Source organism: Peromyscus maniculatus, chromosome X, assembly GCF_049852395.1.
Source record: "Peromyscus maniculatus bairdii isolate BWxNUB_F1_BW_parent chromosome X, HU_Pman_BW_mat_3.1, whole genome shotgun sequence".
NCBI classification, from domain to species: domain Eukaryota; kingdom Metazoa; phylum Chordata; class Mammalia; order Rodentia; family Cricetidae; genus Peromyscus; species Peromyscus maniculatus.
Window position 1 is genome coordinate 134,022,400 of NC_134875.1, and position 70,991 is coordinate 134,093,390.

At 45.7% G+C, this 70,991-nt stretch overlaps 1 protein-coding gene, 2 long non-coding RNA genes and 1 pseudogene across 9 annotated transcripts; 1 reads left to right on the forward strand and 3 right to left on the reverse strand.

The window, feature by feature from the left end:
* Nucleotides 1-2,408: 2,408 nt before the first annotated feature.
* Nucleotides 2,409-5,074, reverse strand: LOC102923690 (F-box/LRR-repeat protein 17 pseudogene; annotated as a pseudogene). The gene has a single exon (XR_013048145.1). The product of XR_013048145.1 is annotated as an F-box/LRR-repeat protein 17 pseudogene (transcript).
* An 81-nt stretch (nt 5,075-5,155) lies between these two features.
* On the forward strand, nt 5,156-59,242 carry LOC107401215 (uncharacterized). 5 transcript variants are annotated; one of them, XR_013048149.1, is made up of 9 exons: nt 5,156-6,766; nt 11,289-11,370; nt 13,776-13,852; nt 15,109-15,218; nt 25,008-25,303; nt 26,558-26,748; nt 29,422-29,532; nt 39,053-39,320; nt 42,714-43,702. It is a non-coding gene; the product is annotated as an uncharacterized LOC107401215 (long non-coding RNA). The 5 variants fall into 5 exon arrangements; XR_013048150.1 differs by lacking the exons at nt 39,053-39,320; nt 42,714-43,702 and adding an exon at nt 53,071-59,242; XR_013048148.1 differs by lacking the exons at nt 39,053-39,320; nt 42,714-43,702 and adding an exon at nt 43,958-44,124.
* LOC102918764 (protein SSX3-like) lies at nt 19,626-29,562 on the reverse strand. Of its 2 annotated transcripts, XM_042268789.2 has the most exons (8): nt 29,433-29,562; nt 26,438-26,565; nt 25,806-25,920; nt 25,375-25,470; nt 24,144-24,193; nt 23,745-23,832; nt 20,189-20,299; nt 19,626-19,777 (listed from the first exon to the last, which is right to left on the reverse strand). In XM_042268789.2, exons 2-7 carry the CDS (start codon nt 26,540-26,542, stop codon nt 20,193-20,195), a joined length of 561 nt encoding a protein of 186 aa, XP_042124723.1. In that variant the 5' UTR covers nt 26,543-26,565; nt 29,433-29,562; the 3' UTR covers nt 19,626-19,777; nt 20,189-20,192. The 2 variants fall into 2 exon arrangements, with proteins under 2 accessions (XP_042124723.1, XP_076418513.1); XM_076562398.1 differs by lacking the exon at nt 29,433-29,562 and having other exon boundaries at nt 26,438-26,521.
* Nucleotides 33,914-39,145, reverse strand: LOC143270956 (uncharacterized). The gene is made up of 2 exons (XR_013048151.1): nt 39,007-39,145; nt 33,914-36,784 (listed from the first exon to the last, which is right to left on the reverse strand). It is a non-coding gene; the product is annotated as an uncharacterized LOC143270956 (long non-coding RNA).
* Nucleotides 59,243-70,991: the final 11,749 nt, after the last annotated feature.

Here is a 70,991-nt window from a genome sequence, read left to right on the forward strand (position 1 = left end):
CATTGTAAAGGTATTTTAATCTCCTTAGTTAGACTTATTCCTAGAAATTTTATTTTCTTTGAGGCTATTATGAATGTGAATGTGTCTACAATCTCTTTCTAGGCATGTTTTGTTGGTTTATAGAAAAGCTATTGATTTGTGCAAGTTGATTTTGTATCCTGCCACATTGATGAATTTGTTTGTTTCTAGAAGTTTTCTGATAGAAATTTTGAATCTTATATATAATACCATGTCATCTGCAAATAGGGGCAATCTGACTTCTCTTCCTATTTGTATCCCTTTTATTTCCTTCTCTTGCCTCATTACTCCAGCTAGTGCTTTGACCACAGTATTGAAAAGGAGTGGAGATAGTGGACAGCCCTGTCTCATACATGATATCAGTGGGATTGCTTCAAGATTTCCCTCTATTTGGGCTGATCTCAACTGTGGGTTTATCATATTTAGTTTTTATTATGTTGAGTTATATATGTTCCCTCTAGTTCTACTTCATCCAGGACTTTTATCACGGAGGCATGTTGGATTTTGTCAAAGGCTTTTCTGCCATCTATTGAGATGATCATGTGATTCTGTCTTTATCCCCACTGTAAGGATTCTGTCCTTAATTACGTCATCAGCCTGCGATGGCGTCCCAGCCTAAAAAGCGGGTGGGCCCTCTATGTGCCTCCCTTCTCTTTCCACTCTCTCCTTCTGTCTGTACCCCCCCTCTCACTCCCCTCTCTCTTCCTCTCCACCCCCAACAAAGCTCTAAAAAGGTAACTATGGCTTGTGATTCTTCCGCCCAGCACTCTCCTCAGCCACGAGCAGCGAGCTGTTTAACCAACACCCACTCATGTGGTTTATTACATTTATTGACTTGCATTTCAGGGATAAATCCAGCCTGGTCATGGTGAATAATCATTTTTATGTGTGTATGCATTCCACTTACATATATTTTATTAAGCATTTTTGTGGTCATATATTGTTTACCCCAATATATTGTGTACCCTAATAAATGTGCCTGGGGATCGGAGGACAGAGGCAGCCACTAGATTAGACACAGAGATCAGGCAGTGGTGACACACACCCTTAATCCTATCACTCAGGAGCAGAGATCCTTCTGGATCTCTGTGAGTTCGACGCCACACTGGAAACAGAGCCAGACATGGTGGCACACGCCTTTAATCCCAGCACTTGAGATCTCATGCTTTTGCTACCAAGTATTTGAGGAGCACACACACCTTTAATCCCAGCACTAGGAAGGACGGAAGATGGCAGGGCACAGAAAGGCAGGTAAGGCGTGAATAAACAGGAAGTCTCTTGCGCTCTGGAGGCTGAGGAGTTGGTAAGATGAGGTTGGCTGCGGCTTGCTCTGCTTATCTAATCTTTCAGCTTTCATCCCAATATCTGGCTCTGGGTTTTCTATCAATAAGACCTTTTAAGATTCGTGTTACACATTTTAAATTTATAGTCATCAGGGATATTGGCCTGTAGCTTTCATTTTGGGTTTTGTCTTTACCTGTTTGGTTTTAGAGTGACAGCTGGCTTTGTAAAAGGAGTTTGGAAGTATTTTGTGTAAGTGTGTGGGGGTGGGGGGTGGGGGGTGGGGGGTGGGGAGATGTGTGTGCACATGCTCACACACCTGTGCTCATAATTAAATATGTATACTTATTTAAAATGGTTTTTAAATATATTAATAGTGTATTGCTTATGTTTAGTATTAATAAATATATATATTTAAAATTTTAAGGATTGTTTATAGATCTTCTTTGAAGACCTGATAGAATTCTGGTGTGACTCCACCTGGGCCTAGGCTTTTTTTAGTTGGAGGGCTTTTCATTACTGTTTTGATCTCATTTGTTATGGGTTTGTTTAGGTTGATGTCTTCTTGTTTTAATTTTGGTAGCTTAGGTAAATCTAGAATTCATCTATTTCTTTTAGGATTTTTAACCTAATGGATTACTGGTTTTTAAATATTCCTTTATAATATCCTGAATTTCTTTAGTGTTTGTTGTAATTTTTTCTCTGCTATTTTAGATTCTGTGAATTGGGGTCCTGTCTTTCTTTTGTTTAGTTGGGTCAGCAGCCTGCCAATCTTTTTTAATCATCTCAGAGCACCAGCTCTCAGATGTGTTGATTCTTTATACTGTTGTTTATTTTATTGATTTTAGCTCTGATTTTTATTACTTATTGCTATTTTGGACTTGGTTTATTTTTATTTTTCCAAATGTTTGAGTTGTATCATTTGTGCTTTCTCTGATATTTTTGTTGCTATTTTATTTACCTGTATTATCCAGTGATTTAAAGGACTTGAGAAGTTCCCTCTGCCCTAAAATTCATCCCCTGAACACACAAAGTAATTACTGCTCCATCAAATATACCTCCCTAATAATTAAATCATTGTGTTTTGACACAAGAAAATGGGACACGTGTCTGGTTTTTTGCTGTATTGTTCACAAGAGCATCAATGTCACAGTAAAACAGATCCAAGTACATAGTTACACATATGTTAAAAGTCTACTCAAATAAGGTACACTGATGTGACAGTAACATTTACAATTCATTGGCAGTTAATTCAGTAACAATGAAAGCAGCCACATTCTCCTGAAGGTCATTTCTGACTAGTCTTATTTAAATATGGTTCACACTGAAAAATCAAGTTCTTATTTATCTCCAGGAAAAGGTGTGGGAACAAAGACAGAAACCAAGGGAGGGAGTCAATAACTTAATATACACTATCACAAAATTTGTCCCTAGCTCTGACAAAGCAGGAAATGTTACTTAGCAATTGACAGTGACACAAAATTCCCAGCAGGCACTTCACTTCTTCACTGACCCAACCCCAACATGAAAGACTTCTGACTTCTGGTACAGTTCATTGCATATAAAGGCAAGGATGTAAGAAGGGATACAACAGCATAAACAACAGGGTTTTCTTCAAGTCAAGCTGGCCAAAATTCCCCGCTTCAAGACCCAGATTTGCCCTTTAGTTTATGGGTGTGGCCTTGAACCAGTCATTCAACCATTTTCAAGTCCATCTAGGCTGTTGGTTTCACAAGAGAAAACAAGACAAAACGTTAGTTTCACAAGACAAAACAAGAAGTCCTTGTCCTCCTGGCTCACTGGAGTAAGCCATCTGTCTCAAAACACTGGAATGTCAGTTTCTTTTTGAATACAGTAAATGTTAACAGCACTTGTCTCACAGCATCAAATGGAGGAATCCATGAGGTTTATATATATAAAGCTCTGATACAGTGATTGATCACGGTACATGCTTAATTGTAAGCTATTGGCACTAACTAGCAGCTATCAAACCTGAAAACAGTTTGAAAACGTTCAAACAGCAATATGTAAAGTTGTTACCCACCAAATATAAATTGCTCAAGTGTGCATATATTTATTCCACAGAAATCTAATAGCTTCTATATCGGGATTTGCTAATGCAATAAATGAATCCTGAATTGTGGGAACAGACCTAATCTACTACAAGGCATTCAGCAGACTCCAAGCTTTTCTGCGTCAAAACAGGCCTTAAGCACAGGGCCTAGTGGCTTCCCAGTATCCCCTTCGGCATCCCCGGCTGCCAAGGAACCCCACTCCTCCATGCAGGGGGGGGGGCGGTGGGGGGAGGGGAAGAAGGCCTCAGGAGGGCGCGGAGGCCGGGGTTGCGGGGAAACTATCATCCCTAGGCCTAATCATCCAGATCCACCTCAAGCACGATGGACCCTGGCAGTTGGTTAACATCGAGGGTTTCGGGGACCGGCTCCCTAAAATAGCTGCAGGCGTTTTCGGAGGTCTTCTGATAATCTGCGTCACGGCCTTCGGGCTGCTGGACCGACCAGTGGGCGATGCCTCCAGCTCGGAAAACGTCTCCGGCGTCCTCAAAGAGGTCACACTCGGAGGCAGGAGAGGCGGGCCTGGAGCCGAGCGGTGGCAGGAGCTGCTCCTGGGCCTGGCAGCATCCTGCATCCAGCGGCTGCATCAGAGAGGCACCTCCCCCAACAGATCCTCCCCCGCCGCAGCCAGCGCCCGCACCGCCGCAGCGAGGCTGCCTGCAAAAGCTGCAGTCGGCATTCCCAACCCCCTTCCGCTTGCACACGATCTCGGGGGGCACGGGGTACTCGGCCTGCGGCGGCGGCAGCGCCTGAAAAAGCTGAGAGGCGGCCGGGGGCCCCAGAAAGCGCAACGGGCCCATGCTGGCCATGAAGAGGCTCCGGCCCTGCTGCTCCCAGGCGGCGGCGGCTGCCAGGCCCAGCTCTTTGCAGCGGGTCCCGGGCGACGAGGCCGAGGAGGTGGCGGCGGCGGCGGCAGCGGCCGAGGACAGCAGGAAGCGGCGGGCGGCCGCGGCGGCGTCGTCGGACGCCAAGGCCGAGTAGCGCGGCTCCAGGTGCTGCAGGGGGGTGGCGTAGGCCCTGTCCCGCAGCGGCTGCGGCGACAGCGGCGGCTCCTCCTCTGGGCCGGCGGGGGCGGGCCCGCTGGGGCTGTGCACGATGAAGCACAGCATGCAGGGCCCGCGGAAGAAGCAGTCCCGGTTCTGCGGGGACGCCGACGGCGACTGCGTCTGCGACTGCGACTGCGGGGACGACTTGGCCGAAGTCCGGCCGGGCAGCCTGATGAGAGGGCGCCGGCGGCGGCACCAGCTGCAGCAGCGAGGCCTCTTCTGGCTCGGGCGGTTACGAGGCTCCTTCGAGAGAAGGTGGCCCATGATGACGGCCCCTAGGCGGGCGACCCCGGACTGGCTGGGAACGAGGCCCGAGAGGCGGGCTCCGATGGTCGGGTAGGCCGCTGGCCGCCTGGGCCTCTGCCCGCCGCGAGTTCGTCCGCGCTGAGCACCTGCCCCAGGCGACGACACCGGTGGGCGTCAGCTGCGGGGTACCTGGGCGGCCAGATGCGAGTTACATGTGTTTGGCCCAGACGCCGAGAGAAAGATGGGCCCGAGCTGGTGGAAACTCAAGCGAGCAGCTCGCTGGGCCTGTCGCTTCAGTCAGTCTGCGCAGTGGTGGGGGCAATGCCGGACCTGCTCAGACCACTTTAAGTGCAGCTCCGCCAACGGTGCGTGTGCCTGCGACACGACAGGAGCCGCAGGAGCACACCACCCACTCCAAGAGGGGGCGGAGCCGGCCTTGGGGGCGCGCTGGAGGGGGGAGGATGGAGGATGGAGGGGGGCGGTGGAGGAGATGGAGGGGTGCAGTGGTGGTGGCTCACCTGAGTGGGTCGCCAGACTGGCAAAAAGCTGGCTTTTCTCCCAGCCCTCCTGATCAGAGGCTCCTGAGGGGCTGCAGCCCACACCTCTTTTCTGAGGTGTGCCTTTTTTTTCTTATTTTTTTTTATTGTAGACACTTAGAGCTCTAATTTTTCCCTCATAGAACTACTTTCAATGTATCCCAGAGGTTTCATGGCGTGTTTTCCTTTAGTTCCAGAAATTTTTTTATTTCTCTTTTGATTTCTTCTTTGACCCATTCATCGTTCAGTAATGTACTGTTTAATCTCCACGAGTTTGTGTATTTACTAGAGATATGTCTGCTGTCAGTTTGAAGTTTTACTGCATTATGATCAGATAGGATACACAGTGTTATTTTAATCTTTCTGAATTTGTCAAGAATTGTTTTGTGTCCCAGGATGTGGTCTGTTTTAGAGAACGTTCCTTGTGCTGCTTTAGTGTTTAAGGTGTGTCCTTTAGTGTTTATGTGGAATGTTCTGTAGGTAATCTGTTAAATGTATTTGATGTATGATGCCATTTAATTCTCATGAGTCTCTATTTTCTGTCCAGATGACTTGTCTATTGGAGAAACTGGGATATTGAATTCACATAGAATTAACAGGTTGTTGCTACTCTGTCTCTTTAATGAAATTGGGTATACCACAGTTTGATGCATATATGTTTAGGACAGCAGTGTCTTCCTGGTGGCTGTTTATTATCATGGAAAGGTTTTCTTCCTCTTTAAGCTATGGCACATAGTTTCACTGGACAAACTAATCTAGTTTGGTCATTGAGGTTCTTTAGCATTGTTCCAGGATCTTCTGGCTTTCTAACTTTCCACTGAGAAATCATTTGCTATTCTGATAGGTTTTCCTTTATTTGTGACTTGCTATTTTTCTCTTGCAGCTTTCAATACACTTTCTTTGCCCTGTCTACTTAGTGTTTTAACTCTCCTATGCTGTGGGGATTTATTTTTCTGGTCTTGTCTATTTTGTGTTCTGTGAGCTTCTGTTTGTAAGGTGTGTCTCTCCTTAGTCTAGGGAAATTATATTCTGTGATCTTGTTGGAGAACTGATTTGTGACATCGGCCTGGGCTTCTCCCTCATCTATGCCTATAATTTGAAGATTTGGTCTTTTCATGGTGTACCACATTTCCTATGTATTTTTTATCTTTGAGTCCTGATAGTCTAGCTTTTGCTTGGTTCATATAACTTGTGGGGTTTTCCTTTGAATTTTCTTTTAGATTATTAGGGTTTTTTTTCAATTCCATCTTCATTTCAGCTTGGGTCCTTTAAAAATTGCTCTTTATTTAATTCCATTTTAAAATCCTGCATTGTTTTCCTCATTTCCCTCCACTTCATGTTTGTTTTTTCTTGGGCATCACTCAGGCAATTACTATTGTTAAATTCTTTCTCTTTGAGTTTATTGAGATGTTTCTTTTTGTCTTTTTAAAACTTGAATTCAAGACAGACCGCTACCTGTTGCCTGTGAGTCAAGATGTAAGAACTTTCAACTCCTTCTCCAGCACCATGTCTGCCTGCATGCTGCCTTGCTTCCTGCCATGAGGATAACGGACTAAACCTCTGAACTGTAAGTGAGCCACCCCAATTAAATGTTTTCCTTTATAAGAGTTGCCATGATCATGGTGTCTCTTCACAGCAATAGAAACTCTAACTAAGACAGAAGTTGGTACCAAGGACTGGGGTATTGATGTGATGGGCCTGACCATGCTTTTGTTTGAAGGAATATGGACCTTGGAATTGTGGATTAGAAAAGCAGATGAATGCTTTAGGTGCTGCTTAATGGGCCATCCTAGTAAGAGCATGGAAGACAGTGGTGCTGAGGGTGATTTGAACTGTGAGTGTCTGACTCAAGAGGTCTCAAAGGAGAAGAACTTTAGTATGTTGCCTAGAGATTGTTCTAGGTTAACTCCTTTTTGCCCTTGTCCAAAAACTCTGCCTGAGGCTAAAGTGAAGAGATTTGGATTAATTCCCTTTGTCAAAAGAAATCTCAAAACAGCCTAGTATAGACTCTGTCCTGTGGTTACTAGTGTTCATGCTTATAAAGATTTGTAATGAAAAGGAGCTAGCTGAGCAAAGAGAAAAATGTAAAATTTGAGGAGAAGAAGGAGTACCAGAAAGTAGAATGGAGCTGAGTCCTATGTTCAAGGAGAAAAACAGATTAAGAAATGGAATAAAGGGAGTGGTGAGCTCAGGGCAAGATCCCACCCAGCTAATTTACAACTTCTGAAAAGGAATTAAAGAGAAGTTTAGAGCCAGATGCGGCGCACGCCTTTAATCCCAGCACTGGGAAGGCAGAGGCAGGCAGATATCTGAGTTTGAGGCCAGCCTGGCCTACAGATCCAGTTTCTGGAATGCCAAGATTAAGCAGTGAAGGAAACCAAAGAAAACAGGAAGCTGGTAAAGATGTAATTGAAAAAGGGGACCATGTTCCAGCCCCAGCAAGCAGCAGAACTTGGCAACTGTGGCCACATGGTTCTGGCTTTAGAGTCAAGGATAGAAGAAAGGGCCTGTGAAACTTGCCTCCATGAGATGAGGCCAGGCATGTGTCAGGGTTTTCCCTGAATGGAGGCCTAGAGAGGCCATTGCATAAAGAAAGCTATGAAGTTGAAGCCTGATTGCCTTGGAGACCCAAAGATGTTGGAGATGCCAGAGCTGTGGGATACCTGCCAAGGAGAGCTGCTAGCAGGGAGTGGAACCAGCCCAGGAGAGAGAAGTGTGTTGCAGTCAACAAAGATGGATGGAGTTGGAGATCTGAAGAGTGCTTTGACATCAGACATGGAGATGCAGAATTTGTAGTCTGCCCAGCTCGTTTTTGGTCTTGCTTTGGTCCAGTATTTCCTCACTATGCTTCCTTCCCTACAGTTTGGAATGGTAATATATATCCTGTGCCATTGTATGTTGGAAGTATGTGATCTGCTTTTTATTTTGATTTTACAGGTGATTACAATTAAGAGACTACATGAATCTCAGAAGAGATTTTGAACTTTAGACTTTTAAATAAGTTTGAGACTGTTATAGACAATGGGGACTTTTGAAGTTGGACTGAATGCATTTTTACATTATAATATGGCTACAGGCCCTTGAGGACCAGGGAGTGGAATGTGGTTTGAAAGAAAATGGCCCCCATATGGAGTGGCATATTAGGAAGTATGGCCTTGTTAGAGTAGGTGTAATTTTGTTGGAGGAAGTGTGTCACTGTGGAAGGTGGGCTTTGAGGTCTCATATGTGCTCAAGCCACACCTAGTGAGACAGACCACTTCCTGTTGTCTATGAGTCAAGATGTAGAGCTCTCAACTCCTTCTGTAGCACCATGTCTGCCTGAGTGCCACCATGCTTCCCACCATGATGATAATAGACTAAACCTCTGAACTGTAAGCCAGCCACAGTTAAATGTTTTCCTTTATAGGAAAAAAAACCTTAAATTCTTTGAATAAGTTTATGATTGCTCCTTTAAAATGTGTGTCCTGCGGCTCATCTAGGTAATTACCATTAGAGAACATTTCTACAGAACTGGTAGGTGTTGGGAAGAAATAGTCTTGACCTAACACATGGTTTATTTTGTCATGAGATCTGGGCATATGGACGTCTTTTGTTAGTTCTGTATATAGTATGGACAGAGCATTTTGGGGCAAAAGAAAGAATAGGTGGGTTGGGTTTAGCTTAGAGGTTGAATATGGTTTAGGAAGGATATAGTCAGGTAGACACAAAGGACTGGGCTTGTGTACAGGATGTGCATTCTGGTCCAAGCCTGGAGTGTGGGGACATATCTGAGTGTTGGGGAAGGTGTGTGGAGGAGAGGATCAGGCAAACCTACTACCCAGCTAGACCCTGTGGTATGATGTGCAGGATATGAATTGGTGGAGAGGTTGGATATAGTATGGGTGGGCCTGTGGGTCAGGGGCAGGAAGGGCTGGTTCTAGTGTACACCTAGAGGTTGGTTGCAGTGCCGGCCAAGGTGGCTGGACTAGACCTGTGCACCGGATGTTGGACCCCAGTTAGATCTGGCAATTGAGGAGGGTACATAGAAGGGAAAATCAGATCTCACTTGGCTAGATCCTGGAGAAAGATGCCCCTTTAATTTTTGATGTCCTTTGACTCCAGAGTTTCTCAATTTAGGTTTTTCCAGATAACTTATATATTGGTGAACATGAGATATTAAAATTACCCATTATCACTGTGTTAGTCTGTAGTTTTAAATCTAATAGTGTTTCTTGTATGAAATATGGTGCTCCTGGGTTTGGTGACTATATGCTTGCTTAGTATTATAATATGGTTGTGGTGGTTTGAATAAGAATGCCCCCCATAGGTTCATATATTTGAATTCTTAATCACCAGGGACTGGCACTGTTTGAAAGGATTAGGAGGTGTGGTCTTGTTGAAGGAAGTGTGTCACTAGGGGTGGGCTTTCAAAAGCCCAAGCCAGGCCCAGTGTCTCTCTCTCCCTGCTCTCTTTGGATCCACATGTAGAACTCTCATCTACTTCTCCAATACCATGTCTGCATGTATCCGCCATATTCCCACTGACTAAGACAAATGTTGGTACCAGAAAGCATGGTATTGCTGTGACAGGCCTGACCATGCTGCTTGCTGGTGGAATGTGGACTGTGGGACTTTGGACTAGAAAAGCAGTTGAACTCTTTAAGCAGGGCTTAATGGGCCACACAAGTAGGAATGTGGAAGACAGTAGTGCTGAGAGCAGTGTCGATTATGATGGCCTGGATCAAGAGGTTTCAGAGAAGAAAAATATTAGTAAGTGGCCTAGAGACCATTCTTGTGATATTTTGGCAAAGAATGTGGCTGCTTTCTGCCCTTGACAAAAAAATCTGTATGAGGCTAAATTGAGTTTTGGATTAATGTTATTAGCAAAGGATTTTCAAGACAGCCTAATATTGACCCTGCCGTGTGGTTATTAATGTTTACTCTTATGCAGGACTATAATGAAAAGGAGCAAGCTGAGCAAGGAAAAATAGAAAATGTACAGTTTGAGGAGAAAAGGAGCACCAGGAAGTATAATAGAGCTAAATCCTGTGCTCAAGGAGATAAAAAGTTTAAAGAGAAACCTGATCCTAAATAGAATAAAGGGAGTGCTGACCTCAGAGAAAGACCCCACCCAGCTAAGTTTCCAACTTGTAAAAGGGGATTAAAGAAAAGCTTAAGTAGTAAAGGAAACCATCAACAGAAAGCTGATGCCATTGTAATTGAAAGAGGGGCCCATGTTCCAGCCCTGGCAAGAAGCAATTGGCAGCTTTGGCCACCATAGTTCTGACTTTAGAGTCAAGGATACAAGAAGGGGTTATGGAATCTCCCTCTGCAACTAAGGAAAGCCACTGAGGCCAGGCATGTGTCAGGGTTATCCCTGCAAAGAGGGGCTCAGGGAGGCCATTGCATGTGAAGCTGTGAAGGTGAAACCTGGATTATGTTGGAGACCAAAAGATGTTGGAGATGGCAGAGTCATGGGTATCATACCTGCAAAGGAAAGCTGCAGACTGGGTGTGGAACCAGCCCAAGAGAGAAAAGTGTGTTGTACTCAACAAAGCTGAAAGGAGCTGAAGATCTGAAGAGTGCTTTGACATCAGACATGGAGATGCAGTTTGGAGTTTGCCCAGATGGTTTTCAGTCTTGCTTTGGTCCAGTATTTCCTCACTATGTTCCCTTCCCTCCATTTTTGAATAGTAATCTATATTCTTTGCCATTGTATGTTGGAAGTATGTGATCTGCTTTTTTATTTTAATTTTACTGGTGGTTAAAGTTAAGAGACTGCCTTGAGTCTCAGAAGAGACTTTGAACTTTAGATTTTTAAGCAGTGTTGAAACTGTGATAGACTTTGGAAACTTTTGAAGTTGGACTACATGCATTTTGCATTATAATATAGCCATTAGTCTATGGGGGTCAGGAAGTGGAATGTGGTGGTTGGAATAAGAATGGCCCCATAGGCTCATATACTTCAATGCTTAGTCACCTGGGACTGGAGCTATTTGAAAGGATTAGGAGGTGTGGCCTTCTGGGAGGAAGTGTGTCACAGGGGGTGGGCTTTGAGGTTTCAAAAGCCCAAGCCAGGCCCAGTGGCTCTGTCTTCTTGCTGCCTTCAGATCCAGAATTCTCAGCTGCCGTATCTGCCTGTGTGCCACCATGCTCCCCACCATGAGGATAATGGACTAAACCTCGGAAACTGTAAGCCCTAATTAAATGCTTTCTTTTATGAGTTATCATGGTCATGGTGTCTCTTCACAGCAGTAGAACACTGACTAAGACAATGCTGTTGTTGGATTTTTTCTTTAATTAGTATGAAATGTCCCTCCTTATCCCTTCTGATTATTTTGGTTTAAAGTCTAGTTTCTTTTAGATATTAGAAGGACTACACTTGCTTATTATTAGTTCCATTTATTTTGAATACAATTTTCCATCCTTTTATCCTAAGGTAGTTTCTATCATTGTTAGTGAAATGCATTTCTTGGAGGTATCAAAAAAAGATGAATCCTATTTTCTAATCCAATTTGTTAGTCTGTGACTCTTTACTGGGGATTCAAGACCACTAATATTAAGAATTATTATTAAATAATGTGTATTCTTATCATTTTCTTGCTTTGTGGTGTTTCAGTCAACCTCTTTTGATCCAATTTTCTGCATCTATTTATTTGTTCTTTATGCTTTCTTGGGCATGTGAAACCTTCTCTTCAGACCTGAGTATTCCCTTCATCATCTTCCATGGAGTGGACTTAATGATCATAAATTCCTTTATCTGTTTTTATGAAGGGAAGTTTTACTTTCTTCTTTAATTATACATGAGTTTTCCTGAATATAGTAGTATGGGCTGATGTCGGTGGTCTTTCCAAACGTGTAACAGTGGTCTAATCCCTTCTGGATTTCATGACCTGTATTGAAAAATCAGCTCTTATTATGATAGGCCTGCATTTGTATGTGACTTGATATTTGCCTCTTGCAGTTTTCAATATCCTTTCTTTGTTCTGTATATTCAGTGTTTTAACTGTTATATGATGTGAGCAGAAACCACAGACTTTCTTTTCTGGTATTCTGACTATGTCTTGGACATTGATAGGCCCCTCTTTTCCTTAGTTTATCTTTTTATGACGTTATTGAAAATATTTTCTGTGCCTTTGACCTGGGTCTCATCTTCTTCTCTACCTATTATTCATAGAGTTGTTCTTTTTATAGTGTTCCAGAGTTCCTGCATGTTTCATTCTTGAGTTTCTTTATTTTGGATTTGACATTTTCTTTGAATGTTCCAGATCCTCTACCTTATCTTCAAGACTCAATATTCTCTCTTCTACCTGATCCAATCTATTGGTGGGGATTTCCTCTGAATTTATGTTTGAATTACTGAAATTTTCTTTTCACATCTTATTTCATTTTTCTTCAGAGAGTCTCTATTGATTTTTATTTTCATATCTTGAACTGTTTCATTATTTCTTTCAATTGTGTTTAGACAGTCTTTATTATGGAATTTATTCATATCCTTTTGAGTTCCTTAATCATGATTATTACTGCTATTTTGAAATCATTATACATCATCCAAGTCACGGTTCTTGGGTAACATTAATGTTGGAGTACTAATTTTTGTCCAAGACTGTTTTGCCTATTCATCTAGACCTAAGTATCTAGAATTAGGTCATTGGTATTGTTTCTTGGTATGGAGATCCTGTTTCCTCTGTTGAAGCTTTCTTTTTTGGCAAATGATAGATCAGCTGTATGGGATTTAGGATTCAGTCTTTGGGCAACTTAATGTTGATGTTCAGCTGGGCTATCAGAAGCAGTTTTGGCTCAGCCCAGACTAAGTAAGGTTGATGGTGCTCAAGTTAGAAGATTCCCTCAGGCAGTCTTCAGGAATCTGGGAGAGGTGCTCAGGACTTTCCTCTGGCAAAGGGTTCTAGTGGAGATGGTGATGGACTAAGATCTCTACGTAAAGAAGAGGGGCAGACATGGGACATGAAATCCTACAGTAAGTAGTTAGAGTCAGTGAAGTTGTAGATATGGGTCCAGTGCCCTTCTCTGGAAGGGTTGCAGGGATGAGGGGATTTGGCAACATGATGAATGTCTCTGCCTAGAGAAGGGACCAGGTGTGCTGAGGAGATGGGTCCAGTGAGTAGGGGTAGATGGAGTTCACAGCTTGACTGTATAGGCTTTGACTCTATATGGGGAATAAAGGGGCCCAGTGGGGGCACAGGCAGGGCTGGTTGGGGTTAACAGCACAAGTTTGAGTTCTGTTATTCAAGGGGATCAGGAGCACATGCACAGGAGATCTTAATGAATTGTCCCATTTCCTATGCAGATGATCATGTCCCTTTTTTTAAAAAAAAAAAAGATTCATTTGCTTTTATTTTATCTCTATGAATGATTTGCCTGCCTGTGTGTATATGCACAATGTGTGTGCAGTGCCTGTGGAGGCTAGTAGAGGGAACCACAACCCTAGAAGTGGAGTTAAATACTGGGTGAGCTGCCATGTGGCTTCTGGGAACCAAATCTGGGATTTGGTAGGAGCAGTATGTACCCTTAACCACAGAACCATCTCTTCATCCACTGGTCATCATCATTTTTGACTTTAGTGTTATTTTTTGCAGTTCTAGGGATCTGTCCCAGGAGCTGGCCCATGCTAAGAAGTGAGTCACAAACCCAGGATTCTGACACTAGGAAGGAGGTATGTTGCTGTTGTTTTAACATGTTTCATTGAGACATTTAACACATGTGTATATGTTTTGTTCATGACTATGTCCCATCGCCAAGTTGTGTCCTCCTCCCATTCCTCCTGATCTCAGTATTTTTCTCAACCAGTCTTCCTTCCATTTTCATGGGATTGTTTGTTTGATTATTTGTTTGCTTTTTTCAACCTGTAACTTCAGTTAAGGTTACCTAGAGGAGCATGTGTGGAGGAGTTATTTAACAGATTGTCACCCAGCCATGTATTTTTATCACCATCACCTCCAAGTAACCTGTTTTTTTCTCCCTACCACTACTCCTGATCCCAGTACCCAGGTAGAAATCAGCCAATCCCCAGGTACCTTCTCTTCTATCTTCAGGACTCTTTTGGTCAACACCTATTTTTCATTTGTTTCCTATAGTGACATGTATTAGGATGTAACATGAAATTCTAATAGGTCTTTTAATTAAAAAAAAATCCAGAGCCAGCTATTGGGGTAAATGCTTAAAGATCAGAGAGACAAAGGAACAAGTCACTGCCACCTCTTACTTCTAGGACTCCTCAGCCTGAAAAGCTTCAGTTCCTGTCTCCTCATTCCTTATATACCTTTCTCTGCCCAGCCATCACTTCCTTCCCAGTGCTGGGATTAGTGGCATGTGTGCTTCCCAAGCAAAGGCATGAGATCTCAAGTGCCGAGATTAAAGGCACGTAATTCCCAAGTGTGCAGATTAAAGATGTGTACCACCACTGCCTGGCTCCATTTCCCTCCTAGACTGAGTCAATCTCATGTAGTCCAGGGTGGCTTTGAACTCACAGAGATCCAGACGGATCTCTGCCTCCCGGGTGCTAGAATTAAAGGTGTATGCCACCACTGCCTGACCTCTATGTTTAATCTAGTGACTTGTTCTGTTCTCTGATCTTCAGGCAAATTTTATTAGGGTACACAACTTATCACCACATTAGGGGTTAGAATCATGGCCACCTTACTAGTGGCTACATCACCGAAGTAAATTTTTCTCACCCTCTGAAAGCTTGAACTACCTATAGATCCTTAGGGAGGGGCGAAATTTCACGAGCCTGTCTCCCTAGCAAACGTAACCCTCTACCATTCGTCAGGAATGGGAGAGAGGCTCATGAGCTGTCTACTCTCTCCTTGACAGAATGGTGAGGGCCCAGTCTTCTGCAGGTATGCAAAGGCTGTGCCATGTCCTAGAGACTAAAGTCCACACCCCTCCACCCTTTCTTCTACCTCTTAGATTCTTCCTTCACTTTCTTCTATGGAGTCCCCTGACCCATGGAGCGGATGATATGCATGTCTCATTTAAGGCTTGGATTAACAATCACATGTTCTCAACACTTTGGCCAGGTAAGAATCCCTGGAGTACCTGCTACCAGACACTTCTCTGGCCAGTTCTGACAGCAGCACTAACTTATGGGCATAAACTTAAATACTTAAAGGAAATTTGACCTTATACCCAAACTTGACATTTTAATGTGCTAGAATACACAAAAGTGAACACAGAAACCATCCATCGGGAGCTTTTCTTGATTATAGAGTTTTGATCCCAGTCATGTTTATTGCTACCACATTTCCTCTTGATATTTCGGCTTTCTTGCCACAATTGGGATGGACAGCATTCAGAGATGCTGCTAAACCTGCTAAAATGCACAAATAGCTCCTCGCTAAAAGAATTATCCAGAAGACAGAAGCCATAATGCAGAGCTTCAAGAGTTCTGCTTTGGAAGTAGGTACATCCACAGATGTACTCCGCCAATGTATAGATTTATGCAAGCTGAACTATGTAGGCTGATATAGCAGAACAGGGAACATTTAAATTTCACCTTTTAATAAATCATGTGCCGGGCGGTGGTGGCGCACGCCTTTAATCCCAGCACTCGGGAGGCAGAGGCAGGCCAATCTCTAAGTTTGAGGCCAGCCTGGTCTCCAAAGCGAGTTCCAGTAAAGGCGCAAAGCTACACAGAGAAACCCTGTCTTGAAAAACCAAAAAAATCATGTAATATAGCTCTATCTTTTCCTTTCTTTCTTGAAACATTCCATTGTACTCATTATGTTTAGTTTCTCTCATTCCAAGAGGCAATAAACTTGGCATTGTTCATCTACAGGTTTCTTCCTAAAACTATGCTCATCAAGCTGGGTAAAATTGGTGACTTGGAATGAGATTCTCCATTGTCAGAAGAGTTTCCAGGGGAAAGGGCTGCTCCAGACACACTAAAAATGAGAGTGGAGGTGAAGACATCTGGGCAGAGCCTCTGAAGGGTAGCCAGATGAGCTGAATGAAGATCCCAGTTTACCAGGATCTACAGTTAAAACAATGCAGCATGCAGTAACTCTGCTTTTCATTTCCTTGAACCAACAGTTTCTTCAGTACCTGGAGCCATAAACTGTAGATGATGGCTCAGCATTGGGGCCTAAAGCTCTGGTAGAAATGACTTGTTCAAGAAGCTGGGTGAATTTGGTCATTACAAGAGCAGCCCATGCCAGCCAACCTAGCAAGCATAGTACCCTGGAAGGGTGGCACCCACACCAGATTCAGTGTCCTTTCCAGGTGAATTTGTACCTGCTGAGTATCCTCCAGGAAGCAAAATCCAGATGCAAACACAGATTGAATTCTGAATAACTTAGATACAGAACTTCCAAATGTCTCCATTGGCACTTGGATCATTTAAGTTGTATTCATTGTGTATTTGATATTTTCATAAATAGTTACTATTTGGGTGTGCCTAATATGTTGAAGGCAAATCATATACGTTTTAATCCCTATAGGTGCATATGAAGAATACTTAAATATCCATAAATCAATTGAGCCATTGTTATTATTCTTCTATTCTGCATGAATGCAATACGAAATGGCTTAGACCGCATTTTCAGAGACCTAGAACACAAGGTCCATTCCAGAGACCTCTGAGCATGCTACTGCAGCTGGAGGCATCAGTCTGCCACTATTCTTGCCTTGGGAGTGCTCTTCAGTTTCTGCTTGCCATGCATGATTGTTCTGATGGCCATACAATGGGTGTTAGTGAGACAGATGACAGGCTAAGGGCACTGCTGGAGAGTGACAAGAACGGCTAGTTTCTAACTTCCGTTTTCATGGATCCCAGTTTCCTCTAAATATGAGATTTTTTTTCTCCACCAGAAGACCACTAATTCTGCTCCAGACGTAGACCGTTTTCTCTTTACATTTCACCCTCAGGACTCTATTGACTCAATGTTTTAGGGCAGCATACAAAGTGATGGGTTTCCTAATGACATGTCTCCATGTTCTTGGTTTTGAATCAAAGTGCCAAAGTCACCTGTCCCACCATCTGTCCTCATCTCGTAGGTCTCCTTCTTTCTCCCCAGTTGTCCCTGTATAGAGTCACTCTTTTTACCTCTCTAAGGACTGAGCCTACCATTTTATGGGACCCTTTCTAATTCCATGTCCTACACACAAAATTACACAAGAACACAAATTTAAATGTGGTTACTCATTGAAATGAGACTTGAAGCATCTGTCTTTCTGCACTCAGCTTGTTTTGTTGAACATGATCATTTATCAACACCTCTGACTCCTCTCTGCATCCTTACATAGTGCTGAGTCAGAGATCTCTGGTCTCTTACCTCTCTCCACCAGGCCACCAGTTCAGTTCATCAAAGCCATAGCCATGGGACCCACGTTACCTCTCTCGCCCCTAGGAGAGCTACACTGGGCATTAGGCTCCTAAGTGTGATTGGTGTATGAGATGGATGTATGGCACCACTTACCTCATAGTATCTGCCATGCAATATTAGTGAAGTCTAGACCTGACTCCAGCACATACAGATTACGTGTCCCTTGTCTACATCGCTCCAGAGCCCTAGATCTCATTTGTACCATCTGTGTTCTTCAGATCTGAGCCTTAAATCCCTTATTCTCTAAACTCTTCTGGAGGGAAAGGTATCCTGACTTGTTGGGAAGTCAGGCTATACCTGCAAGTGTCACAGCTCTGGAGGGAAAGGTATCCTGGCTTGCCAGAAAGTCAGACTATACCTAAAGCTGGGACATGGTAGGGATGATCCTTTCCGAGAGAGAGCTGTCACAGCTGAGCTCTGCTCTGCCCCCCACAAGGGAGCTTCCCAGCAGAGACTCTCCTTGCCGGCAAAAGATCACCCAAAACTCTTTTAAGAAAGGGATTTATTTGGGAAGAAGGAATCCAGGAGAGTGGCTGCCTCTGCCAGGATGGAGAAGGACAGGCAAAGGGGCTTATGTATGACTTCTTAGGGGTCGAGTTTTTCCAGGGGGAAGATGTGCTGCTCAGGGATTGGTTGGTTTAGTTGGTCGGGGGCAGAGCTGGCTTTTCAGGGCCAAAGTGTCTTTCTTTCACTGGCCCTTTTTAGTTGTTTGGCTCTAGTTTCAGGGCCATGGTGTATTTCTGTTACTGGCTCTGGTTTCAGGGCCAGGGTGGGTTTCTTTGGCTGGCCCTTTTACCCTACATCTTCTGCCTTTGATGCCATTCAGGCCTGTCCTGACCTTGTACTTGGCATCTGTTAATAATGCTTTAGCCTCTAGTCTCACACTTGTTGAACCACCTTCCTTAGATTTTGGTTAAATGGCTACTTCATCATCTATTCATGTTCATATAAATTCTAAATCTCTCTCAGTGTGTCTTATTTTTTTCTAGAGTAACACCTTGAGCCCTGGTCCTATTGGGTATGTTAGTCAGTCAAAAGGCAGGACCAGCCTCTCCTACATGCTGCATGTATGGGAAAAGTATCCATCAACTGAACCCGCTGAAACTCTAGGCCCAAAGGAACCTTTCTTCCTTTATTTTTCTCAGGCAGTAACTACTAGTCCAATGTAGCTCAGTGGTAGAGCACTTGCCTTGCATGCAGAAGGACCAGGGTTCAATCCCTAGAATCAGATATTACAACTTCCAAAAAGGTAAGATTAGAGTATATGGTCTACACTGAGCCTCGGGCTCTTAGGTAAATGAAGGTCACATGTGTTGTCAAGAATCCAGATTCTCCTACATCACAGAATTTGGATTTGTAACCTGTGTGCAGACAGGGGAGAAAGTGTGTGCTGACCAGAAAATGAAATAAGATGGTTGTGACTAGACACATTTCTAGTGGAGCATGGCAGATGACATGATCATAGTGATGACATGTATTATGTGTGTGCAAGCACAGAGAAATTGTTAAAATAAACCAACAGAACTCTGCTCAGTAGTCCTGGGCAAGGGAAGGGCAGTGTGCTTCAGTGCAGAGGATGACAGGTAGCACATGATTCCTAAGACAGGTACAGGGTAGACAAACAGCAGTATACATTAAGAATATGCCTCGCTGAATGGAATATGGATAGATTTATTTTCATTTTGTGTGTGTGTGTGTGTGTGTGTGTGTGTTCAGTTGTGAGTTTCAAAAGACAATGTCAGGGAGTCAGTTCTCTCTGTCCACCATGGACGTCTTTAGGATTGAACTCGCGTCATCAGGCCTGGCAGCAGGATCCTTTACCACTGAGCCATCTAGGCTACTTGAAACATTGATATTCTACGAGAGTGGGTTTTTCACAGTAAGAATAATACTAACAGAGTGCTTAGCATGTAATATCCCCAGTACTGACCAGATGCCATGCAGTGAGATCTATGCTTAAAGATTGCCTGGCAAAGGAAGAACAAACAATTCTGCTGGGCTTAGAACAGTGACAGTCATACATAGGGAATGCTTGGCATAAAGTCCTGACAGAGTGTTTGACACATCCCACAAAATTACTAAGAGAACACTTGACAAATAATATAAAAGCAGATGCTTAACCCTAAAATTATAATGAATTTTAATAAATATATACATATATCTATATATAGAACTGATACGTAGTCTTTCAAAGTCATGACTTTGATCCAGGATTCCCACCATACTTCTTCTCATCCTGGGCTTATTTCGACTCTCTGTGGTGGAGACAAGAAAGAAAAGAAATGCTAGTGAGTTCACATTGCCGACTCACTGGTCTGTTTCCTCCCGTCCTTCAAAGTCTACGACGCTTTCCCGAACCTCAGAGCCTCTGCTCTACAGGCAAACCCTCTGCTCAGAGCACAGGGACTACCTCACCTTGTCTTTGAATTCCTAAGCCAGAGGAAGGCATGGCCTGTACCTTCAGAGCTGACCTGGGATTTGGGAGCCCACAGCATCCCAGGTAGGGAAGGTCTGCAAACCACCCAGCTTTGCAGTGAAGGAAGCATGACATATTACTTCAGCTTCAGTGTTCCACCCCTAAGGACTAGAAGGAGATGACTGATCCACTCACATACGAGAAAAGGATGTGTTCTGGGGCTTAGGAGATGTGTCAAAGGACCACTTACAGATTTAATCATCATCTTCGCTTTCTTCGGGATCACTGATCTCTTCATATATCACTCGATTCTTCCTTTCTCGCAACCGGTGGCGCCAGGGATTTATCCGAAATCCGCCTCCTGAAATAGGGAGGGATTAGTGCATGAGAGCTAGGTAGTTTAGGGCTTTGTTTTGTCAGAAAAGAACAGGGCTTGTTCCCCCCATGAGACCATGGGCCTTCTCCATTGTCTGTTTTTTACATCTGCTGGCTCACAAAAACTGAGATGTTAGCCATACAGCAGTACAGACCACGGCCACTTCAGGTTATACCATCCAGTGTACTGTTTGCTCCCCTCCCCCATCATCTGCTATAGATTTCCTATGTTATCCTTCATTAGAAAGAGGACCCAGTCGGCATTCCTTTCTATTGTGTGGGTTTAAGACGTGAACCCCAGAGTATGTAGAAGACTTGTCCAGTGTCATATTGCTTTCAGAAGGACAAGTCAAATTGTGATTATGAAGACCCATTCCAACATCTGAGCTGGTGCTGGGTGACCTCCTCACCCAGCAAGGCCTGGGACTTTTCAGGGCCCATGCCACACACCCAGAACATGCCAGGGAAATTGCCAAAGTATTGCTTCTTCCATGATTTCCTCCCATCTAATGCTACCCTTCTGTCTGTCCCCACCCTCTGTCTGTGCTTTCTCTTGGGTGTGCCGGTGTCTCTGGGCCCTTCCTGAACTCATGTGGGGTTATTTCTTCCCTTGCTGCCTTCTTATTCATCACTTTTTAAACACTAAAGCACTTGTACAGGCCATCAGTAGCATTTCTACATTGTCTTCGAGGTTAAGTATCGTCTCTTTTTTTCTAAGGTTGTACCGGCATCTGTTATTTGTACATGTTGTTACCTTTCCATGTGACATTTTCATATGCATGTAGACTGTGTTTTGATCATGCACACTCCTCATTAGCCTCTTTTGACTCACGCCGATTCCTCCCCACCACTAGAGCCCCTTTTATTCCATGTCGGTTGGTACTGGTGGGGCTCAAGGAGTTTAATTAGGATTCCTTACATGGGCACTGGGCCTCACTGGTTGGTCTTTTCTCCTGGCAACTGTTAGCTACCTTTATATCCTCTGAGAGGGGCAGAACCTGGTGAGCCCCTCCTTCCATAACAGAATGTTGAAGGGCCCAATCTTTTGCAGGTTTTTTTTTATGGATTTTCATAACATGCTAATTGCACCTGACAAAGTATTTCATTATTGTAGCCAAATAAAAAAGAACACAGGTGTTTAAATGGGAAAGGAATGTCCTAAGTACACCATGTTTCTGGGACTAAATATTTGCCTTTATGTTCTTCATAGACTGCCATTTATGCAAGCAAAAGAGATGTGCATTTAATTAGGAGTTTGGAATAGAGAAGACTTGGGGAAGAAAAGCACTGGCGGAATCCACAGGTTCTATGAAAGGCAGGTCATCTATGAAATACGAGGCCCCACACATAAGCTTGTGGTGCATACATGGACAGTAGATAAAAGAGTGAATAGAAGGGAGGAGACAGTACTGTGCCATGATGGTGTGTACAGATGAATGCAGGGGACAGAAAAGAAAGAAGGAGACACACTGATCTCTATCAGAGAATGTGACGCCAGGTGTGGTATCACATGGAATGCTGGTGAGAAGACTCATGTGGAATTGGGCAAGGTGGCGCCTGCACCATTTCTGCTAATATCAAGCTGTGTCATTGGTCACTAATCATAAGCTACCTTTCATTCAACTTCCTGATTCATGCATGAGGGAGTCTATATAGAACTGAAAGAACATTGTTTCTGAGCTTGGAAACAACTTATTGCCTTTTATTTTACACTTATATTTTTATTTATGTGTACATGTTTCTGTGTATGTGTGATACATGTGTGGGTGTGTCTGGGGAGGCAAGAGTACTGTGTCAGATCCTCTGGAACTGGAGTGACAGATAATAGTGAGCCACCCAATGTGGGTGCTAGGAACTGAACTCCTCTGGAACAACAGCAGATACCCTTAACCATTGAGCAGTTTCTTTATACTCCCTTTATTTCTTTTGTTTTTTCATTTGGTTTTGGTTTTGAGACAAGATCTCTTCATGCACCCTAGAAAAGTCTTGGTCTAATGATCCTACAGAGCTCTGCAATTATAGGCATGCCAAACATACCCAAATGGAAATGCTGTTTAAATGATATAATAATAAAACTGAATCTCTTCTTTTCATTCAGTCCTTAACTGTGTCCTCACTGGCCACTAACTCTCAGCTCCTTTAGCTCTCTACACTAGACTGGAACCTCCAACTATAGAAACTCCCAGTTCATAGTCAGCTGTCTCTGAAGGTTCCTCTGGGTTGGGTCTGTGGGGAAGACAGTTCCCCGGTGTAGCTATGTCCTGGAGTAGATCAGAATGGGAGGGGTCCACAGTGAAAGCCCTGTGACTTCCAGCCAGAGGCGTGCATGCTCCATTTACAGAGCAGAGGCCAGCTGGTAGTTTCTTTCTGCTTGGAAAGTGAGGGTCAGGATGAAAGAACCAACAGACTGGGAGATTGCCTGACAAGGGGATCACCTGGATTTCAGAAATGAAAGAAGACATGAATGCATTTCAGCGGTTTGGGCTATGGACTAGAGAGCTAGTGAAACTGCTCTTCAGGCCAATAATTTAGCACACTTGTGTTGATCCTCATTATCATACTCTAATTATTAGAATGCTGTGATTGAAGACATGCAGGCCTGGTACTGTAAATCTGACTAAGACCTGGGGTTGCACAGGCCCTAAGAGGAACCCATGGAGTTTGCTAAATAAATATAGTACAAAGTGACCTCTAAATTCATTCTCTCTCTACCCGGAGATAACTCTCAGACATTATCAGAGAAGTTTTGTTGTGCAGTGAGTGGTGGCTAATACAGAAGCTCCCAACTGGTTAGACTGCAGAAAGTAAGTGTCTATGGAATGCTCAGCTAGACATTGAACATGTATGTCGTGCACCTTCCTCCTCAAGTACCATTGCAGAAGAGGGGATAGAGAGATTGTAAGAAGCAGAAGAAAAGGAGGACCAGAGCAAAATAGTGTTTTCCGGACATGACAGGAGTGTTCAACTCACGAACTCACCGGTATTGGCTTTGCCTACATAAGACCTGATTAGGATCAAGCTTGTCAGCATTCTAGCATGGAGTGAGTAGGGACTCATGAGCTCCCACCCCTTTGTGAGTAGCTGTTGACAGTAGATGGCTTTTGTGAGAAGGGAGAGTCAGTTTTCTTTAAGGGTATGGCCCCTGTTAGGTCAACCATACTCTAGTGAATAAATCCACATCCCACAGTACATAGACAGCACAAATCGAACTTGGTTGGTCATTTTTAAAAAAAAAAGACATGAATTTGAAGAGTGTGGGGAAGTGAGAAAAACATCTAGGAAAGATGTCTTATGTTAATTAGGTGAAAGAGTGGGGTATGTGTGAATATGATCAAAATGCATTATGTAAAATCCTCAAAGAATTAAATAAAATACCATATTGAAAAAGAGTGAAGACATTATTAAGGAATAGGAATTAGATTGCATCCAACCTGGTAAAATGGAAACGGTGGAGACGGTCACACCTTCGAATGTAAGTTTATCTTTTATGTCATAGAGGTCTATTGTCAGCGGAGTCAGCTGTAAGAGAGAATCATGGGTAAGGCACTTTGGCAAACCAGAATCTACAGGTGGTATTTGTGCCACGTGACTTAAGCTGTCCTAATTTGCTGGATAATATTTAACACAGGACCTTGCAAATAAACATCACACACCAAAATTAACCAGACCTAAAGTCTATACAACCCAGTGTGAACTTCCATACAGTTAGAATTGGCATCAAATATATCATATACACTTATCCACCACCCAAAAGAAAACTATCCTTGCCAATGTGGACATGAACTGACGGGCAGGCATGGGGCATTCCTCCAGAAAGAGGTGTTACTCACCTTGAGGCGTTTTATCTGTTTTATGTTGTAAGTCTGTCCAGGACGTACCTCTATGGAAAGTGACAAGTCAGAAGGTTTTGTTTGTTAGTAAATATTTCAAAAGTTCCAGATGCTGCTGATTTAGGGAATGCTAGAGCGCAGGGTTACAGTCTCCTCATGGAGGAGGGGCTGGTGGAGTATGGCTCTCTCTCACTTTACTGATGGCATAGGCATTATCTATAGGAGAAGTTTAGAAGTCTCCTTATGCTGGTTTATGAAATGTTGTCTCCACCTCATCACTGCCTCATCCTATCCCAGGACATTCCTTTTACCTCATAATATTAAATTGATTTCAGGAAATTTGAACTGTATAGACTTTCAGATGTGGAATAATGAAAATCTTACTTAACACATGAAATGATTTGAATATTCAGGTGTTAACTGTGTGAGGAAGGATCAGTGATTTAGCTCAGTGCTTTGGGGACTATCTAGTGTAATAACTCTCCTTTGCTCTCAAAAACTGTGCATAAATTTCAGGCCTGGAGTTTGAGATCAAGTAAAGTGCTTGTGGGAGCTTGTGGGAGCTTGTGGGAGCTTGTGCGATCTAGCCTGCTTTCCTGGGGAGTCACTCTGTGCGTGTGTGTGTGTGTGTGTGTGTGTGTGTTGAGTTGTATCTCTGTGACAGTGTCTGAATGTATGCGTATAGGGTGGATATGTCTGCCTATGTTTAGGATGTGATACAGGACAGTGCACATTCCAACTGAAGATATTACCCATTTGCCATTTACTTACTATCCAAAATAATGTACATTCTTTTCAATGTTTTAGACTTTTATATGACAGGATCTTCTACATAATCCTCTGAATGTACTCTTTCCCACACAGCCCTAACCTGAAGAAGAAGAAGAAGAAGAAGAAGAAGAAGAAGAAGAAGAAGGAGAAGGAGGAGGAGGAGGAGGAGGAGGAGGAGGAGGAGGAGGAGGAGGAGGAGGAGGAGGAGGAGGAGGAGGAGGAGGAGGAGGAGGAGGAGGAGGAGGAGGAGGAGGAGGAGAAGGAGAAGGAGAAGGAGAAGGAGAAGGAGAAGGAGAAGAAATGGAGGAGGAGGAGGAAGAGGAGGAAGAGGAGGAAGAGGAGGAGGAGGGGACCTGCCTATCACCTTACCAGGAATCTTGACTGAAAAGGTGACCCTTCACAACCCTTCCCCACCCCCCACCCCCCTACCCCCACCCCCACCCCACCGCTGACCACTCACCTTCCCTGTCACAGCCACGAACTTTAGTGCATTCCTCCACCTTCTCTTTGGTCTGTTCCTTGCAGCGCATGAAAACCGGTTGGTTGACTGTGACCCCTAAGAGGAAGCAAAGTACTTGTTCTGTAACAGACAGCACAGAGGAGAAATGCAGCTAGGACCTGGGATGCAGCACAGACCTTAAGGCCCCCAAGAACACGAGCCTGTAGGGAAGGCAAGTGCAGGCTGCAGGCCCGAGCCCTGTTGCCTAAGCTCTATGCTCTCAGCCCTGAACAAGATGGAGAAGAGCAGCGTGCTCAGCAAGCACCTTGACGTTTCCCCGGGAAGAACAGTATCGTGTGGGATAGGGACATGCTACATGTTGAGAAGAAGCTGGGGCAGAGAAAGTAACCGGGAGACACCCAGGCTTGTCTGAACCCAGACCTTCCTATTACCTAGGCCCGTCATCCTGATGTAGTTCCTTTTCATATACACGTAGGCACTTTTCTGCCATTTGGTCAGCTTTGCCCACTCTTCCTCAGAGAAGTATGTAGAAATATCCTGGATAGCCTAGAAAAGAAAGAAATACAAATTCTGGCAACTACTCTGCTGCACACGTGTACCATTCATCCCAGAATACCTCTGTGTTGGAGAACCTCGGTAGTCCATCCAGAAAATCAAGATGATTGATCCTTGGAAATGTGAGGGTCAAGTGAGAGATGTGAATGACAGCCATTTCCCAATTACAGTGGAAATGCTCAGTGCTGGTTATTAGTTCTCCCCCCCACCACCACTTACAAGGAGCTAAGTGTCATCCAAATGCATTTAGTACTAGATCACCAATCTCAAGTCTTCAGGGACGCTGGAACAGGACTTATTGAGTGCTCACACGAGTGCGTGCGTGCGTGCGTGCGTGCGTGCGTGCGTGCGTGCGTGCGTGCGGAGAGACATCCTGAGACTTATGGAGGTCCTGTGGAGACTTTCTCCTTGTCCTGAGTGCCTCTGGTTTCTACCTTCTGAGAAATCTTTCTACCGTGGCCCTTGGTCACCCAGCTGCTTCTGCCCACCCACTGACTGATGACCTCACCTCAGTTATGTTCTTTGGCTCACGAGTCTCTTCCACAGAGCTCTTTACGCAGGAACTCACTGTTTTCATGTCGGTAGGATTAATAGGATTTTGAAAAGACACCATCTAATTTTCTTTCAGCAAATGTCCTGTGAAGGAAGGAGCATGTATGAAGTTAAATGGAGTCTCCAAGAATGGGTCAAGCTTCTGTCCTGATTGTTTGCCCTGGGATGTTCATTGAGATTAAGAGCGAAGAGAAAGATAGTGAATTGGACAAGCACAGAGACATGTTCTCAGCCATATGAGGAAGGTGAAAACCGATTTCATAGAAGGTAAGAATAAAACAATTGTCACTGGAAGATGGGTGGTGGGCAGTACAGAAAAAGGAGGTACAACAAACACCCAGTACAGGTAGAGAGGAAGGATAGCTGCTAGGATTTTGCAGTACACTTTAGTGACTGCAGCTTATAGCTCCATAGGGTGAATTTGTGAGGAAGGGAGAGGGAAGCCACAGGTCCAGTCCTATGCCTGTAATAGAAGATAGTTGGGAGGCTGAGGTAGCAGGATCCTATGTTCAAAGCCTGCCTGAGCTACAAAGTGAGACTGGGACCAGGCTGGGCAATACGTAGTTAAATCCTGTAGGATTCCTTCCTACCTACCATGTAAGAGGCCCTTGCATTCATTTCCCAGTTTTGCCAGAAAATAGTAGAAGACATGATGAATACATAAGGACAGAGAAATATGAATTACCCATATTTGATAAGCACACACATATGTGTATCTTGAACCACCATACTAGATTTTAATTGTGTATGCACTATTGTTGTCTATCAATTAAAATAAATCATGAACAAAACTCAGAACAGATTCTCTTAGGAAGTGAACACCTGTGTTCCTAGCACTTGGGATAATGAGATAGGGAGATGGGGAGAGTTCAAGGCCATCCTGTAGTACATATAAGAGACTGTCTCAGAAACAGAAAAGCAGTGTGAAAACGAACATGTCTGTGTTAGTGAGGCAGCAAAGAGACTGCAAAATAGGTTTTCCTCTTTCATTACATTTTTATTTAGAGTGTATGTGCATGTGTGCCCATGACCCCCATGCCATGATAAGTCTCTGGAGATCAGAGAACACCGTACAGGAGTCTCTTCTCCCTTCTACCATGTGGATCCTGACTATCAAACTTAGGCTGGGTGCCTGGCACCCAACAAAATAAGAATGCTCTCCTCTTTATTAAGCTGTTTTCCTCTGTAAATGTCTTTTTATCATTTATTAGCTTTTGTGGTTAGATTTCAAAAGATGGCTTTCATGCTGATCTACTCATACATGTATCCCATTATACTTTTCTCTTTTTTTAAGCCAATAGAAGTCTTATTATAGGCCGGGCGGTGGTGGCACACGCCTTTAATCCCAGCACTCGGGAGGCAGAGCCAGGTGGATCTCTGTGAGTTCGAGGCCAGGCTGGGCTACCAAGTGAGCTCCAGGAAAGGCGCAAAGCTACACAGAGAAACCCTGTCTCGAAAAACCAAAAAAAAAAAAAAAAGTCTTATTAGCAGGTGTCGACTACACTGGGTCCAGGATCCCAGTATATACCCAAGCCTTTCTCAGGGTGAGCTTTTTTTTAAAATTTTTATTTATTTATTTATTTATTTATTTATTTATTTATTTATTTATTTATTTATTTATTTATTTGAATTTTCTATCCCTTTTACATACCAACCACAGATTCCCCTGTCCTCCCCAACCCACCCCCCATTCCCACCTCCTCCAAGGCAAGGCCTCCCATGGGGAGTCAGCAGAACCTGGAACACTCAGCTGAGGCAGGTCCAAGCCCCTCCCCCCTGCACCAAGGCTGCACAAGGTGTCCCACCATAGATACTGGGCTCCAAAAAGCCGGCTCATGCACCGGGGATGGATCCTGATGCCACTGCCTGGGGGCCCCCTAAACAGTTGAAGCTAAACAACTGTCTCATCTGTATTTCACCTCCCTGCTCCTCCCCTGTAGTCTCTCTTCCAGCTTTAGATACTTTCTTAACTTCCCACTATTAATACCCTTCATAGCCTCAAGGCTATTAGGTACATATTGGTAAATGTAGACTTTTCATGCTGAAGACAACCTTAGATAGTTATGGTTCTTTTTTTCAGTTTCAGTCACTTGCTCACCTCTCAACCCAGCAGAATTTTTTCCTTCAGCAGTAAATAAATGCTTTAACCTTTTATTTTTATTTTAAAAAAATTAACAGACACAATAAAGTTTTAAATAAAAGACACATTTCTGGGAACCTGCTGAAATTTAAATCCATATGTCTACATTATTACTGACTCAATTTTTTCCCTGAAGATAATGGTATGGACATGATGCTAAGCTGACAGAGAAACTCTGGACTCAAGTAATTCCCCTGTATCATCCTACTAAGTAATTTAGATTGCTGCTTTATGGTACAGTGTCCTGTGACATGTGTACATATTCTGAGATAAAGTTGGTGAGGGAATTGCCTCTGGTTTAATGGTCTCCCCAACTCATGATTTTCAGAGGTCAACGAAAGAACCAACTGTCATGCAGAGTAAATCTGATGTGTCTCAAGGTACTGGAGTCTGACCTCACACTCAAGTCATCAGAAAAGTTTAGTGAGTAGACACTGAGGTATCTCTGGGACCATGAAGACTGCAGCTTTATCTAAGAGGCAGTTGGGAAGTAGCTCTCTAACGGAGACTATTTGGTGACATTGAGGATGGAGGAAATCTCAGGCACATAGGTAATTTCAAAGTTTGTGAAGCTAAGAGACATACTACTGCTTCCCTTAGAAATAGTGTGACATGAGTCTGTCAGATAGTTATAGTTTCTAGGATCCTTGAGGAGTTTCCCAGTAAGGGTTTAGCTCAAAGCCCAGTCCTAAGCGTTAAAGAGAGCTGAAGACACAGGAAAGGCACAAGTACTTGGCTGGTCTACACAGGCTCTTAACTTTTCTATCCGCTCCCATTTAACTTATGGGGGCATCCCACAGAAAGAACCTACCTCACACAGGAGGAGATGAAGGAGTGTTTCTCCAGAGAGAGATTCAGCTGAGCCTAGAGGATCAGCCAACTGCCTCAGGAAAGTGGACACGGCAACTAAGGTGAGAAGCAGTGTGGGGTCCCAGAGTTCCGGAACAGTAATACATCACAAGTGGCAAGGGGAGGGGCTCCCACCTAAGATGACATCATCAGCCATGGCACTGGCCACGCCAGGACCAGCTGCCCTGTTGAGATGTACATTTCTAGAGTATGTCTGGACTAGATTGTACCCTCTACTGTGCGGTTCTTCATCTAAAAAATGGCTTACCATTTCAAATCCTCCTCAGTACTCCTTAATCAGTCTAACTGGGATCTCTCTACAATAAACTAATAACATGTCAACTATTTATTAAGGAAATTATTAAAATTGAGATTATTCCTACATATGCTATTTCCCCAAAGACCCAGGAGCTTGCTTTCTATTAATATTCTTAGGAATAATAGTGCACAGTGTGCACGGAATTACAGTTTATTGTACTCTTTAAGGGGTTCCCAAGTGCTTCTGTTAGGAAGGTTTCTCTAATAGTGTGTGTGTCTCTCTCTTAAAAACATAAAAGAACACAAACATGAAAATTAAAATAAAGAAGAAAACAATAAGGTAAAAATGCCAAAACAAAATGAAACATTCCCCCAAAGAAAAACCCCATAGAGTTCATTTTATGTTGGCCAACTACTTACTTCACAGTATGGGGCCCGCCCTGGAGTGTGGTTGATACACCCAGTGACAACCCATTGGAGAAAACTGATTTTCCCTTTGCCAGAAGATATCAATTGCAAATAGCTTTTTGGTTTGGTTGGGTTGGGTGTCCACTTTTTCCTCCAAGTGCTGAGATCCCATCTGACTTGGACTTGTGCAGGTCTTGTGTATGCCTCAATCTCTGTGAGTATGAATGTACATCAATTCTGTTGGGTCTAGAAGACATCATTTTCTTGGACTCATTCATCACCTCTGACTCTTACATTTTTCCACCTCCTCTTCTGCATAGATCCATGAGCTTTGAGAGGAGAACCTGAGGAAGACATGCCATTTAGAATTGAGTGCTCCAAAGTCTGTCTCACTCACTGCACATTTTCTAGTTGTGGCTGTCTGTGCTAATTCACATAGAATGTAAGAAGTATCTCTAAAGAGCGTTGAGACACTAATCTATGGGTATAGTGGTATGTCATTAGGAGTCATTTATTTCTATGTTCCTTTAGCAAAATAATAATATTAGGTTTTCCCCTAGGCCCATGACCTATCTAGCCTCAGGTTTTTGACCACTTAGCAGTGTCAGTATGGATTTCTACACTCCCTCCATCCACTCCTCAGAAAGGGTAAAGCCTCCTATGGGAGTCAACAGCACCCATGGCATATCAAGTTGAGGCAGAACTAAGCTCCAACCCCCTGCATCAAGGCTGAGCGAGGCATCCCATCATAGGGAATAGGTTCCAAAAAGTCAGCTTATATGCCAGGGACAAGTCCTGGTCCCTGCTAGGGACCCCACAAACAGACCAAGCTACACAACTGTCTCCCACATTCAGAGGGCCTAGGTCAGTCCCATGCAGGCTTCTTAGTTGACAGTCTAGAGTCTGTGTGCTCCCACAAGCTTGGGTCAGCTGTCTCTGTGGGTTTCCCCATCATGAACTTGAACCCCCTAGCTCCTACAATCCTTTCTCCCTCCCCCTCTTCAAGAGGACTCCTGGAGCTCGGCCCAATGCTTGGCTGCGGATCTCTGCATCTGCTTCCATCAGTTACTGGATGAAGGCTCTATGATGACAGTTAGGGTAGTCACCAATCTGATCCTAGGGTAGGCCAGTTCAGGCACCCTCTTCACTATTGCTAGTGGTCTAAGCTGGGGTCATCCTTGTGGATTCCTGGGAACCTCCCTAGCTCCCTGTTTCTCCTATACACATGCTGTCTCCCTCTATCATGGTATCTCTTTTATTGCTCTCCCACTCCGTCTCTGTTCCAGCTCGACCATCCCATTCCCTTATGTTCTCATCCCCCATCCCCTACTCTCTATTGCCCACACCTCATCCCCAGTTTACTCATGGAAACTTCCCAGGGTGGTCCACGCATTCCTCTTAGAGTTCTCCTTGTTTGCTAGCTTCTCTGGAGCTGTGGGTTGTGGTCTGGTTATGCTTTGCTTTACATCTAGTATCCACTTATGAGTGAGTACATACTATGTTTGTCCTTCTGATTCTGGGTTACCTCACTCAGGATCATATTTTCTAGTTCCATACATTTGCCTGCAAATTTCATGATGTCATTGTTTTTCTCTGCCGAGTAGTACTCCATTATGTATATGTACCACATTTACTTTATCCATTTTTCAGTTGAAGGGCATCTAGGTTGTTTCCAGGTCCTGGCTATTACAAATAATGCTGCTATGAACATAGTTGAGCATGTGTCCTTGTCGTATGATTGAGCATTCCTTGGGGATATGCCCAAGAGTGGTATAGCTGGGTCTTAAGGTAGATTGACTCCCAATTTTCTGAGAAACCACCATACTGATTTCCAAAGTGCCTATACAAGTTTACACTCCCACCATCAGTGAAGCAGTGTTCCCCTTGCTCCGCATCCTATCCAACATAAGCTGTCCTCAGAGTTTTTGATCTTAGCCATTCTGATGGGTGTAAGATGATATCTCAGAGTCGTTTTGATTTGCATTTCCATGATGACTAAGGATGTTGAGCAATTCCTTGAATGTCTTTTGGCCACTTGAGATTCTTCTATTGAGAATTCTCTGTTTAGCTCTGTAGCCCATTTTTTAATTGGTTTGTTTGGTATTTTGATGTCTAGTTTCTTGAATTCTTTAAATATTTTGGAGATCAGCCCTCTGTCAGATGTGGGGTTGGTAAAGATCTTTTCTCATTTTGTAGGCTGTCGTTTTGTCTTATTTACTGTGTCCTTTGCCTTATAGAAGCTTCTCAGTATCAGGAGGTCCTATTTATTAATTGTTGCTCTCAGTGTCTGTGCTACTAGTGTTATATTTTGGAAGTGGTCTACTGTGCCAATGCATTCAAGGCTACTTCCTACTTCCTATTCTATCAGGTTCAGAGTAACTGGATTTATGTTGAGGCCTTCGATCCACTTGGACTTGAGTTTTGCGCATGGCGATAGATATGGGTTTGTTTGCAGTCTTCTACATGTTGACATCCAGTTATACCAGCATCTTTGTCGAAGATGCTTTCTTTTTTTCCATTGTACAGTTTTGGCTTCTTTGTCAAAAATAGGTTTGTGGATTAATGTCAGGGTCTTCAGTTTGATTCCTTTGGTTCACATGTCAGTTTTTATACCAATACCAAACTCTTTTGATAACTATAGCTCTATAGTAGAGCTTAAGGTCAGGCATGGTGATGCCTCCAGAAGTTGCTTTATTGTACAGGATTGTTTTAGCTATCCTGGGTTTGTTTGTTTTTCCATATGAAGTTGAGTATTGTTCTTTCCAGGTCTGTGAAGAATTGTGTTTGGATTTTGATGGGGATTGCATTGAATCTGTAGATTGCTTTTGGTAAGATTGCTATTTTTACTATGTTAATCCTACCTATCCATAAGCATGGGAGATCTTTCCATTTCCTGATATCTTCTTTAATTTCTTTCTTCAGAGACTTAAAGTTCTTGTCATACAGGTCCTTCACTTGCTTAGTTAGAGTTACCCCAAGGTATTTTATATTACTTGTGGCTATTGTAGAAAGTGATGTTTCTCTGATTTCTTTCTCAGCCCGTTTATCATTTGTATATAGGAGGGCTACTATTGGTTGTAGTATTAAGGCAACTCCACATAGTTAAAAGGGAGATATATTTTGTGGGGTAACTTACAAGTCAAGGGATAGGTTACAGGGTCAGAGAAAGGTGTAGCACAGTTCAGCAGTGTTCTCTGGAGAACTCTGCTCAATCTACCTCCCATATCCAGGATCCAGGAACCAAGAGAGCCAGCACATCCGGATCTCAGGTAGGAATGTATAGTGCAATATGCAATATGACAATAATCCTAAATAATCCTAAACAGAGGTAGAACATACATACAGTATGACAGATATAAATTTACATTTGTATCAGTATACAAAATATTTCAAATAAGAGTAGAAATATATGTATATTACAACAAATATAGTTCTGTATTTGTATCAATATACAGATTATCTTAAACAGGAATAAAAAAATAGTTCACATTTGTATCAATATATAAGAATCCATAGCAATGCAAATTATCTAAGGCTGCTATTTTACTAAATTTGTTTACTAGTATATACAATAATCTACCTTAATATCTTATATCTATTCATTCTACTTTTTCTGTTCTTTCTTTTTGTTTGGTTTTTTGTTTTGTTTGGTTTTTTGAGACACTTTTTCTTTTCTTAAGGAGAATACTGGGTCTAATATTTTCTTCCACCCCCAACCCTATAACCATCATCCATAACCCTGAGAAACATGAAACTTTTGGGAAAATGGGCATCGTCTTCTTAGAATTGCTTCCTGCTGTTTAGGGGATGATGGTATCTCTGTTGGGGTCTGTAAGAAAGCTCAGATAGTTAGGTCTCAGTTAGACTAGCTATAGATTCTGCAGCCACAACTGATTTTTTTTTGAGTTAATCTTGTATCCTGCCACATTACTGGAGGAATTTATCAGCTGTAGGAGGTCCCTGGTAGAATTTGGGGGAGGGGGTCACTTATATATACTATCATATCATCTGCAAATAGTGAAAGTTTGACTACTTCCTTTCCAATTTGAATCCCCTTGATCTTTTTTTGTTGTCTTATTGCTCTAGCTAGAACTTCAAGTACTATATTGAATATATATGGGGAGAGTAGCAGCCTTGTCTTGTTCCTGATTTTAGTGGAATCGCTTTGCATTCCTCTCCATTTACTTTGATGTTGGCTGTTGGCTTGCTGTAAGTTGCATTTATTATGTTTAGGTGTCCCAGCCAGTGGGATCTTCAGCAGAGACCCTAGAAGGGGGATTGGGGAATTAAAGGGACAAGAGACACAAAGAATTGACAGCACGACAGTATTCTGATCAAGCTGCAAACTTTTATTTTTCTCAGGTGGGTTTTATAGTAAGGAAACTTTCTTTGGGAAGAGATCAGGGGACTGTCGAGTTGCCAAGCAACCCAACCAAGCAACCTAACCACAAAACATTGTTACTAGTGGTCACTGTAGCAGAAAGATAAGGAAATGTTAAGTTATTTTCTAATAACTCAGGACTTGTCCAGGCATGTCAAAAGTTTCTGGTTAGTAGCTCAATACTGGACAACAGAAACTTAACCCAGGCAGGCAATATGGCATGGCTCTTGAAATTGTCCTCGGCATCTCCTCCCTTTATTTTATTTTATGAGGGAGTGTGCCCACCTAAACGGTGGTGGACCTTAATCGGCTGGGGGAGACATTGACCTGACTCTTCCTAGAGCCGCTGCAGGCTTGAGAAAAAGAGTACCTTTTGGGGAGGAAAGGGTTTAGGCATTTTGGTGCCTCTAGATACCAACCTCTATGCAAGTCAGGTTTGTCTCTCAGGGAATCCGAACCAAGGGCTATTAAATCAGCCTTCCCTTGCAGTGCTTGGCCTTGCACCCAGCAGTGTCCATACCAGCTGATTCCAATAAGCATAGGTTCAGACTGTATGCTGCTCCTAAAGGAGAAGAGGACTGAGAAATATCACAGGGACCATATCCTCGATCCAGCCTTTTGAGCCAATGGTAATGAACCTGTATGGGTTTTGATGCCAGGGAGTCTATTTGTTTTTTGATGAATCTGATTAGCCTGCCAATTATAAAGGGACCCAAAGTTACAAATAACAAGATGCTGACTAACGGTCCTGCAAGAGGCATCAAAAGGGAGAACGTGGATGATCTCCACCAATCATCTGCTGCAGCAGAGAATTGCTGCTTATGTAGCTCTAGGCTAAGTTTATGTAGCTTATTTATCTGGGTTTCTATCATTCCAGACTCATTAATATAATAACAACATTCTTCCCTCAGAAAAAGGCATGTCCCACCCTTTTCTGCTGTCAGCAGGTTCAAGGCCCGTCGGTTTTGTAGGGCAACCTGTGAAAGAGAGGTTAACTGCCTCTGGAGGGAGGATAAGGATGCTGCAGAAGCCTCAATTGCTACCTGAAGTTGCTTGGATAGGTGAGCTGTTGTCATGAGGGAATGACCCAGGACATCCCACCAAGCCTGCAGAGACCAGAGAGGTGTCGAGGGAAATTCCGGCCACAAGGGGCAAGAAGACAGCTCTTTTTTGCTTGGGCTGGGGGTGTCCCATCCCAAGAACTCCGAAGGGGTCCTGAGCATAAGTTGTAGGACCACAGTGACAGGTAGGCAGAGCATGCCCTGTGGGATAGGGATGGTCAGATTTTTTGATATAGTGCCATTGCACCAAAAGAAAAATCCGGGGGGCTGGGGGGGGGGCAAAAGGATGAGTGGGTAATACGGTCTGGTTGCAAAAGGGAAGGGAAACACTAGAAAAGCAAAAATCAAACTTGGAGCGGCCTGGGTCAAGAAACAAGGGTACTTCAGGGATGGGGCGGAAGCCATGGGGATTATCAGTGGTGGTGCAATTAAGGACCTGAGGCAGAGATACTGCTATCAGGGGAGGACCTCCCAAGGCTGCACATAGGAAGCACGATGAGAGATTCCCAATGCCAGTAACATTGGCAAACATAAGGCCTTCTTGGAGGAGGGAAAGCCAAGAAAATGGAGAGGAGGGGAATGATAGTTTTATCATTAAATGTTTTTTTCTTGTATAAGGATATTATGATGGACTGTAGATTGTACTTGTACATAAGAGCACCAAATGTAGAGTCTGGAGCTGGGCCATGTGGCTGTTCGGGCCGTATACATGGTTCCTTCTACTGGACTAGTCCATTGTGAGTCCCACGGGTCCCAAACCACTAGGGAATATCCTGTAGATGTCTTATAAAATTTAGGGCCATTCCATTCTTTCCCAATTACCTGTCCCCTGAATTTTGCAGTAAGAATAGGGGCATCCTATGCTTTTCTCCCTCAAATAAGTTTTGCAATTGTCAACAGTCTGATCGTACAAAAAAAAAATAAAATAAAAAACCAGATAGCAGGAGCCACCTTGCTGGGGGAATTATGGAAATCAGTAAAGTTGAGTAAAATGGGATTCTGACATCCTTGCAGGGGGCAATCAGTGGTAGCCAATAGGTGACCAAAGGTCTGTGTTTTAGCATAATTAATATAATTTTCAGTCAAATAAAAGCGCCATGCAAATGGGGATGTGTCGACTGGTCTCTGGTCCGGTTAAGAAGGTACATTTAGCAGCAAGATCCAGAATATCCAGGGAAATTCTCCCAGTTTTTTCTTCATCAGCATCTGTAAAGAAGGAGAAGGAAAGGGAAACAACCTCAGGGACTATCCTTTTCCCTGGGTGATTGGTTAGAGTTGACTTGTTTAACTAATCTCTCGGGGAGCCAACGAGGGCCTCCCTCTGTTTGGTCATAGGTGCATGCTGACCCTCAACCCCAAATCAGGACTGGGTCAGGCCCTTTCCACTGGGCAGTTAAGGGGTCTCACCACATGACCAATGCTTGGTGGCTTTGAGTTTGTGGATGCCCAAAGCGATCTGCTGCAGACCTTTCATTCTTGTCCAAGGTAAGGAAATTAAGGACAAAAGCGCATGATGTAAAAGATTTCGGGGGTTGCCTCGCATATCATATAGGCTTCCCTTCTTTAATTTATGAAGCATGGATTTTAGAGTCAGATGAGCACGTTCAACGATGCCCTGGGCTTGGGGGTTGTAAGGAATGCCAGTGACATGCTTAATCTGAAGTTGTTGGCCAAAAGATTGAAAACTTTTTCCAGTATATCCTGGGCCATTATCAGTTTTTATAACTTTAGGCTTTCCTAGGATGGAAAAGCATTGTAAAATGTGGAAAATAACAATTGTGGAGGCCTCTCCAGCCTGGAGAGAGGCAAATATAAAACCACTAAAGGTATCAACTGTCACATGTATGTATTTAAGTTTGCCAAATTCAATTAAATGACTAACATCCATTTGCCAAATTTCATTGGGAACCAAGCCCCAGGGGTTAACTCTCAGATGTTGAACCGGAAGGGAATCAGCACAGTCAGTGCGATTTTTAACAATTTCTCGGGCCTGTTCTCAGATAAGCTTAAACAACATACGAAGGGAATGAGCATTTAAATGGTGAAGAGAGTGTGCTTGGGCAACTTGAGAAAGGGATCCTGCAAGAACAGAAAAAACTAATTGTGTGGCTGCATCAGCCAAGGCATTTCCTTCTGATAGAGGACCAGGCAATTTTTTTTTTTTTTTTTTTTGGTTTTTTTGAGACAGGGTTTCTCTGCGTAGCTTTGTGCCTTTCCTGGAGCTCACTTGGTAGCCCAGGCTGGCCTCGAACTCACAGAGATCCGCCTGCCTCCGCCTCCCGAGTGCTGGGATTAAAGGCGTGCGCCACCAACGCCCGGCCGGACCAGGCAATTTTAAATGGGCCCGTAGATGGCCAATAAAAAAAGGGGCACTGTCTAGCCATAATCAAGGAGCACAGCTGAAGAAAAAGTGGAGCTGCATTGGTAGAGGGTTAAAAAAGGGAACAGTTTCCAATAGGGGAACAGAATGGGCAACATAAGCACTATCAGTATACAAATTAAAGGGTTGAGAATGAAATAATTGAAAAACTTGAATGACTGCATAAAGTTCAACAAGCTGTGCTGAGGAATATGGGGAGAGGCAGGAGGTAGCCTTTCCATCCACAACATAGGCGGCAATCCCATTGGCTGAGCCATCTGTAAATATCAGGGGAGCCTCCCTTATAGGTTGTGAGGCAGTTAATTTGGGGAAAACAAAGGGATGAATTCTGGCAAACTGTAACAAGGGATCACTAGGATAATGGTTATCAATAGTACCAAGGAAGGAGGAGCAGGCAATGGGCCATTCATCATTTGTTTGAAGCAGCCAATCTACTTGTTCTCAAGTATAGGGGACGACTATGAAATCAGGATCTTTTCCAAAGTATTGGCGACTTGTTTCTCTGCCCTTAATAATTAGCTTGTCCATTAAAGATGGATAAGTGGCCAGGACCTTTGAGGGAGAGGTGGGTAGGTGGACCCAGAGTAGGGGATTCCCTCTTTTTTTATTCTCTGATGGTTATTTATTGCCAGAAGACTAGACATGGGGGGTTCAGGAATATTAATACTGACAGAATGACAGACAGAAGGTGGATGGAAGTACTCTTTCAGGGCTTTTTCTCCCTCCTTAATTAATTTTTGAACATCAGGGAAATGATTATAAGTTTTTAAGACATCATTAATTAAATTCCAGTAGGAAAAAGTTTGAATGGGGACCTTTTCAGGACCAAAGGTCTGGTAGAAATCATTTAAACAGTCACCAACCCATCCCCAGCGCTTTTCATCTATGGTTCCTTCTTAGGGAAACCAAGGACAGACATCTCCAAAATAGTTAAGAACTTTTTTTAAGACTTTCTTTTTAACCCTAGTTCATCATGTCTTGAGAGACGGTTTCAGTCCCAAAATAAACAAATCCTGTTTATTAAATGCTTGTCCCATGGTAAACTTACCTTGCATTGTCACGTTAAAATTCCTCCGGATCTGTCTCACCACCAGGCGTTTCCATGGCAATCACTGACCAGACCTTCACTTGTGGAGTCGTCTTCCACGGTGGTCCAACTCTTAGGCAGGCCTGCCCTGGTGTGTGATGACGTTCACCACTCCTCCACGTCCCAGAGCCTCACCTGGGCGCCAGTTGTCCCAACCAACGGGATCTTCAGCAGAGACCCTAGAAGGAGGAATGGTGAATTAAAGGGACAAGAGACACAAAGAATTGACAGCAAGACAGTATTCTGATCAAGCTGTAAAATTTTATTTTTCTCAGGTGGGTTTTATAGTAAGCAGACCAGGAAACTTTCTTTGGGAAAAGATCAGGGGACTGTTGAGTTGCCAAGCAACCCAACCAAGCAACCTAACCACAAAACATTGTTACTAATGGTCACTGTAGCAGAAAGATAAGGAAATGTTAAGTTATTTTCTAATAACTCAGGACTTGTTCAGGCATGTCAAAAGTTTCTGGTTAGTAGCTCAATACTGGACAACAGAAACTTAACTCAGGCAGGCAATATGGCATGGCTCTTACAATTGTCCTTGGCATTTAGGTATGTCCCTTGTATTCCTGATCTCTCCAAGACCTTTATCATGAAGGGGTGTTGAATTTTGTCAGTTTTGTTATGTCTCCCTTTTCATTTCTGATTTTGTTAATTTGGATGTTCTCTCTTTGTCTTTTGGTTAGTCTGGATAAGGGCTTGTCTATCTTGTTGATTTTCTCAAAGAATCAACTGTTTGTTTCATTGATTCTTTGTATTGTTCTCTTTGTTTCTATTTTATTGCTTTCAGCTCTCAATTTGATTATTTCCTGGCATCTATTCCTCCTGGGCGAGTTTGCTTCATTTGTTCTAGAGCTTTTAGGTGTGCTGTTAAATTGCTAGTGTGAGATTTCTCCAACTTTTTTTTTTTTTCGAGACAGGGTTTCTCTGTGTAGCTTGCGCCTTTCCTGGATCTCGCTCTGTAGACCAGGCTGGCCTCGAACTCACAGAGATCTGCCTGCCTCTGCCTCCCGATTGCTAGCATTAAAGGCATGCGCCGCCACCACCGCCCGGCTCTCCAACTTCTTTATGTGGGCATTTAGTGCTACGAACTTTCCCCTTAGCACTTTCATAGTGTCCCATAAGTTTGGGTATGTAGTACATTCATTTTCATTGAATTCTAGGAACTCTTTAATTTCTTTATTTCTTGCTTGACCCATCGGTGATTCAGTTGAGCATTATTCAGTTTCCATGCAATTATAGGCTTTCTGTAATTTGTGGTGTTGTTGAAATCCAACTTTAAGCAATGGTGGTCTGATAAAATACAGGAGGTTATTCCAGTTGTTTTTTTTTTTTTAATCTGATGAGGTTTGCTTTGTGACTGAATATGTGGTCAATTTTAGAGAAGGTTCCATGGGGTGCTAAGAAGAAAGTATATTCTTTTGTATTTGAATGTAATGTTCTGTATATATCTATTAAGTCCATTTGAGTTATAATATCTGTTAGATCCCTTATTTCTCTGTTATGTTTCTGTCTGGCAGATCTGTCCATTGGTGAGAGTGGGGTGTTGAAGTCTCCCACTACTACTAGTGTGTGGGGTTTGATGTGTGATTTAAGCTTTAGTAGTGTTTCTTTTACATATGTGGGTGCCTTTGTATTTGGGGCATAAATGTTCAGAATTGAGACTTCATCTTGGTGGATTTTTCCTGTGATAAATATGTAATGTCCTTTCCGATCTCTTTTGAATGATTTTAGTTTGAAGTCTATTTTGTTAGATATTAGGATAGTTAAAAAAGCTTGCTTAAGTTCATTTGATTGGAAAGTCTTTTCCCAGCCTTTTACTCTGAGGTACTATCTATCTTTGAAGTTGAGGTGTGTTTCTTGTATGCAGCAGAAGGATGGACCCTGTTTTCATATGCATTCTGTTAGCCTGTGTCTTTTTATAGGAGAACTGAGTCCATTGATATTAAGAGATATTAATGACCAGTGATTGTTAATTCCTGTTATCCTTTGGTGGTAGTGTGTGTGTACTTCTCTTCTTTGGGATTTGCTGCTCTAGGGTTATCGTTTTTGCTGTGTTTTCATGGGTGCACCTAACTTTCTTAGGTTGGAGTTTTCCTTATAGTGCTTTCTTTAGGGCTGGATTTGTAGATAGTTATTGTTTAAATCTGGTTTTGTCACCTGGGCTACAGAGTGAGTTCCAGGAAAGGCACCAAAACTATACACAGAGAAACCCTGTCTCGAAAAACCAAAAAAAAAAAAAATCTGGTTTTGTCTTGGAATGTCTTGTGCACTCCGTCTATGGTGATTGAAAGCTTTGCTGGGCATAGTAGTCTGGGCTGGCATCCGTGGTCTCTTAGTGTCTGCATTATGTCTGTCCAGGACCTTCTGGCTTTCAGAATCTCTGTTGACAAGTTGGGTAGTTCTGATAGTTCTGCCTTTCTATGTTACTTGGCCTTTTTCCTTTGCAGGTCTTAATATTCTTTCTTTATTCTGTATATTTGGTGTTTTGATTATTATGTGGTAAGGGGACTTTTTTTGGGGTCCAGTCTATTTGGTATTCTGTAAGCTTCTTGTATCTTCATAGGCATGTCCTTTTTTTGTTGAATATATTTTCTGTGCCTTTGAGCTAGAATTCTTCTCCTTCTTCTATCCCTATTATTCTTAGGTTTGGTCTTTACATGGTGTCCCATATTTCCTGGATGTTTTGTGTTAAGAATTTGTTGGATTTAACATTTTTTTTGACTGATGAATCTGTTTCCTCTATGGTATCTTCAGTGCCTCAGATTCTCTCTCCCATCTCTTGCATTCTGTTGGTTATGTTTGCATCTGTAATTCCTGTGCATTTACCCAGTTTTTCATTTCCAGAATTCCCTCAGTTTGTGTTTTCTTTATTGCTTCTATTTCAATTTTCAAGTCTTAAATTATTTCCTTCACCTGTTTGCTTGTTTTTTTCTTGACTTTCTTGGCTTTCTTTAAGGCCCCATCACTCCCTAAGGATCCTGTAACCTACAAGACCCCCACCCTGCCACCCAAATCTACCAAACCCATCATCCTCCCTCTAGCCAACCACCCCCCTCAACATTAGCAGCCCCTAGAGGCACAAGCACCACCTGCACCAATTGGAAGATCATCCTCCCCATGAACAGCCCTCTCTAGCAACATCAGCAGACCCTATAGGCACAAGTGCCACCTACACCAGCTGGAAGAAGGGGCACAGGCAAAACCTACACCTGTTGGAAGAATAGATCCCATAGGCACAAGTAAAGCCCAAACCAGCCAGAAAAACTGGACGATATGCTAGATCAATATACCCAAACCCCCACAAACCTCAGCTGAGACAACTCTACTCATTCTGACAACCAGCCAATCAGCAGAACCCTTGGCCATCCAGGCCAAAAGACAATAAAGAAAACAGAAAATAAAGGAACAAAAGACCCATCCAACAAAGACATCACAAGAATCAACATGTGTACCTATAAAATTATCCCAAACCCAAATGGGTAAATGACAGTGTAAGAATAATTCAACAACATAAACAGCAATATGGCACCACCAGAGCCTAGTGATTCTGCAACAGCAAGACCTGAACATCCCAATGCAGATGAAGCAGAAGTCTGCCCTGCAGGGTATTGGTCTTGCTTTGGTCCAGTATTTCCTCACTATTATCTCATTTCCTTTTTTTCCAGAGCTGAGGACCAAACCCAGGGCAAGTGCTCTACCACTGAGCTAAATCCCCAACCCCTTCTCATTTCCTTTTGTAATGGTAATGTATATTCTGTGCCACTGTATGGTAGAAGTGTATACTTTGCCCTTTTATTTTACATTGGGTTACATTTAAGAAATCCTGTAGTTCTGTGTCTGATATCAAATGGCTTAGATGGATCCATTTTTCCATATTTGCTGCCTACAACATTCTTCTTTTTCTTGGTCTTGTTCCATTCCCTGTCTGCAGCTCTCCTTTGTAGATATCCCACTGCTCTGATACCTCTAACATCTTCTTCATACAATGGCCTCTCAGGGCCTCCATGATGGGACTCTCCTGCCATATTACTGGCCTCAATTGCTCTCCTTAACTTAGGAATATTCCAAAACCCTTTTATTCGTGTATCCTTCATGATTCTAAAGCCAGAACCACATAGACAGCATTGCTGAGTTTGACTGCCAACTTTGGAGTGAACCCTGGCACCCTTGAATCACATTCATAGCAGGTTTGATTAGTGTTACATTTTAGGGCCAGGAAATTCCTTGTTTCTTTCCACAAGTTGAAAGCTTAGCTGGGTGTGGTCTTGCTTTGAGGGAACCCTCCCTTTATTCCTTTTCATATCAGGCTTCTCATTAATTGTATCTCTTTCAGCACAAGCCTTGGCCCCAACATTAAATTTTCACTTCAAACCACATTTTGTATTTCTTTTTGCTCCACTTTTTCTCTTTCTTTGTAGACCTGCAATATTAGGCTATCTTGAAATCTTCTCTAATAAAGAAATTAGTCCATTACTTTTCAATTTAGCCTCTGGCAACTTCTTAGGACAAGGGCAATAGGCATACATTACACACATATATTAAAATACTGTAATTAGCTGGGCAGTGGTGGCGCACACCTTTAATCCCAGCACTCGGGAGGCAGAGGCAGGCGGATCTCTGTGAGTTCAAGGCCAGCCTGGGCTACAGAGTGAGTTTCAGGAAAGGCGCAAAGCTACAGAGAGAAACCTTGTCTTGAAAAACCAAAAAAAGTTAATTAAAACATTAAAAACTCATGTCAGAATACTGGATTTGTTGCTCACTGGTAGAGCATTTATTTACCATGGGCAAGACCCTTGAACAGATCCCTAGAGCCACAACATTTGCCACACACATATGGCTTCAGCCTTTCTCTCTGTCCTTCTGGCCCTATGCATTCAACCCATCTCGAACTCTGTTTTACCTGAAATAGGATTCCAGTCCCTAGAAACTGGACATCTACCTCTTGAAGAGACCAACTCGGATGCCATGAGGAAAGATGTGGCTCAGCGGTTAAGAGCATTGACTCATGTTCCAGAGGAACCGGGTTCAATTCCCAGGCCATCTGGAGTCCAGTCAACCAGGATAAAAAAATAAAATAAATAAATAAAAGGGAGAAGGTAGCATGTGACCTTTATTAATAATGAATATGCAGCTGGCTTTCTCCTTTTTCATTCAGTCCAGGCCATCCCTGGAATGGTGACCACAGTGGGCATATTTTGCACATCCATGAACCTAATCTAGATGATTCCTCACAGCTGTACTTAGAGGCTAATAGAATGGAGAGAACCACTCGTAGGCATGGACAGGGGCTTGTCTCCTAAACAGTTCTAGAGTTTCTCATTTGGGCAATATAGATTAAGTCTCATGCAAGCCACATACCTGGAGAAGCTGGGGCATTCTGTCATTGCTGCAAGGCATTTTTATGTGTTGAGACATCAACAGAATGTCAGAATGTGCTTCTGGTCCCAGGTGCTTTGAAGGTCGATGCACAGGTACCAGGAAGGCTAGGGAGATGGTTCGGTTAGGAAAATGACTTCTGTTCAAGCATGAGGACCTCCGTTTCCAAGAAACACATGAAAAAAAACTGCCATGATTGCACAAGTCTTTAATCCCAGCATGTGGCAGGGGCAGGGGCTGTGGGAGACAGGCTGGTCCCCAGAACTCTCTGGCCAGCCAGGCCAGCCAGTATGTGAGTGCAAGATTCATTGAGAGACGTGAGAGACTCTGCCTCTAAGCATAATGAGGAGAGCAATCGAGGAAAACACCCAAAGCCAGTCTCTGGTCTGGTCTCTGCATTCATAGACACACACACACACACACACACACACACAGACACACACACACACACAGACACACACACACAGGGGACGGGGGGAGCATGAGTTCAAGATTGGTCTGGGTAGAAGTGCAGTGACCTGTCTCAAAAAAATGAAACAAGCCAAGTTTGGTGATCCCCACCTCTGATCCCTGTATTAGGAAGACAGGAGTAGGTAGAGCTCTGTGAGTCAGCCTGGTCTACATGGTGAGTTGCAGACCTGCCAGAGCTTCATAGAGGGACCTTGTTTCAAAAGCATTTTTTAATTAAAAAGAAAATAAATAGAAAATGTGAAACAGTCTGGTATGGTGGTGCACACCTAGAGCCCTAGCAATCATCAGACCACACAGGAGGAACCGCCACCAGGTAAGGCCAGACTGCTCTGCACAGGGAGTCCTAAAACAGTCTAGGCTATATAGAAAGGCCCTATCTCAAACCACAAAGAGAGAAAGAAGGAAAGAATAAATAAGGAAAGTGGACAAGCACTTTGTAAAATAGTTCCTATCTAGAGTAGATGCATCTACTCCATTTTTACATCATTATCCAAAGTGAAGGAAATAAATGTATTTACCAGCACTTGTACAAATAAATTGCAGTGCAACTTGTTCATAAAAGCCTAAAGCTAGAAGCGTTCCAAATGTCCCTCAACTGCAAAATAAATAAAATATGTAACACATCCTTTCCTCTAAATCACACATTTCGCCGGGCGGTAGTGGCGTACGCCTTTAATCCCAGCACTCAGGGGGCAGAGCCAGGCGGATCTCTGTGAGTTCGAGGCCAGCCTGGTCTACCAAGTGAGTTCCAGGAATGGCGCAAAGCTACACAGAGAAACCCTGTCTCTAAAAACAAAACAAAAAAAAATCACACATTTCTTGGAGGTTAATGTTAAGATTTTCTATAAAGAACTAGTGGCACTCCTCAATGATACAGAAGAGCTACACACCAGCATATCTGGAATTTACTGCCAGCGTCTCAATGAAAAGATGAAAACTCTTTGAAAGCATAAAACCAGTAGGTACAGAATAAATGCACAGTAGCTGTTTGTACCGGGTTTGTGGTTAAAGTGAGCAACAGCCAACGTTGGCTCATTGCTGATCATGTGTCTACTCCTGTGCTCAGTGTCAGAGTCAGCAAGAGAAATGCTGAATGTTTCCTTTCATCTGTCAAACCTAAATTCATCATATATATATATATATATATATATATATATATATATATATATATATATATATATATATATATATCAGTTAGAAGTGTGTACATCCGCATGCATGTACATATCTATTATCTATCTATCTATATCTGCCTGTCCATCATCCACCCATCTATCTATGTAGGTCACCAAACTTGCAAGTGGATCATGAAAAGACAGGAAGAGATCTTAAGACAGGTATAGACTAGAGAGAGTAATTGAATACTTGTAATAGCTATTGGAGAGGGAAACTAGGGAAATGGACAGAAGTTGGAGGCTGCAAGGCTACAAAAGAGAGTGCAATGGGGAATGAGAGCAAATGAAATAATGTGGAAGAAGACGCAGTGCAGAAACAATTTGGATTCTAACCTAGAAGTTAATTTTTTAGAAAGAAAGAAATGTATTTCTGAAAACAATAAAGAAGGGTTAGAGATAGCTCGATGATTAAGTACCCATACTACTTTTGCAGAGGTCTTAAGTTGTTTCCCAATACCCATTTGGGACAGCTCACAACCACATGTAACTTCAGTTCCAGGGAATGAGACACTCTTCTGGATTCCTCCTTAAGGAAAAATCACATAGAGAAGAAATTGTTTTTGGTTTTTTGGTTTTTATTGTGGTTGTTGTTATTTTTTTGGTTTTTTGAGACAAGGTTTCTCTGTGTAGCTTTGCACCTTTCCTGGAACTCACTCTGTAGCCCAGGCTGGCCTTGAACTCACAGAGATCTGCTGGGGTTAAAGGTGTGTGCCACCACCACCCAGTGATAGGTGATTTTTAATTTTAGTAATTATTTTATAAAGTACTTCAATGTTGTAAAGTTATTGCAGAGAGATCCCAGGATAGATTTCTTAAGGAAGAAACAGACTGAGGAGGACGTGAGATTGCGCACTAAAGCACATAGATCGTCTCTTTTTTTTTATTTTTCTTTATTAAGAAGTTTTCTACTCACTCTACATACCACCCACAGACCCCCCCCCTCCTCCCTCCTCACCCCCAGCCCTCTTTCCCAAGCCACCCCGCATCCCCACATCCCCCAAATCGTGGTCTCCCAAAGGGAGTCAGCAGAGCCCTGCACACTGAGCCTAGGCAGGTCCAAGCCCCTCCCCAATAAACCAAGGCTGTGCAAGGTGTCACACCACAGGCACTGGCTCCCAGAAGCCTGCCCATAGACCAGGGATAGATCCCGATCCCCTTGCCCGGACAATTTGAGCCCAAACAATTTGAGCTAAACAACCGTCTTCCACATCCAGATGGCCTAGTCCAGTCCCGTGGGGCTCCACAGCCACTAGCCTACAGTTCATGGGCTTCCACTAGTGTGGCTGGTCACAGAGATCATATTTTTACTATGCAGCAGAGTGGAATGATGGATCTGGACATGAGGGGAAAGCCGAGCAGGCATAGAAACTTGCACTTCAACAGGTCAGCAGATCCTGGAGTAGTCAGTGCCAGGAAGAGCAAATATGCTACTTTAGGTGGGACATTCAAGGAACACACCTTTGTTAAGTCCTTCTCACCACGGAACCCTGGGCCAGAACTTGTCTCATTCGTCCAACCCACTTTCCTGAATCATCCATGGCCACTGATGGCCCTGCTTGATTATAATTCTCAAGGGGCAGCTGAACTAAGGCATTTGGTCTCTTTCTGGAAAATACTGCCTGATCCCTTCACACCAGAGGGAGGTTCTCTATGAGAGACACCCTGAACAAATTAAACCTGGGCAGGTGGAAAATCCAGGAGCCTCTGTAGAAGGCCCAAGTACTCATGCCTTTTCTGTGGCTTCAGTGATCCTCAGACCTATTCTTTGAGCTAACTACTCACTAGGTGATTCCCTATTGAGTCCAGAAACTACAAGTGTACATCTAACAGACTCCTGTGCCACTATTTCTGAGGAAAACAGTGCTCCTATTTACCCTACAAACTTCAAAATCTGTTAGATGCCTTGAGGGTTTTTTTTTTTTTTTCAGTCAGAGATAAGGTCAAGTACTCTCTATCTTAGTGATGAATTTCCTATCTCCTCTGGTATAAAGGCACAATCACCATGGTCCCAGAGACTTCTCAGTGTCCACTAACTGAAATTTTCCCAACAACTTCATTTTGGGGAGTCCCAGATTGGTACATACTGAAACACCCCACCTTCCTTCAATTGAGTGAGAGCTGGTCTTGTAGACTTGGAGATTCCAGCTCTCTTCTCCTCTCCAATACTTTCTAAATTAGCCCAGTGACAGCCCTACAATTCACTCAGCTTAGCAAATCCACTTCTCTTCAGCACACCAGAGCCACATATCCCCTTTGTTAACCACTAAAAGCACCAATAAGAGAGATTCTACCTGTGACAATCATCTCACCCACTTTATGTCAGATCAAACCACACACAAAAAAGAAACCTACTCAAGGGCTGCAGAGATGGCTCAGAGGTTAAGAGCACTGGCTGCTCTTCCAGAGGTCCTGAGTTCAATTCCCAGCACCAACATGGTGGCTCACAGTCATCTGTAATGAGATCTGGCGCCCTCTTCTGTGTACATAATAAATAAATTTAAAAAAAAGAAAGAAAGAAAGAAACCTACTCATGGAGCAGAAGTCTGTATCCTAGGGTTTTCTATCAGTTTGGCATCTTAGCCACACAGTATCTCAAAGGAAAAAATTAAAAGGACACGCCTAATGATGTATATCCATGGATTGTTGTCTAAGATTTTCCCAGAAACATGTAATTTCTTGTTTTAATAAAAGGTTAAGAGAATGAAGAGATCCCAGATGACCCATGTTTAGTTTCCAGCATTGACATGGGGTAGCTCACAACTACAAAATCCCAGCACTAAGGAGGTAGAAGCTGGCAGACCTTTATGAGTTCAAGAACAGTCTGATCTACACTGAGAGCTCCAAACCAGACCCAACTATATAGTGAAACCCTGTTTAGTGGTTTGAATGAGAATGGTCCCCATACGTTTATGTATTTGAATACTTGGTTCCCAGTTGTTGGAATTGTTTAGGAAGGATTTGGAGGTGTGGCCTTGTTAGAGGAGGTGTGTCATTGGAGACAGGCTTTCAAAGCCCACACCTCTCCCAGTTGGCTTTCTCCCTCCCCACACACTGACTTGTGTTTGTGCCTCAAGATGTAAGCTCTCAGCCAATGCTCCAGCACCATGTCTACCTGCCTGCTGCCATGCTCCCCATCATGATTATCATGGACTCACCTTCTGAAACTGTGAGCCCCCAATAAACTCTTCCTTCTATAAGTTGCCTCGGTCATGGTCTTATCACAGCTATAGAAAAGTAAGACAGAAGTTGGACCAAAGAGTAGGATGTCGCTGTGATGGGCCTCACCATGCTCTAAGCGGGGATTAAGAGACTAATAGTAGGCGTTTGGAAGACAAAAGTGCTGAGAGCAATGTGAGCTATTAACACCCTGCTCAGGGGGTTTCAAAGGTAAACAATACTAGCAATTAGGTTAGAGACCATTCCTGTGATATTCTGGCAAAGAAGATGGCTGGGTTTTTGTCCTTGTCCTAAGAATATGCTCGAGGCTAAATTAAAGTGTCTTGGTCCAATTTCATTGGCAGAGGAGATTTCAGGACAGCCTGTTATTGATTCTGTTGTGTGGCAATTAGCAATCGCTCTTATGCAGACCTACAGTGAGGAAGAGCAAGTGGAGCAAAAAAAAATACAGTTTTAGGGAAAAAAGAGCACCAGGAAATGTAATGTTAGAGCCAAGGCTTGTGCTAAAAGAGATAAGGGCAGGCCTGATACAGGACGTAATAAAGGGGGTGACTTTATTACTTTATTACTTTATTATTATTGCCTCAGGGCAAGCCCTCCACCAGCTAAGCTTTCAACCTGTAAAAAGGAAAGGCCTAAAAAATTATCTGTCCCTAAAAGGTTATCAATAATTCAAAGCTTATTCAATTGTGTTTCAAGGTGGGCACCAGGTTCCATCCAGAGCAGGCAGCCAAACTTGGCAGCATCGGCCAGGTGGTACTGCCAATAGAGTCATGAAGGGGTTGTAGAATCTTCCTCCACCGTTAAGGAATGTTATGAAGTCAGGTGTGTGGCAGGGGAACCCCTGCACAGAGGTACTGAGAGGTCATTGCATGAAGCTTTGAAAGTGAAGTCCAGATTGTGTTCAGGACCCCAAGATGTTGGAGATTCTAGAGCAGTGAGATATCTCCCAAAGAGCACTGCAGACAAGGAGTAGAACCAGCCCAAGAGAAAGAAGTATGTTACAGTCCGCAAAGCTGAAGGGGCAGGCATCTAAGCCCTTTGACATCAGAGCTACAGGAGTTGGAGTTTGTCCTGCTGTGTTTCCATCTTGTATTGGTTCAATATTTATTCACTATGCCCACATTCCTCTCTTTTGGAATCATAGTGCATATTCTCTTCAATTGTATATTGAACATGTAATTTGCTTTTTGATTTTCCAGGGGTTTGCAATTAAGAGATTACTTTGAGTCTCAGAAGAGACTTTGGACTTTTACACTGTTGAGACTGTGAAAGTCTATGGAAATTTTTGAAATTGGATTAAAGAAATTTTGCATTATGATATAAGCACAAGCCTGTGAAGGTCAGGGAATAGAATGTGGTGTGTTAAATGGGAATGGCCTCCATAGGCTCATGTATTTGAATACTTGGTCCTTGGTGGAACTGTTTAGGAAGGATTTGGAGATATGACCTTGTTGGAGGAGGTGTGACTTAGTTGGAGGAGGTGTGTCACTTGGGGCAGGCTCTAGGGTTTCAAAAGTCCAAGCCAGCAGGTGGCTCTCTCTTCCTGCTGCCTTCACATCTGGATGCAGAACTCTTCCAGCACTTCTCCAGGACCATGTCTGTGTGTCATTCTCACCTCTTTTCAGTCTTTATTCAGGATATCATCACAACGCCTACAATGGCTTTGATCATGAAGCCAAGGCAGTCCTTTAACAAGTGATTCTTCTTTCTCAGCCTTCAGATTATCTGTTTGCAGGTCTCTGAAGTCAGACCTGCCTTCTCTCCTACTTTCCTACATAACCCATCATAACATGTTATAAACTGCAGGCACTCAAAATCTACTGCAAAATATTGTCGTTTGGGATAGAGAGAGATGGCTCAACCACAAAGGTTCTTGCATAGCTAGCCTGACATCTGAGTTGGGTCCTTTGAACCCATATAAAGATGGAAGGAGAACCGACTATACAGATTTACTGTCTGCCATTCACAGTGGCACATGTACACACATAAGCACATCAGGAATGCATGTAGTAGTAGTAGTAGTAGTAGTAGTAGTAGTAGTAAATGTTTTTAAGACTCACTAGAGCTTAGACGACCTCCTCTCCAACTGTATTTGGTACTGATCATCCTACCTACTTTTGATGAACTCCTCATTGCCAAGCCTCTAGGGACCAGTGTTTGATTCTTACCTTCTTTTTTTTTTTTTTTTTTTTACAAATTTATTTATTTATTTTTCATCCTGGACACAGTTTCCCCTCCCTCCTGTCCTCCCACCTCCTCCCTGCCAACCCCATCCCCTCTGTCCCTACCCCCCAATCCCGTCCTCTTCCATCTCCATCCAGGAAAGGTCAGGTCTCCCATGAGTATGAACAAAACATGGCATATCAAGTTGCAGTAAGACTAAGCACCCCCCGCCATGTATTAAGGCTGGACAAGGTGACCCAGTATGAGGAGCAGGGTCCCAAAAGCCAGCAGATGATTCAGAGACAGCCCCTGCTGCCACTGTTAGGAGTCCCACAAGAGGACCAAGCTACCTAACTGTAACATGCATGTAGAGTACCTAGGTCAGTCCCATGCAAGCTCTCTGGTTATCGGTTCAGTCTGTGAGCCCATGAGCCCAGGTTAGTTGATTCTGTGAGGTTTTTTGTGGTGTCCTTGACCCCTCTGGCTCCTACTTTCTATAAGGAAACTTTTCTCCTTCCACATATGGATGAGAACGTTGGGGTTTCTGCCCTCTTGTGCCTGCTGTATCTGACAAGCACCTGACCTTTCATAGAGACTCAAGATCTCTTCACATACTCATTATGAAGGATAGTATTTTCAGTCAAGATGGCTTAGAAGGTTATAGGCAGCTCCTTTATGGATGATGAGTAAATAGCAAATATGTACCACCTTCAGTTAGAGTGTGCACTGTGTGGTATCCCGTCCTAAACACAGAGTCACATTCCACCACATATACACACATGAAGACACTGATATTTTCTATGTGTTACAGGGAAGAGGGGGGGAAGAAAGAGAGAGAGAGAGAGAGAGAGAGAGAGAGAGAGAGAGAGAGAGAGAGCGAGAGAGCGAGCTTATCTTGTCAGGCAATATAAATATCATAGGGTAAAACTGGACAGTTGTCCAGAACCTTGTGCTTTTAAGGAATTAATTCAGAGTAGAGGAGACCAGATGTGTTCTCTTGGTTTTCTAACACAAAACCTCCAAAGAGAGCCAGAGTGTCCTAAGTGCTGGTATGCAGGCTTCTGGAGGTAGGGTAAAGAGTTCATGACTGAGTATCAGTGGGAATTCATTGGCATTTCTTTTTTTTTTCTGAAACAGGGTATCTCTGTGTAGCTCTGGCTGTCCTGGGAATTACTCTGTAGACAAGGCTGGCCTCAAATCCGAAGCTCTGCCTGCCTCTGCCTCCCAAGTGCTGGGATTAAAGGCATGTGCCAACACCACCTGGCTCACTGGCATTTCCTTTCCTTCTTTCTCCTTGTCTCAACCCCAGGCAGGTGGAAAAAAATGCCTGTGAAGAAAAGAATATGGTGGACACTCAGGATCATGGGCACAACCCTAAAATCCTAAAAACCAGCTTTAAAACAAACAAAAGGAAATTGTCCTATAGTGAACCATTATTACTCTGTGCCAAGCACACTCTCAATCCTGATTCTCTGTTTTCTTGTGGTTTATTTTCATTTTCACTTATGTGTATGTGTGTTGGTCTCTGCATGTGCATGCTGTTTCTGTGCATGGAGAGGGGGGAGGGAGAGAGAAAGAGATAAAAACCTACCTGTGAGGCCTGGAGAGTTTGACAGATCCCATAAAGATGGAATTATGTATGGTTGTGTGCTTCCAGATGTGTGCTCTGGGAACCCCACTCAAGTCATCTAGAAAAGCAGCAAGTATTTTTCACTGCTGAGACATCTGCAGCAAGCAAGGCCTGCTTCTTACCATGTGCGAGATTGGTCAGTGCATCTCTTACCCCTTCTATCACCATTGCTCTCGTTTGGTGCTGTTCAGTATGTGTTGCTTTCGCCATTTCTGGAGCACTCTATCAGCACTGCTCTGACTGACAAGCACGCTGTTGCGTTTTTCATGCTCTGTGTCAAACACTGGGTTCCGCTGGTCCGACTCGGTGTCAAGCATTCCATAAGCCTTGTCTTTAGATGGTGCCAGAACAGGTAACATTGCAAATATGCCCAACTGAAGAAGGAATGAAATATGCCAAAAACAGACACAGTTGAATCCTCAAATTATGAAGTTGAGTGAAAAAATCCCAATAATATGGACACTCATGTGTTGGAGCCTTGGGCCTCAACCACTGGTGTTTTGGACATGGGACCCAGCTATTAGACACTGTCTCATAGGGGTTAGGCTTGAGACTATAAGACTAGATCCTTTTCCTGACAAAGCATTCAGTTTTCAGATCCGCTGATGTGAGATGAATAAGATATGCCACAAATTCCTATAACCACAGACAGAGCCCTAGCTTCCAGCCTGCCACCCCACCCCACCCCCACCCCCACCCCCACCCGGTAGATGGTGTTCTCTTCAATGGTGAGCCAAAATGAATCCTTTCTCACTTCAGTTGCTTCTTTTGATATTTAATCAAAAAGATGTGGTACATTAGTAGAGAAAGTTCTCATCCAGAAGTGGGGGTATAGCTATGATAAACAGACCATCAGATATTTCACAACCGAGGACTTGAGGACTGGCTTTGGGATAAACACTTGGGATGGAACAGTCTTCTCCCAGTATATTTTGCAAGGTACAGAGATGAAGCAGTCAGCTCTGGGAAAGGGAAGGGAGTGGGAAAGAGGACTGTATTTCAGAGCATACCATTTGGTGCTGGAGGAAATGAAAGACTCCCATGTTAAAAGAGGTGTACATCTGTGTTAAAAATGCCTCCTTCCAGGTTTGAAGCTCTGGGAGAGTCCTTCAGCACTAAGCAAAGAAATTACCAGTGGTCTTGAACCAATATTCCCAAATGGAGTCATTAGGGAATAATTATAACTTTGTACTGTTGGACCAAACACAGCCATAGAGGGTGGAATCTCAACTTTCTTACCCTCGTGTTCATGTAAGCTGGAGACCCTGGTACATGTGAGGCCTCCTGCCAGAGCTCCAGTATTTGTCTCCCATGGGAAAAGAAGAGTTAGAAATTCATTACAATGTCAGGAACATTGAGGATGCCTAGGGTGCAAGTTGGGGAGGGAGAAATGGATCTGCCCAGAATCTAGCCCCAGACTCTGGGTACACGTTGTGGAAACATTTTTCCACGTGTAGAGCCTTCAGACTGTGGAGAGCTAGGTGAAGAAATGGGAGGAGGAATGTTGCCACCCAGACAAAAGAGAGTTGGCTCAGTAGCAGGGCTGAGACAGGGTTGAGTATAGACTATTACTTTAGATCTCTATGCAAATAGGAAATGACAGAAAATTTTTGTCATCTTTCTCCCTGGAGCATCAAACTCATAGTTGAATTACCCAACCCAGGAGGCAGGTCCAAGGAATTGCTGCAGAGACTCTGAGCAATCACAGAAAATATTTTTGAGGAGAAAACAGGCTTCTGTGGTTAAGCCTCATCGCTATTCTCTTTAATGGCGTCCTCAGCAATCTACAAGGGTAGACTAGGTGAAGGACAGCACCAGAAGTTATAGGAAATCCCCCCTGTGTCTGGAGACAAGGAACAAGTCTCCTTCTGGTATCAGCTTCATTGAACATGATCTGGTGACTTGTACTAGTCACTGGGGAACACAAAGCCATGTTTAACTTCTGGTCTCTAAATGTTAAGTGCAGACTCCAACGAGGGGGAGAATCTGGAAAAGCTCATGTAGGTGTAAAGATACAGAGCCAGCTATTCCGACAGCGGGGCAAGTGAGGTTTGGGGAGGTTAAGTAACTTGTGCAAAGTTGAGTGTGTAATCAAACAGGAATGGCAGAAAAGGAGAGCCCGTGAGTGTCCAGATTGCCTGCAGAACTGATTGAGTGTGTCAAGTCTTCCTGGTTCTCTAGTCAGCTGCTAACTGCCATTTCATCTGCCTAGACATCTAGCTTGGAGGCCATCCTGTGGATTTTAGTCTTGCCAAGCCCTGTAATCATCAAACCCAAGGGGTGCCACACAAGCTGCAAAAATACCACAGACTTCAAGAGTTCCTTACAAATCCTACTAAAAGCTCAAGAAGCCCGAAGTAATACTCTACCCCATTGCCATTTAACGTGGACATTCCACCTTGCAGCACCCCCCACCCACCCACCACCCCACGTTCAGGTATATGCATAATCCCCTTCAAGGGCTTGTGAAAAGATGGCTAAAGCCTGGGTCTTCACCATGAAAAGGCAACACACTGGAACTGACTGGAACAGCCTGCAGTCTATGGAAAGGAAGGGGCATCCCTCAGAAGGACATTCAGCTCTGAAACTTTGGACGAAGGGAGAAGAGAGTAAATTCCTAGGAGTCAGGACCGATTGGCTACTGGCTAAAACTTTATACAACATATAGGTGTTCCTCAAAGAATCAAAAATGGGCTTTTTAAGATGAATTTTGTTTTGTTTACAAACATAAGGACTCTGTAGCTATCTTCAGTCTCTGACTGCCCACCTCAGAGACCCAACTCCCAAAATTAACAAAAAAAAAAAAAACACTTTAGGAAGAGGAGACTAGAGAACAGATGAGAAGGACAGAGAGGAGAGGAAGAGAGGGGAGGAGAGCCTCAGACCAAAAAGGGAAGAGAGGGGAGTTAATGAGTGCTCAAAGGGCATGGAGGGGACGAAATGTGGAGCAGAAAGGTGAAGAAAGAATGGTAAAGAGAAGAATGGAAAGGAAGACTAGAAGAGCTCAGAGAACAGGGCGGAGAGGAAGAGTTAGGGAGAAAAGAGATTTTCATGTTCTTCTCTCTGCAGTCCTAGTGGCTTCTGCCACATCTCCATAGGCGGTTTCCAGGAAACTATTTCACTCGAGATTGGAAGTGGAGTATATACAGGTGACCAGAACAGCGTTTTAGGTCCCCGCTAGAACAACTCAATATGTGTTGGGCACAGTGCATAAATGAAGCTGCCATTGCCTCCTTGGTTTGTGAATTAGTGTTTGGCTAAAGATTAGACAAGTCCTGTCTTTGGGTAAGAGAAGAAATTGATTGTGATGTAGTGGTGCACATCTGTAATCTCATCATTCAAGGCACTAGATCAGAAGCATTGTGACATGGAAAACAACCTAGGCTGCTGTCTTAGTGGGCTTTCTATTGCTGTGATAAACACTAAAACCAAAAGCAACTTTGGGAGCAAAGGTTTTACCTGGCTTACACGTCTGCATCACAGTCCACTGTTGAGGGAAGCCAAGACGGGAACTGAAGGCAGGAACTAGTGGCTGGAACTGGAGACCATGGAGGAACACTGCTAACTGGCTACTCTCCATGGTTTTCTGTCTTCTTTATTATACAACCCAGGACCACCTTCCCAGGGCTGTCACCACCCACAGTGGACTGGGCATCCCACATCAATAACTAATCAAGAAAATGCCCTACATAGTTATCTACAGGAGATCTGATGAAGGCATTTTCTCAAGTGAGGTTCCTCTTCCCAGATAACTCTACTTGTGTCAAGTGCACAAAAGCCTGACCCTGACAACTATGTAGAAAGACACTGTGTCAAATAGGAAATAAAGGTAGCCGGGCAGTGATGGCGCACTCCTTCAATCCTAGCACTCCGAAGGCAGAGGCAGGTGGATCTCTGTGATTTTGAGACCAGCCTGGTCTACAGAGCAAGTTCCAGGACAGTCAAGGCTACGCAGAGAATCCCTGTCTCAAAAAGAAAAAGAAAGAAAATAGGGAAGGTGACAAACATGTAGGAAGAGAATGGGAAATAAAGATCTAAGTCTATTAACTGAAGCCATAAGAGAGATAAGAAGGACATGAGATGAGAGGAAATCATCACTGCTGGTGAAAATATTAAATATATTTTGATATATGTGCATATATATTATATGATATATTTGATCATAGTTTCCCCTCCCCCAAGTCCTTCAAAATCTACTCCCCCTTTCTACCCACCCAAATTTACATTCTTCCTCAAAAAACAAAAAACCAATACAATAAAAACCCCAAAACCAAGAAAACAAAATAAAATAACACCCCAAAAGGAAAAAACAAACTGTAACCAAATGAAACTAAACACACACATTAAAAAAACTGTGGAGTCCATTATATGTTTGTCAACTACCCCTGAGCATGAGGCCTGCCCTGGAGTGGCTGGTATACCTAGTGCCACTCCATGGGAGAAAACAGATTTTCCCTCTCCCAGCAGGTAAAAGTGACAGTTCAGTTGTTAACCTTTACCCTAGTGGCTAGATTTTCATTAATTTGTTCAATCATTCATTCACTTTTAAATATAACAAAGTAAGATCTGGGTGTTGTGGTGCATGCCTTTAATATCAGCACTCAGGAGGCAGAAGCAGGCGGATCTCTGTGAGTTCAAGACCAGCCTGCTCTACAGAGAGAGTTCCAGGATGGCCAGAGCTATGTAATGAGACCCTGCTTCTTAAAATAATATAATAATAATAATAACAATAAATAGTAATCATATAAAATAAGATAAAACAAAAACTATCACATCAAAGTTGGACAGGACAAACCAACAGAAGTAAAAAGCCCAAAAGAATACACGAGAATCAGAAACCCACTCATTTGCACACTCTGGAATCCCATAAAAACATTAAAATGGAAGCCATAATATATACACAGAGGGCCTGGTACAGACCCATGTAGGCCCTGTGCATGCTGCTTCAGTCTCTGTGAGTGCATATGGGCTTTGCTCAGTTGATTTAGAGGGCCTTGTTCCCCTGGTGTCCTCCATCCCCTCTGGCCCTTGTATTCTTTTCTGCCTCCTCTTCCTCATGGTTTCCATAGCTCGGGGAGGGGGCGTTTTGATGTAGATATCTCATTTCAGGCTAAATGTGCCAAGGTCTCTCAATCTCTACTGCCATCTGGCTGTGGATCTTTGTATTTGTTCCCATCTGCTGCAGGAGGAAGCTTCTCTGATGATGGCTGAACAAGGCACTGATACATGAATATAGTAAAATATCATTAGGAGTCATTTTATCACATTGGGGTTTTTTTCCCTTTCCTTAGACCAGTATTATTTGGTTTTACCCTAGGTCCCTGAGCTATCTAGTTTCTAGTTCTTGGTCACCCAAGCAGTGTCAAGTATGGGTTCCATCTCATGGAGTGGACCTCAAGTCAAATCAGAAGTTGGTTGGTGACTCCCACAAACTTTGTGCCACCATTGCCCTAGCGTATCTTGTAGATAGTACAGCACTGTAGATAAAGGGTTTGTGGATGGGAAGAAACCGAGTACCTTCCTGCACTAAAGACCCGGAAATGTAGGGGTGAAGGCTCTATGTAGGCACCAGCTCAACATCTCCATGTTCAATGAGTTGTGTGGGTGATGTCTTCAGCAGTGGGGCCTTGCTGGCAGTTTGTGGAGAACAATCTGGAGTCTTGGCAACAGCCTGGGTTGTTTGGGGATTCCCTTGGGATGCCTTTAGCCAACAACTCGAGATGAAACCCAATCCCAGTACCAGAAACTTCACTTGGTGACAAAAGATGGCCAGCTAGGGCTCTGTCTCCCCCATTATGTGGCAATTTCATTTAGATCGAACATACATATGAGGGAGTTTCTTCCATAATAGGTTTACATACTACCACTTAAATGTTCTTTAATTTTAGATGTCTCTCCCCATATTCCCATGCACAATCCCCTATCCCTTCTCCCTCCCCACTTGATCCTTCCCTTCTAGCCTCACACATCTATCAATAATTATCAGGGTCCACAAGGCTCCGGCTGGCAGGAAGCAGCTATCCACGACAGATGCTTAACTGCTCATACCGGGATAGCAGGAGGAACCCCAAAGACCTGGCTGGAAGGAAGAGAGCCACCCCCCACCCCTTGCTTAATTACTCAGTTGGGAACAAGCCACCTAGTACCACCAAGGCCCCGGCTGGTGGGAAGAGAGCTGCCAGGAGTCCACAAGACTCTAGCTGGAAGGAATGAAACTATCCCCGACTGATGCTTAACTGCTCATACCGGGGATAGCAGGCAGGACCCCCAAAGAGAGCCACCCCCCAGCCGGGGATATTCAACAGGAAACCTGAAGACACCAGCTGGCAGTAAGAGAGCCACCCCTGCCATGATTAACTACTGAGAAAGGGAGAAGCCAACTGGGACATCCAAGACCCCAGCTAGTGGGAACAGAGCAACCCGGGATTCTAAAGGCTCCTGCTAGGGGGTAGAGAGCAACCATGCCTGAAGCTTAACTGTTCAGACAGGGTCCAAGACCCGCATATTTCCAGTTGGTGGGAAGACAGTGAAGCAGTGTCCCCAAGGCCCTGTCTGGCAGCATGTCAGCCACCCGGGGTCCTCAAGGCCCTGGTTGGAGATTGACAACATCAAGGAGATCCTCAAGGCTTCACCTGACACGAAAACAGCTACCCTGCCTGATGCTTAACTGCTCAGACAGGTGCCGGAACACCTATGTCTCTGGGTGGCAGGAAGACACCCACCCTGGTTCCTCAAGGCCCTGTCTGGGGGGATGTCAGCCACCGGGGTCTTCAAGGCCCTGGATGGAGGATGAAAGTACCCGAGAACCTCAAGGCTCTGGCTGATGGGAAAACAGATACCCTGCCTGATGCTTAACAGTTCAGAGAGGTGCGGGGATCCCCATAACTCCGGGTGGTAGGAAGACAGCGACCTGGGATCCTTGAGGCCCTGGCTAGCCTGAAAGCAGCCAACTGGGGGCCTCAAGACCCTGACTGGTGAGATGCCACCTCCCAGGGTCCTCAAATCTCCTCGAGATGTTAAGACTTCTAGCACTGACTGATGATTAACTGCTCAGACCAGTCCTAGCCAGCAGAACTTCCTAGGCCCAGGCTGGATGGAAGACTGCCACCCCAACCTGAGACTTAGTATCTCAGACTCAGCCAGGCAATGGGACACCCAAACCCCTTCAGAGAGGAAGGCACCCACCGTGGTCCACAAGGCTCCAGCTACTGAGAAGACAGCCAACCCTGCCTGATGCTTAACTGTTCAAAAGGGTTCTAGCGCTTGTGAAACCCCAAGGCCCTGGCTGGTGAGGAGTGAGTCACCGCGGATCCTCAAGGACCTGGCCGGTAGGATGACTGCCACCTCCACCTGATGCTTAACTGCTCAGACAAGGGCCAGGTGCCTGGGAACATCAAGGCCTCCACTGTTGCCATGACAGCCACTTAGGGTCCTCATGGCCCAGGCTGATGGGATGACACATACCAAGGGCCTTGAAGTCCTCAGCTGGGGGAGTGACTGCCACTCAGTGTCCTCAGAGCTGTAGCTGGTGGGAAGACAGGCACCCCCCACCTGATGCTTAACCCGTAGCAAATTCTCAGACAGACGCTAGCTGGCCTGAACACCCGAAGAACCTGGCTGGTGGGATTCCAGACAGCCATGCATCATGACTAACTGCTGCATTGCCGGCTAGCCTTTGGGACCCCCGAGGCTCTGGCAGGCAGGAAGAGGCCACCCATGGTCCTCAAGTCTTTGGGTGGCAAGAAGACAGCCTCCCCTGCCTGATGGGTAACTGCTCAGACAGGGGTCAGCTCACTATGGCCACCAAGGTGCCGGCTGGCAGGGAAACAGCCACCCTGCCTGATGATTAATGTTCAGACAGGAGCAGGGAACCACATTATCAGCGTGTGGCAGGAAGACAGCCAACCCGGTTCCTCAAGGTTCTGGCTAGTCAGAAGACAGCTGCCCCACCTGATGCTTTACTGCTCAGTAGGGTGCTGGCCGTTCAGGAACCCCAGGGCCCTGGCTGTCGGGAAGACAGCCACCTGGGGTCCTCAAGGCACTGGCTGGTGGGATGACGCCCAACCAGGGTCCTCAAGGCTCCTCCTGATGGAAAGACAGCCAGCCTTGTCTGATGCTTAGCTGCTCAGATGGGTGCTGGCCGTTCAGGAACCCCAAAAGCATGGCTGTGGGGAGAGAGCCGGCCAGGGTCCTTAAGGCCCTGGGTGGTGACCTGCGAGCCACCCAGGGTACACAAGGACTTGGGCAGGAGGATGACAGCCACCTCCACCTGATGCTAAGGAACTACTCAAACAAGGGTGAGTTGACTGGGAACCCCAAGGTCCCCTTGATGGGATAACAGCCACTTAGTGTCCTCATGGCCCAGGTTGTTGGAATGATAGCCACCCAGGTTCGTCAGTGTCACAGCAGGTAGAATAACGGCCACTTGGAGTCCTAAGGGCTGTGGCTGGTGGGAAGACAGGCACCCCCCACCTGGGGCTTAACCCCTAGACACTGCTCAGACAGATGCTAGCTGGCTTGAACCCCGAAGAACGCGGCTAGTGGGATTCCAGCCATTTATCCGTCATCAGGAACTGCTGCATTGCAGGCTAGCCTTTGGGACCCCGGAGGCTCTGGAAGGCAGGAAGAGGCCACTGGTGGTTCTCAAGGCTCTTGGTGGCAAGAAGACAGCCTCCGCTGCCTGATGGGTAACTGCTCAGATATGGGCAAGCAGACTGTGACCCACAAGGCCCCAGGTGGTGGGATGATGACACCCGGGATCCTCCAGTCTAGGGCTGGCAGGAAAACAGCTACCCTGCCTGATGCTTACCTGCTGAGACAGGTGCCAGAACCCCCATATTTCCCCGTGGCTGGGAAACACCCACCCTAGTTCTCCCAGGGCCTGTCTGGTGGGGTGTCAGCCACCCGAGGTCTTTAAGGCCCTGGTTGAAGGATAACAACTTCCAGGGGTCTTCAAGGCTCAGCCACGCAGGTAAACATGAACCCAGCCTGTTACTTAACAGCTCAGAAAAGTGCCAAAAGCCCCATTTGTCCAGGTGGCCGGAAGACTTCACCCAAGTTCTTCGAGGCCCTCTCTGGGGTGATGTTAGCCACGCAAGGCCCGGGTTGGAAGTTGACAACATCCAGGGGTCCTCAGGGCTCCACCTAGAATAAAAACAGCTACCGTGCCTGATGCTGAACTGCTCAGACAGGTACCAGAACCCCCATGTCACCGGGTGGCCGGAAGACAGCCACTATCCCTGGTTCCCGAGGCCCTGTCTGGCAGCATGTCAGCCACTCGGGGTCTTCAAGGACCTGGCTGGAGCAGGAGAATATCCAGGGGTCCTCAAGGCTCCAAGGAGTCTTGAGGCAGCCACCCTTGCCTGATGCTTAACTGCTCATACCAAGTCAGGTCTTGCAAAGCACAGGGTGGCCTGAAAACAGCCACATGCACCTGGTGATGAAACTCTCAAATGCGGCCACCCTCTGGGACCTCCAAGGCCCCATCAGGGATAAAGAGAGACACTCTAGGTCCTCAAGGCTCCAGCTAGCAGGAAGACAGCCACCCCTGCCTGATGCTTAACTGTTCAGAAGGGTTCTAGCGCTTGTGAAACCCCAAGGCCCTGGCTGGTGAGAAGTGAGTCACCGCGGGTCCTCAAGGACCTGGCCGGGAGGATGACTGCCACCTCCATCTGATGCTTAACTACTCAGACAAGGGCCTGAGCCTGGGAACACCAAGGCCTCCGCTGTTGCCATGACAGCCACTTAGGGTCCTCATGGCCCAGGCTGATGGGATGACACATACCAAGGGCCTTGAAGTCCTCAGCTGGTGGAGTGACTGCCACTCAGTGTCCTCAGGGCTGTGGCTGGTGGAAAGACAGGCACCCCCCACCTGGGGCTTAACCCCTAGACACTGCTCAGACAGATGCTAGTTGGCTTGAACCCCGAAGAACGCGGCTAGTGGGATTCCAGCCATCCATCCGTCATCAGTAACTGCTGCATTGCTGGTTAGCCTTTGGGACCCCGGAGGCTCTGGAAGGCAGGAAGAGGACACTGGTGGTTCTCAAGGCTCTTGGTGGCAAGAAGACCGCCTCCGATGCCTGATGGGTAACTGCTCAGATATGGGCAAGCAGACTGTGACCCACAAGGCCCCAGGTGGTGGGATGATGACACCCGGGATCCTCCAGTCTAGGGCTGGCAGGAAAACAGCTACCCTGCCTGATGCTTACCTGCTTAGACAGGTGCCAGAACCCCCATATTTCCCGGTGGCTGGGAAACACCCATCCTGTTTCTTCCATGCCATGTCCGGTGGGATGTCAGCCACCCGAGGTCTTCAAGACCCTGGTTGGAGGATAACAACTTCCAGGGTTCTTCAAAACCCTGCCACGCAGGGAAAAAACTGCCCTGCCTGTTACTTAACAGCTCAGACAAGTGCCAGAAGCCCCATTTTTCAAGGTGGCCTGAAGACTTCACCCGGGTTCTTGGACGCACTTATTGGGGGAATGTGAGCCACTCGAGGTCTTCAAGACCCTGGTTGGAGGATGACAATATCCAGAGGTCCTCACGGCTCCGTCTGGCAGGAAAACAGCTACCCTGCCTGATGCTTAACTGCTCAGACAGGTGCCGGAACCCCCATGTCTCCGGGTGGCTGGATGACAGCCACCAGCCCGGGTTCCCGGGGTCCGTTCTGACAGCATGTCAGCCACTCGGGGTCTTCAAGGACCTGGCTGGAGCAGGAGAATATCCAGGGGTCCTCAAGGCTCCAGGGAGTCTTGAGGCAGCCACCCTTGCCTGATGCTTAACTGCTCAGAGGGGTGCTACCCAGCCAGGTCTGCAAAGCCCAGGCTGACTGGAAGACAGCCACACGCACCTGGGGATGAAACTCTCAAATTCCGCCACCCTCTGGGACCTCCAAGGCCCCATCAGGGATAAAGAGAGACACTCTAGGTCCTCAAGGCTCCAGCTAGCAGGAAGACAGCCACCCCTGCCTGATACTTAACTGCTCAGAAGGGTTCTAGCGCTTGTGAAACCCCAAGGCCCTGGCTGGTGAGAAGTGAGTCACCGCGGGTCCTCAAGGACCTGGCCGGGAGGATGACTGCCACCTCCATCTGATGCTTAACTACTCAGACAAGGGCCTGAGCCTGGGAACACCAAGGCCTCCGCTGTTGCCATGACAGCCACTTAGGGTCCTCATGGCCCAGGCTGATGGGATGACACATACCAAGGGCCTTGAAGTCCTCAGCTGGTGGAGTGACTGCCACTCAGTGTCCTCAGGGCTGTGGCTGGTGGGAAGACAGGCACCCCCCACCTGGGGCTTAACCCCTAGACACTGCTCAGACAGATGCTAGTTGGCTTGAACCCCGAAGAACGCGGCTAGTGGGATTCCAGCCATCCATCCGTCATCAGTAACTGCTGCATTGCTGGTTAGCCTTTGGGACCCCGGAGGCTCTGGAAGGCAGGAAGAGGACACTGGTGGTTCTCAAGGCTCTTGGTGGCAAGAAGACCGCCTCCGATGCCTGATGGGTAACTGCTCAGATATGGGCAAGCAGACTGTGACCCACAAGGCCCCAGGTGGTGGGATGATGACACCCGGGATCCTCCAGTCTAGGGCTGGCAGGAAAACAGCTACCCTGCCTGATGCTTACCTGCTTAGACAGGTGCCAGAACCCCCATATTTCCCGGTGGCTGGGAAACACCCATCCTGTTTCTTCCATGCCATGTCCGGTGGGATGTCAGCCACCCGAGGTCTTCAAGACCCTGGTTGGAGGATAACAACTTCCAGGGTTCTTCAAAACCCTGCCACGCAGGGAAAAAACTGCCCTGCCTGTTACTTAACAGCTCAGACAAGTGCCAGAAGCCCCATTTGTCAATGTGGCCTGAAGACTTCACCCGGGTTCTTGGACGCACTTATTGGGGGAATGTGAGCCACTCGAGGTCTTCAAGACCCTGGTTGGAGGATGACAATATCCAGAGGTCCTCACGGCTCCGTCTGGCAGGAAAACAGCTACCCTGCCTGATGCTTAACTGCTCAGACAGGTGCCGGAACCCCCATGTCTCCGGGTGGCTGGATGACAGCCACCAGCCCGGGTTCCCGGGGTCCGTTCTGACAGCATGTCAGCCACTCGGGGTCTTCAAGGACCTGGCTGGAGCAGGAGAATATCCAGGGGTCCTCAAGGCTCCAGGGAGTCTTGAGGCAGCCACCCTTGCCTGATGCTTAACTGCTCAGAGGGGTGCTACCCAGCCAGGTCTGCAAAGCCCAGGCTGACTGGAAGACAGCCACACGCACCTGGGGATGAAACTCTCAAATTCCGCCACCCTCTGGGACCTCCAAGGCCCCATCAGGGATAAAGAGAGACACTCTAGGTCCTCAAGGCTCCAGCTAGCAGGAAGACAGCCACCCCTGCCTGATACTTAACTGCTCAGAAGGGTTCTAGCGCTTGTGAAACCCCAAGGCCCTGGCTGGTGAGAAGTGAGTCACCGCGGGTCCTCAAGGACCTGGCCGGGAGGATGACTGCCACCTCCATCTGATGCTTAACTGCTCAGACAAGGGCCTGTTGCCTGGGAACACCAAGGCCTCCGCTGTTGCCATGACAGCCACTTAGGGTCCTCATAGCCCGGGCTGATGGGATGACACATACCAAGGGCCTTGAAGTCCTCAGCTGGTGGAGTGACTGCCACTCAGTGTCCTCAGGGCTGTGGCTGGTGGGAAGACAGGCAGCCCCTACCTGATGTTTAACCCATAGCAACTTCTCAGACAGATGCTGGCTGGCCTGAACCCCGAAGAACCCGGCTGGTGGGATTCCAGACAGCCATGCATCATGAGTAACTACTGCATTGCAGGCTAGCCTTTGGAACCCCCGAGGCTCTGGCAGGCAGGAAGAGGCCACCCATGGTTCTCAAGTCTTTGGGTGGCAAGAAGACAGCCTCCCCTGCCTGATGGGTAACTGCTCAGACAGGGGACAGCTCACTGTGGCCACCAAGGTGACGGCTGGCAGGGAAACAGCCACCCTGCCTGATGCTTAATGTTCAGACAGGAGCAGGGAACCACATATCTGCTTGTGGCGGGAAGACAGCCAACCCGGTTCCTCAAGGTTCTGGCTAGTCGGAAGATGGCTGCCTCACCTGATGCTTTACTGCTCAGACGGTGCTGGCTGTTCGGGAACCCCAGGGCCCTGGCTGTCGGGAAGACAGCCACTGGGGTCCTCAAGGCACTGGCTGGTGGGATGACGCCAAACCAGGGTCCTCAAGGCTCCTCCTGATGGAAAGACAGCCAGCCTTGTCTGATGCTTAGCTGCTCAGACGGGTGCTGGCCGGTCGGGAACCCCAGGGCCCTGGCTGTCAGGAAGACATCCACCTGGGGTCCTCAAGGCACTGGCTGGTGGGATGACGCCCAACCAGGGTCCTCAAGGCTCCTCCTGATGGAAAGACAGCCAGCCTTGTCTGATGCTTAGATGCTCAGATGGGTGCTGGCTGTTCAGGAACCCCAAAAACATGTGGGGAGAGAGCCGGCCAGGGTCCTTAAGGCCCTGGGTGGTGACCTGCGAGCCACCCAGGGTACACAAGGGCTTGGGCAGTAGGATGAAAGCCGCCTCCACCTGATGCTTAACTAACTACTCAGACAAGGGCGAGTTGACTGGGAACCCCAAGGTCCACTTGATGGGATGACAGCCACTTAGTGTCCTCATGGCCCAGGTTGTTGGAATGATAGCCACCCAGGTTTGTCAGTGCCACAGCTGCTGGAGTGACTGCCACTCGGGGTCCTCAGGGCTGTGGATGGTGGGAAGACAGGCAACCCCCACCTGGGGCTTAACCCCTAGACACTTCTAAGATAGATGCTAGTTGCCGGGATCCCCAAAGAACCTGGCTGGTGGGATTCCAGCCATCCATGCATCATGAGTAACTGCTCCGTTGCAGGCTAGCCTTTGCGACCCCCGAGGCTCTGGAAGGCAGAAGAAGGCCACCCGTGGTTCTCAAGGCTCTTGGTGGCAAGAAGACAGCCTCCGCTGCCTGATGGGTAACTGCTCAAACATGGGTGAGCTTACCATGACCCACAAGGCCCCGGCTGATGGCATGAATGACACCCGGGATCCTCGAGGGTAGGGCTGGCAGGAAAACAGCTACCCTGCCTGATGCTTACCTGCTCAGACACATGCCAGAACCCCGATGTCTCTGGGGGGCTGGGAAAGCCCACCCTGGTTCTCCCAGGCTCTGTCTGGTAGGATGTCAGCCACCCAAGGTCTTCAAGGCCCTGGTTGGAGGATAACAACTTCCAGGGTTCTTCAAGGCTCAGCCACGCAGGTAAACAACCACCCTGCCTGTTACTTAACAGCTCAGAAAAGTACCAGAAGCCCCATTTGTCCAGGTGGCCTGAAGACTTCACCCGGGTTCTTAGAGGCCCTGTCTGGGGGGATGTTAGCCACGTGAGGTCTTCAAGGTCCTGGTTGTAGGATGACAACATCCATGGGTCCTCACGGCCCCTCCTGGCAGGAAAGCAGCTACCCTGCCTGACGCTGAACTGCTCAGACAGGTGCCAGAACCCCCATGTCTCCGGGTGGCTGGAAGACAGCTATCAGCCCCGGTTCCCGAGGCCTGTTCTGACAGCATGTCAGCCACTCGGGGTCTTCAAGGACCTGGCTGGAGCAGGAGAATATCCAGGGGTCCTCAAGGCTCTAGGGAGTCTTGAGGCAGCCATTCTTGCCTGAAGCTTAACTTCTCAGAAGGGTTCTAGCACCTGCGGATCCCCAAGGCCATGGCTGGTGAGGTGACAGTCACCCAGGGTCCTCGAGGACCTGGCCGGTAGGATGACTGCCACCTCCACCTGATGATTAACTGCTCAGATAAGGACCAGCTGCCTGGGAACACCAAGACCTCCGCTGTTGCCATGACAGCCACTTAGGGTCCTCATGGCCCAGGCTGATGGGATGACAGCCGCCTAGGGTCTTGAAGTCCTCAGCTGGTGGAGTGACTGCCACTCTGTGTCCTCAGGGCTGTAACTGGTGGGAAGACAGGCACCCCCCACCTGATGCTTAGCCCCTAGACACTTCTCAGACAGATGCTGCCTGGCCTGAACCCCAAAGAACCTGGGTGGTGGGAATCCAGCCATCCATGCGTATGCGTAACTGCTGCATCGCTGGCTAGCCTTTGGGACCCCCGAGGTTCTGGCAGGCAGGAAGAGGCCACCCGCAGTCCTAACGTCATTGGGTGGCAAGAAGACAGCCTCCCCTACCTGATGAGTAACTCCTCAGACAGGGGTCAGCTCACTGTGGCCACCAAGGTGCCGGTTGCCAGGGAAACAGCCACCCTGCCAGATGTTTAATGTTCAGACAGGAGCAGGGAACCACATATGTGTGTGTGGCGGGAAGACAGCCAACCCGCTTCCTCAAGGTTCTGGCTAGTCGGAAGACAGCTGCCCTGCCTGATGCTTTACTGCTCAGTAGGTGCTGGCAGTTCGGGAACCCCAGGGCCCTGGCTGGTGCAGAGAGAGCCGGCCAGGGTCCTTAAGGCCCTGGGTGGTGACATGAGAGCCACCCAGGGTCCTCAAGGATTTGGGCAGTTGGATGACGGCTGCCTCCACCTGATGCTTAACTAACTACTCAGACAATGGCAAGTTGACTGGGAATCCCCAGGTCCCCTTGATGGGATGACAGCCAATTAGGGTCCTCATGGCCCGGGCTGTTGGGATGACAGCCATGCAGGTTCGTCACTCCAAGCTGGTGGAGTGACTGCCACTCGGGGTCCTCAGGGCTGTGGCTGGTGGGAAGACAGGCACGCATGCAACTGGGTCTTAAACCCTAGACACTGCTCAGGAACATGCTAGCTGGCCTGAAACCTTGAAGAACTCGGCTGGTGGGATTCCAACCATGCATCATGATTAGCTGCTGCGTTGTAGGCTCGCATTTGGGACCCCTGAGGCTCTGACAGGCAGGAAGAGGCCAACCGTGGTTCTCAAGGCTCTTGGTGGCAAGAAGACAGCCTCCGCTGCCTCATGGGTAACTCTAAGACATGGGTGAGCAGAATGTGATCCACAAGGCCCCAGGTGGTGGGATGATGACACCCAGGATCCTCAAGGGTAGGGCTGGCAGGAAAACAGCTACCCTGCCTGATGCTTACCTGCTCAGAGAAGTGCCGGATCCCCCATTTCTCCGGATGGCCGGAAGACATTCACCCTGCTTCTTCCAGGTTTTGTCTGGGAGATGTCAGCAACCCGAGGTCTTCAAGGCCCATGTTGGAAGATGACAAAATCCAGGGGTCCTCAAGGCTCTGCCACACAGGAAAAGAGCTACTCTGCCTGATGCTTAACTGCTCAGACAAATTCTGGAACCCTCATGTCTCCAGGTGCCCGGGAAACAGCCACCCTGGTTACTCAAGGCCCTGTCTGGGATAGTAAAATAGCTACCTTGCCTGATGCTTAACTGCTCAGACAGGTGCCTGAACCCCCGTGTCTCCGGGTGGTCGGAAGACAGCCACCTTGGTTCCTTAAGTCCCTGGCTGTGAGGGCGTCACCAACCTGGGGTCTTCAAGGCCCTGGCTGGAGAATGAAAGTAGCCCAGGGCCCTCTAGCCTCTGGCTGGTGGGAAAAGAGCTACCCTGCCCTATGCTTAACTCTTGAAAAGGGTCGCAGACGCCCATATCTCCGGGTGGCAGGGAAAGAGACAAGCGGGGTACTCATGGCTATTGCCAGTGGGAAGACAGCCACACCTGCCCAATGAATAAATGATCAGACAGTTGCTAGCCGGCCGGAACGTCCAAGGTCCAGTCTTGCTGAAAGACATCCTCCCCAATCTGAGGTTTAACCTTTCACACTCAGCCACCCTCCTGGACCCCCAAGGCCACATCAGGCTGTAAGACAGCCACCCCGGGTCCTCAAGGCCCTGTCTGGCAGCATGTCACACAATCGGGGTCTTCAAGGCCCTGCCTGGAGGATGAGAATATCCAGGGGTCTTCTTGGCTCCTGATAGCCTTGAGACATCCACCCTTACCGGATGCTTAACTGCTCAGAAGGGTGCTAGGGGTTCCGAACCCCAAGGCCCTGACTGGTGAGAAGAGAGCCACCCGGAGTCCTTAAGGCCCTGGGTGGTGAGATGACAGCCACCCAGGGTCCTCGAGGACCTGGCCAGTAGGATGACAGCCACCTCCACCTGATGCTTAACTGCTCCACAAGGCCAGCTGCCTGGGAACACCAAGGCCTCCGCTGTTGGGACGACAGACACTTAGGGTCCTCATGGCCCAGGCTGATGGGATGGCAGCCACCAAGGTTCTTGAAGTCCTCAGCTGGTGGAGTTACTGCCATTCGGTGTCCTCAGGGCTGTAGCTGGTGTGAAGACAGCCCCCCCCACCTGATGCTTAACTCCTAGACACTGTTCCGACAGATGCTAGCTGGCCTGAACCCCAGAAGAACCCAACTGGTGGGATTCCAGCCGTCCATGGGTCATGTGTAACTGCTGCATTGCCGGCTAGCCTTTGGAACCCCCGAGGCTCTTGTAGGCAGGAAGAGGCCACCCATGGTTCTCAAGGCTCTTGGTGGCAAGAACACAGCCTCTGCTGCCTGATGGGTAACTTCTCAGACATGGGTGAGTTGACTGTGATCAACAAGCCCCCAGCTATTGGGATGAATGACACCCGGGATCCTCGAGGCTGGCGCTGGCAGGAAAACAGCTACCCTGCCTCATGCTTACCTGCTCAACAGGTGCCAGACCCCTTTTATCTCCGGAGGGCTGGGAAACACCCACTCTGGTTCTTCCTGGCCCTGTCTGGGGGATATCAGGCACCCGAGGTCTTCAAGGCCCTGGTTGGAGGATGAAAACATCTAGGGGTCCTCAAAGTTCCGCCTGGTAGGAAAACAGCTACCCTGCCTGATGCTTAACTGCTCAGACAGGTTCCGGAACCCCCATATCTCAGGGTGCCCAGAACACTGACACCCTGTTTCCTCAAGGCCCTGTCTCGGGCAGGAAAATAGCTATGTTGCCAAA

Coding starts and splice junctions, on each gene's coding strand:
- LOC102918764 (XM_042268789.2), bottom strand. CDS start 26,542: ATGGTGTCTTTTCAAAATCCTATTAATCCTACCGACATGAAAACAGTG. Junction 25,471..25,805: donor CATCAGGATGACGGGCCTAG/GTAATAGGAAGG, acceptor GCTTCCTCTTAG/GGGTCACAGTCAACCAACCG. Junction 20,300..23,744: donor CACCGTTTCCATTTTACCAG/GTTGGATGCAAT, acceptor TCCCTATTTCAG/GAGGCGGATTTCGGATAAAT.